This window comes from Rutidosis leptorrhynchoides, chromosome 10 (genome assembly GCF_046630445.1).
Source record: "Rutidosis leptorrhynchoides isolate AG116_Rl617_1_P2 chromosome 10, CSIRO_AGI_Rlap_v1, whole genome shotgun sequence".
In the NCBI taxonomy this organism is placed as follows: Eukaryota; Viridiplantae; Streptophyta; class Magnoliopsida; order Asterales; family Asteraceae; genus Rutidosis; species Rutidosis leptorrhynchoides.
In genome coordinates, this window is record NC_092342.1 from 34,514,223 (window position 1) to 34,586,311 (window position 72,089).

The window sequence follows — 72,089 nt, forward strand, 5'->3', positions numbered from 1 at the left end:
AAACACTTAGGACTCGCACCTTATATCGTTGGAAAGCTCTTTTGACATAGAATGCAACTAAACACAATTTAACAATCAAAAACCTCATTTGTAACAACCGAGTTTTCCAACCAAGTGATCATTCAATGCCCACATTAATGCTTCAAACTCACCAATGCACATTTAATGATTTGGGCATTCAATGCATACATGTGACATGCCATTTTGTAGGTAATGGAGCATACAATACAACTAACAACTTACTTACAACAATTCATGGCAATCAACGCATCAAATAACCACTTCAAGTTCTTCAAACCCTAACTCAATTCCACCAAAAATCAATAATCAAGTTCATGAAGTTTTCTAAGGCAACCTACACATCAAATTGAAGCTAGTGATGCTAGTAACACAATTAAAACATCAACTTTCAACATCTAACAACATATGATCATCCAAAATTCAAGAACAACACACCAAAATTTAAGTTCATGCTAGTTACACTAAAACAACGAGATCGAGCATATAAATCATATATTCATGTTAGACTTGAGCCATAGACACTAATTAACACTTTTATAAGTTAAAAACATCAAGAACACAAAATCTAGTGATTTTAGAAAGTTACCCAAATGAGATGAAGTTGGTACCAAAATGAAGAGGATGGAGAGAGGATCACGAATATGTAATTTATTTTGTTGTAAGCCTCCTAGATCGGATTTAGATGATGATTGAATGAATTTGGTTTTGGGTGTGTGTGTTCTTGCTAGAGAGAAAGAGAGAGATGGAAATGAAAATGAATGGGTGAAAGGGGTTGACCCTTTGACCTAGTCAAGGGTTTGATCCCTTGTCAAGTTTAGTCCCTCAACTTTCGTTTTGGTGCGGGAATTACCTAAACGAGATAATTTAAAACGCGTATCAACGGGAGATGTTATAAACATATAACGGACTTTATATTAGTATAACGGAAAAGTAAATGGAAAAAGGCGGGATGTTACATTACCTACTCCTTAAAAGAAATTTCGTCCCGAAATTTAAGTAGGCGTAGTAGTCGTTGTTTCTTCCTCGAGATCTTGCGTTTCCGAATTCACGAATAGATGAGGATACTTCCTTTGCATTTGATCTTGTCTTTCCCAAGTAAACTCGGGTCCCCTTTTGGCGTTCCAACGGACTTTAACAATCGGAATTCGGCTTTGTTTCAATGTCTTAACGGAGTTGTCCACAATTTCAACCGGTTCCTCCACAAAATGAAATTTGTCATCAATAGTAAGTTCTTCGAGAGGGATGACGATATCGGGTTCGGCAAGACACTTTTTCAAGTTAGATACATGGAAGGTGGGATGAACGGAGTTCAATTGAGGCGGAAGATCTAAACGATAAGCAACGGTTCCAATACGCTCCAAGATTTCGAAAGGACCAATATACCGCGGATTTAGCTTCCCGCGTTTCCCAAAACGGATTACACCCTTCCAAGGTGCGACTTTTAACATTACTCGGTCACCGACTTGAAATTCAAGATCGTTGCGTCATTTGTCGGTATAGCTCTTTTGACGACTTCGGGCCGTCCTAAGCCTATCTCGGATTTGAATGATTTTCTCGGTGGTTTCGTGAATGAGTTCGGGTCCGGTGATTTGTACGTCGCCTACTTCGGCCCAACAAAGAGGTGAACGACATTTGCGGCCATATAGCGCTTCAAAAGGTGCGGCTTTAATACTCGCGTGATAACTATTGTTGTAAGAGAACTCGGCGAGAGGTAAGTGCTTGTCCCAAGCTTTTCCGAAATCAATCACGCAAGCTCGTAACATGTCCTCTAAGGTTTGAATTGTACGTTCACTTTGTCCATCGGTTTGAGGATGATATGCGGTGCTCATGTCTAAACGCGTTCCCAACGCTTCTTGCAATGTACGCCAAAATCTAGAAACGAAACGGCCATCTCGGTCGGAGATAATCGATAAAGGTACACCGTGTCGGGCTACGATCTCCTTAATGTAAAGTTGTGCAAGTTTCTCCATTTTGTCCGTTTCTTTCATGGCAAGGAAGTGTGCGGATTTGGTGAGACGGTCAACAATAACCCAAATGGTATCATAACCGCCCGTCGTTTTTGGTAGCTTGGTGATAAAATCCATCGTTATCCTTTCCCACTTCCATTGCGGGATCTCGGGTTGTCGAAGTAGTCCGGACGGTCTTTGGTGTTCGGCTTTGACTTTGGAACATGTCAAACACTTGGAAACATAAGTAGCTACGTCCCTTTTGATGTTCGGCCACCAATATAGTTGTTTAAGGTCGTGGTACATCTTATTGGCACCGGGGTGAATCGAGTATCGTGACTTATGGGCTTCATCTAAAATAAGGCTTCGTAGATCCCCATAACTAGGCACCCAAATTCTTCCGGCGAAATATCGGAGTCCGGTTTCTTTAACTTCGAATCGAGAGGTGAGGACGTTCAAGTGTTCGAGAGAGATGTTTTCATCCTTGAGAGCCTCATCTTGGGCTACCCGAATTTGGTTATTAAGGTTGGTGTGAATGGTGATGTTTAAAGCTCGGACACGGAGAGGCACCGCTCTTTCTTTTCGACTTAAGGCATCGGCTACTACATTTGCCTTCCCGGGATGGTAACGAAGCTCGCAATCGTAATCGTTTAAGGTTTCAATCCACCTTCGTTGTCTCATGTTTAGTTGTTTTTGATCGAAAATGTGTTGAAGGCTTTTGTGATCGGTGAAGATAGTACTCTTGGTTCCATAAAGATAGTGTCTCCACATTTTAAGTGCAAAGACAACGGCTCCGAGTTCGAGATCATGTGTCGTATAGTTTCGTTCATGAATTTTGAGTTGTCGAGAAGCATAAGCAATGACTTTCGTTCGTTGCATCAATACACACCCAAAACCATGTTTTGAGGCATCGCAATATACAACAAAGTCATCATTGCCTTCGGGAAGTGACAAGATAGGAGCGGTGGTTAGCTTCGTTTTCAAGATTTGGAATGCGGATTCATGTTCGGTCGCCCAAATGAATTTCTTTCCCTTGTGAGTCAATGCGGTTAGAGGACGTGCAACCAAAGAGAAATTTTCGATGAATCTACGATAGTACCCGGCGAGACCCAAAAATTGACGAATGTGAGTAGGAGTGGTAGGAGTCTCCCATTTGCTAATGGCTTCGATTTTCGTTGGATCGACTTTAATACCTTGGTCACTTACAACATGACCAAGAAATTGAACTTCCTTTAACCAAAATTCACACTTGGAGAATTTGGCATAGAGTTGTTCTTGTCTTAAAAGTTCAAGCACAAGTCGGAGATGTTGTTCGTGCTCTTCTTCATTTTTAGAATAAATCAATATGTCATCGATGAACACAATAACGAATTTATCGAGATACGGTTTGCACACGCGGTTCATAAGATCCATGAACACCGCCGGTGCGTTAGTGAGACCAAATGGCATGACAAGGAATTTATAACTACCATAACGAGTTCGGAAAGCGGTTTTGGAGACATCTTCCCCCTTAACCCTCAATTGATGATAACCCGAGCGGAGATCGATTTTCGAATATACACAAGACCCTTGTAGTTGATCAAAGAGGTCATCGATGCGAGGAAGAGGATATCGGTTCTTAACCGTCAATTTATTTAGTTCACGATAATCAATGCACATTCGTAGGGATCCGTCTTTCTTTTTAACAAACAAAATCGGAGCGCCCCAAGGTGATGGCTAGGTTGGATAAAACCACGATCAAGTAGTTCTTGGATTTGACTTTGCAATTCTTGCATTTCGGATGGAGCGAGTCTATATGGTGCACGTGCTACGGGTGCGGCTCCCGGAATAAGATCGATTTGGAATTCAACCGGTCGATGAGGCGGAAGACCCGGCAATTCATCGGGAAATACATCGGAATAGTCACTAACAATTGGCACATCATCGATATGCTTATCATCGGACTCGACTTTCTTAACGTGGGCAAGGATCGCAAAACAACCCTTACGGAGCAGTTTTCTAACTTTAAGGCACGAAACGAGGTTGAGTCTGGTGCAACTCTTATCGCCATAAACAATCAAAGGTTCACCATTCTCGATAGGAATTCGGATTGCGTTAAGATCACAAAGAATGTTAGATTTCGTTTTGACTAACCAATTCATACCGATTATTACATCAAAGCTTCCTAGTTCCATGGGTATCAAATCAATTTCAAATTCCTTACCCAAAATGTTTATCGTACACCCCCGGTAATACGTGTCGGCACTTAATAGTTTCCCGTTAGCCACTTCAATGGTATAAGTGGTATCTAATGGAAGAGGTGGAGTGCTAAAAGAATGAGTCAAAGTCTTGGATACAAAGCATTTATCGGCACCTGAATCGAATAAGCAAGAGACATAAGAATTGTTGAGAAGGAACGTACCCGTGACTAGTTCAGTGTCATCCCGGGCTTCCTCGGTGTTGATGTTGAAAGCTCGACCGCGCGTGTGGGGGTTATCTTTCTTCTTTGGGCATGCATTTCTATAATGACCTGTTTGACCACATTCGTAACAAGTGCCCGTCTTTGGTACATTGGGCCACTTTCGAGCAACGGGAGTGGCACTTTTACAATCGTTGGCCTTATGACCAACTCCTTGGCACCGGTGGAAAATTAACTTGCCACATTCACCAAAGTGATGTTTGTTGCATTTGTTGCAAAGAGGTAGGTTCCCGGCATAACCCTTCTTGCCGTCGAAAGTGAAAGATTTCTTGGCAAAGTTGTTGTTGCTTGATTGGGAGGGTTCCCACTTTCTTTTGTTGCCGCCCGATTTATCCTCGGCCTTAGGTGCCGGAACTACGATTTCGTCAACCGTTTCAATTAGTTGGCGAGCCATGTTCATAGCGGCTTGATGAGTAGTGGGTTTGGATGACATCACCCCTTGTTTGATGCTTTTTGGAAGACCGAGCATGTAGAGCTCAATCCTTTGAGATTCGGGGTTAACAAGATTAGGACACATCAAGGATAGTTCGGCGAAGCGTTGATTATAAGCTTTAAGATCGTTTCCGACCGCTTTCAAAGCTCTTAGTTCTTCCTCAAGCTTTCGGGTTTCTTCGCGCGGAAAATATTCAACAATCATCTTTTCCTTTAGATCGGCCCAAGAGAGGGCATGAGCTTCATCGGTACCCACCGATTGAACATAGGTGTTCCACCATGTTAGAGCAATTCCGGAGAAAGTGTGAGTGGAGTATTTGACCTTGTCTTGGTCCCGACAACCGCTTATGCTAAAGACGGCTTCCGTTTGCTCAAACCATCGGGTGAGCACGACCGGTCCCCCGGTTCCATCAAAAGTGTGAGGTTTGCACCCCATGAAAGCTTTATAGGAGCATACCTCGTTTGAGTTTCCGGCTCCATTGTTGTTGTTGTTGTTGTTGTTGTGGTTGTTATTATTATTGTTGTTGGATGAGTGACCGGCCATGGCCGCATCTACGGCGGTAGCTATCATCCGTTCGAGAGCTTGTTCGGGAGTTTCATTGCGGCGTACACGACGAGGAGCCATTGTTCCTTCAAGACACAAGAATATCATTGATTAGTATTCTCAATAATACTAACCGTGATATAGAATAAAGATAAAGAGAAGTTTTTCCTCGACTCGCCTTAAATTCTTTATGTCATAATGTCGGAACGTTCATATGAGTCACCGTAATATAATCCCGGAAATTATATTACCCTGATTCGTATGTGCATTCGACATCATTTCATATAGTCAAGGTGGCGCGTCAATCAAATTAAACAACGTGAGATTAAGATGAACTAAGAGTAGATATGAGTAGAAGCGTTCGAGTATAAATGCACAAGTAGTCAAGTAATTCCTACTTCAAGTCTATATGCCGGTTGTAGTCTAGACTCACCAATGTACCCTATGACTCGGGGTTGACACTAATGAACTCTAAATCCCTACAACCAACGCTCTGATACCATCTGTAGCGACCCGACCAAATCATGTTTGACGGCGCCGTCTACTTAGGTCCCGTTACGTGGTCATAAGTCTTTAAGACAAAGTTTGACCAAAATATGTCGCCTTCATTTCAAAATAAAGATTGTTCCCAAAGTTTACAAGAATTGTTCAACCAATAGTTAAGTCACAACGTTATAATACGAATGGAATCTAGGCGACACGGTTTAAAGTAAAGTCAAAAGACGCTCCATGAAATGCACATATACTCGACATCCAATGCAAGTATCAAATAATGAGCGGAAGCATGTATCATGTATCGTTCAAGGACCTGAGAAAAACATAGAAATCTGTCAACGAAAACGTTGGTGAAATCATAGGTTTAAGTAAGTAAGTACAAGTGAACCACAAGATTTGCATCAATGAAATAATAGTAATACATTCCAAAAGTTTGTTTCACGAGCACCCAATTATCAATGCTTAACGTTTCCTTCCATTGAACCCCATCACTTAGTGCTAGAACATACACTGTTTCTCGAAAATATATTTCATTCGTAAACGGTAGCGAACCGTTTGAATGAGGGTTTGTCAAACCCATATGGATCCATACAACATAAGTTCTCGCTTACACCCGGCAAGTGTAACTAATGATAATCGAATTGAGGATTTTGTTCTAAACTCGTATGTAGAATGTTTGTTTTCCTGTACTTGTGTTCACTTAGTAAAGAAATGTTTATGTTTTCTCATCCCAAATGTAAGTTCAAAAAGAGTAAAAGTGGGACTATGATCTCACCTTGAATGCACGAGTGGTAAAGTACTTCGACAAGTAAACGTGTGCAAAGAACAATGCTAGTCTTGACCTAAACAATAGGTTTGTATCAATAACGGTAAACACGATAGGTCAAAGATGTTCAATTAGTCCTATGGCTCGTTACGACTCGATTATTTAGCATGTGAAATCAAATTGTCAAGTTTCATGCAAGATACAAGTATATAAACAAGTTAGGAAGGTTGCATAATCATTTGGTTAAGTTTGACAAAAAGTCAAACTTTGGTCGGTCAAAGTCAACGAAAGTCAACACGTTCGGGTCGGGTCCCGAACTATTTTTCTGAGGTTTTTAATCATATATGAGCATGTTAGAACAAGTTTCATGTGAATCGGAGGTCCGTAGTATGCCAAACATTTTCCATAAAATGGACACCGGAGACAGAAGCTGGGCACGGCTTATGCCGCGCCGCGGCACCCTTCTGTCGCGCCGCGACAATAGGCGGGTGCTGGTGCCTGGTCTGTTTCACTTGTCCAACTTGATCCAAACTTCAAATGAGCATAAAACGCAAACCACAAACACTTAGGACTCGCACCTTATATCGTTGGAAAGCTCTTTTGACATAGAATGCAACTAAACACAATTTAACAATCAAAAACCTCATTTGTAACAACCGAGTTTTCCAACCAAGTGATCATTCAATGCCCACATTAATGCTTCAAACTCACCAATGCACATTTAATGATTTGGGCATTCAATGCATACATGTGACATGCCATTTTGTAGGTAATGGAGCATACAATACAACTAACAACTTACTTACAACAATTCATGGCAATCAACGCATCAAATAACCACTTCAAGTTCTTCAAACCCTAACTCAATTCCACCAAAAATCAATAATCAAGTTCATGAAGTTTTCTAAGGCAACCTACACATCAAATTGAAGCTAGTGATGCTAGTAACACAATTAAAACATCAACTTTCAACATCTAACAACATATGATCATCCAAAATTCAAGAACAACACACCAAAATTTAAGTTCATGCTAGTTACACTAAAACAACGAGATCGAGCATATAAATCATATATTCATGTTAGACTTGAGCCATAGACACTAATTAACACTTTTATAAGTTAAAAACATCAAGAACACAAAATCTAGTGATTTTAGAAAGTTACCCAAATGAGATGAAGTTGGTACCAAAATGAAGAGGATGGAGAGAGGATCACGAATATGTAATTTATTTTGTTGTAAGCCTCCTAGATCGGATTTAGATGATGATTGAATGAATTTGGTTTTGGGTGTGTGTGTTCTTGCTAGAGAGAAAGAGAGAGATGGAAATGAAAATGAATGGGTGAAAGGGGTTGACCCTTTGACCTAGTCAAGGGTTTGATCCCTTGTCAAGTTTAGTCCCTCAACTTTCGTTCGGGTGCGGGAATTACCTAAACGAGATAATTTAAAACGCGTATCAACGGGAGATGTTATAAACATATAACGGACTTTATATTAGTATAACGGAAAAGTAAATGGAAAAAGGCGGGATGTTACATTCAGATGTACAGGGAATTATGGGTCAACAGGGACAATCGGGTCAGCAATGTGTATCTCATTCAGCAGAAAACGAGCGAGTTCTCTTTCTTTGGGATTGGGTTCGGGTTCCGACGGGCAGGACAGCAAGCGAGCTTCAAGAGGTTATTAATATATTAATGGGTATTGACTTCGATTTCAACAGTCAAGAGTCATGGAAGTGGGTTCTTGCAAATGATGGTGTGTTTTCGGTTAAAAGGTTATCTTCTCTTCTCGATGAGCGTATTTTGAAAAATAACAACTCTTCTACACAAAAAACTTTGAGGAACAATCTTGTACCTAAAAAGCTTGAAATATTCGTATGGAGAGCTTTAAAAAAAAGGTTGCCGGTTCGAACCGAGCTTGACAAAAGAGGCATTGATCTCCATAGCGTTCGATGCCCGATCTGCGATGGCGATCTTGAAACGGTGGATCATTCTTTGGTTAATTGCAAGCTTTCTTCGGAGATTTGGGTTCGAATCTACAAATGGTGGAATTTTGGGAATTGTGTCCTCATAAACGTTGATGACACTCTTCTTGGAAAGTCACCACTCATTATGTCTTCTCTCGGGAAAAAAGTTTGGCAAGGTGTGGAATGGGTGTGCTCATATTACCTACGGAAAATTCGGAATTCGATGGTCTTTCAAAACAAAACTTTGAGCGCCCCGGTTTTGCTAAATGAAATTCAAGTGAAATCGTTCGAATGGATATCATCTAGGATCAAAGGGATAAAGATCGAGTGGCTAAATTGGCTCTCTAATCATTCTATGTACTTAGACATCTAGATAGTAGTTTCGTTTGGGTTGCAACCTTTGCACCCTATTTCTTTGTATTTTTCGTGGTCTTCGCATCTCAACTATCATTTCTTAGTTGAGAGTCTCGTTGTATACTTTGTTTAGTAATTTATATGAAATTATCTTGTTTTTCAAAAAAAAAAAAAAAAAAAAAAAAAAAAAAAAAAAAAAACAAAGGTGCCCGTTTTTTCTTCCTTTTTGACTTAGAACCCATAAAAAAGTTGACAATTTGCCCATGCAAGGCGCAATGTGCATGTTTGCGACATTGCTTCATGATGAACGCAAGGACGCAAGGTGCCTCTTGCGACCTTGCTTCCCGGGGCGGCAAAGACGCAAAGTGCCTCTTGCGCCCTTGCGCGGGCAAATTGTAAACTTTTTTTTATGGGGTATGAGTTAAAAAAGGGAGAAAAGATGAGCATTATACTGATAATTCCTTTTATTATTTTTATTATGAAATAAATATAAATATAAAATATAAATGTGCTACTTGTTCTAAACTACTACTACGTACTATCTTCATTTGAAATAGTTTTCCCTCAATATTTGAATGCATATCCCGCCTACCCCTCTCTTTCTTTCTTTCCTTTAACTTTCTTTTTTATTTTATCCCCTTTTGATTTCATTTTAAATTTAACAAGAATTTGAATTTTTCATTCCAACTCTCATTCTATCTGTTATCAACTTATCATCATCAAAATTCAAAAACACCATGAAATTCTTTCAATCACAATCCTCTGATACACAACTAACCGATTTCAAATGCGCCTCTAGTTGCTGCCTTTCAAGACTAATTTACCGCTTGCCATGTTTTCGTAGTCGTACCACACACCACCGCATCGCAGAATCAACAGAGCTTCGTTATACAGCTGGCAATCCAGGAGTTGTCGCAAAGTTAATGGGATTAGATTCAATTCCACAAAGGGTTCGTTCGGTTAATCAACAAAAAGATAACCGTAATTTAAACGCTCCAGGTCAACCCGCTAGTCAAACTCCAATGGTTGTAAAGGTCGAAAAAGGAAAATTCTTTGTTCTTGGCTTCGAATCAGGATGCAAAGGTAAAGATCAAAACTTTAAATGATCTGATCTCGGTTATATTTTTCATTTCGATAACCAGACTCAAAACCTTGGTGTTTAGCTGTTATGAGTTGACATATATATTGTTTCTGTTTATGATGATTGATATTGATATGTATGTACACATGCAGGTAAACGTGATTCGAAATCGGATTCAAAAAGGAAATTACTATATGATGACAGATCAAAGAAGAAGAAACTTGTGATAGAGGAATCCAAAGTTGATCCCGAGTTGGAGTTTTATGATCAATTGCTTCTCGAATTAATATACATTTTTTGAGTTTTTTTTTATTCCTTCTTGTATTTTGGTAATTTTCTCAGTTGCCATTACAATAGATTACATATTTTGTTTGTGTGTTAAATGTGATACTTCAAGATTTAAGGATTTGAAATGAGGAATGGTTATGTAATTCTAAAGTTGCCTTCAAAACGACAAACTGTTGAGTATTGTTCTTTACCGAGTAACAACAAAAAAACATTAAAAAAAATCAATCTATAACAATGTCCTTTTTTCTTTTTTTGAACAGCGATTGGGATCACCCGAGGGGACTTAACCACCCGTTGCGATCATCTCCCGTTTCGACTATGCCGATGCAGCGATAAACCCAGTCCCTTTACCCCTTGAAACCTTGAAACCGATCCAAGGGTACGACCAAGTAAAACCCCCTCACCTTTACCCCCAAACGATATGAGAAAGGTGTCATGGGTGGATATTTCATGGCAATGTCCTTTTAATTTGGCAACAAAAAAAATCACCAAGAATTAATGAATTTTGTTCAACAACAAAGAGGTTTTACATAAAACCAAATCAACATGGTAGAATCAATGAAGCATAGAAGTGGTTGGCCTAAGCAAACATTCATAATTCCATGTTTTCTCAAACCCACACATATGCCATCATCTCATAAACTACAAAATCTTAATTCCAAGATCTTCATAACATGTGTCCGTTGATATCTTACTATGTATCCATAAGAAATGCTGTTTCCTCCTTTTAGAATCATAAGAATCCGTTGCAAGGTAGTTAAATAATCAAAACGCGTTAAACTAAATGGATCATATGAGTAATAAATGTATCAATCTATTACGTATTACGGAGTACTACTTGTAATGGGTCAAATCAGCCCAGTACTTGTAATGGGTCATGGATCATAAACACCCAAAACCCATCAACAGCCAAGCTACTAATAGCCCACTCCTTCAAATGGGTCATGGGTCTAGACATACCCAAAACATATAAATTTATTAAGTGAAAAAACTATATATATACATATATATATATATATATATATATATATATATATATATATATATATATATATATATATATATATATATATATAGTGCAGAATAGAATCTCAATTTATTATATTATTACACAGAAAAGAAGATTCATTAATAATTCACACCACAATAACACTCACACTGCACGTACAGATAAGCAACTCATAAACTTCACACCACACCACACCACACCACACCACAATAACATTCACACGCACGGACAAGCAATTCATAAATCAACTTCAGACCACATAATTAACATTCCATGGATCGTTATGGAAGGGAGACAAACGGACGTTGCTAGTTCGTTTCCATTAAACCTTCCACTTCATCTTCCTCTACGAGAGTTGATGCCACCTGGTGCTCGGCTGATCCTTCTTGGGGCTCGGTTGGTCCTTCCTGGGGCCCGGCCAATTCTTTCAATTTACCGGTCCATTCAAAATATGACTCGTTGATTCTTATATCATCACATTTTTTTGCCATGATGTTGTACAAGTTGATAAGTATGGTGGGGTAATCTTTACGTACACTCTCCACAGACTGTAAAGTATGTGTAGTGTGAGAAACACTATTTCTAATGTTTGTTACCAAGCTGATACCCGGCTCATCAACAATTTCTTTCCATTTTTGTAATCTAGACAATTCGTCAAATACTTCTTTTGAAAGGGGAGGGGAAGTAACATCAGCTTTCTTTAACTTATTAATCTTATCCGGTAACACCTTTTTCAATTCTAGTGGCACCTTATTCGCTTCCGATAACACCTCAATCAGTTTCGTTAACACCGTATTCGCTTCCGATGATTCCCCCGTCACTTTCAGTAGTAAATCGTCAATGATCACTTCCAATGATTGGCTCTCACTGGAGGTGATCTCTTTGAATAACACATCAGGCCCATGATAATGTGTGAATAACCCTTCCATTTTTTGAAATGGATCCAATTGTTCTTCTAAAAGGGGAACATCATTAAGTTTCTGTAACTTGTCAATCGCTTTTGATAATTTCGTAGTCACTTCCAATGACACGTCTTTCACAGTCTCTAACACCTTAATCACTTTCGATAACACCGCATGCGTGCCAGTAACTGTCGGAGATTGGTGAATCACTTTCAAGTCTTCCTCTGCATTAGTCAATTTTTTCATTTGGCTCAATTGTTTCAGTTTTTGCAATTTTTCTACTGAAAAGGAAGCAACATTAACTGTATTTAACTTCTTAATCGCATTATTTAACGCTTCCTTATCATCCTTTGACAAATTATGCGATCTAAATTTTGATATGACCGTCTTCACTTTCGGTAACAGCGCCCTCGCATCCAATGACGCCTGACTCAGTTCCGGTAACTTGTCAATCACTTTCAGTGGCTCCACAATCACTTTCAATAACACCTCAGTCGCAAGATTATCTGTCAAAAACTCTTCAATTTCCTCGTAGAGTGGTTTTTTTTTGTCATCTTTCTTTGGTATACCACCTAGGTAATGACGAGTTTCCCTAAAAAAATCGGTGGCCTTACGTGGTTTAAAACGGAATGGGTGCGCTTTCACCTCTTCAAACTTTTTTCTAATAATAAGGAGTAACAAACAAAAGCGTATATAAATTTGGTTTAAATTAATGATGATAAATGTCCACTAATAATAATTTCTAATTATATGCACATATATCGAGAGTAGTTAGTTAGTTAGTACAGTAATAATGATAAACTATACAAGACATACATACCCTTTTGAACGGACAAGGAGACGGATGAGATCCTGTGCTTCCGCGGGGTATTTGGAGAGTTTCTTGAAGTCAACATCAGAACAGGCACCGTTATCAAGGTCACCAAGTTCACATCCAGTGAGAAAAAAAAAACATACTTTCCCTAAAGCTTTTAATTCTTCCTGGAACAAATCTTCCTCATCTATATATATATGATGTCATCGTATAGATGAAATCAATAGTCTGTTATCTAACTTTCATAAATTAATTTCTAATAATAAAATATTAATATAATATAATTTCCATCATCATGTAGATTTAATCTATAAAAAAAAAAAAAAAAAAAAAAAAAGACTTACATGGTTCCAATTCGAATTCATACGGTACGTCCTTGACCGATTGTTGTGAATCTATATGACGTCATCGTATAGATGAATCAGTTTGTTATCTAGCTTTAACAAATTTCTAAAAATAATATACTTCATCCGTCCCATATTAATTGTTCACATTCGACTTTAATACTCCGTATTTGATAAAATTTATATGAATGAATTGAGTTTTTAAACTCGCTTTTATTTATATATTTTTTATTAAATAATATATAACACAAATAAAAATATTTACAATCAAATTGTCAAATAAAGTATTTGAAAAATTGTGGACACTGAGGACGGATGGATAGAGTAATATAACATGTGTCATCATATAAATGAAATCTATAGTTGACTTACCTGTTTTTTTTCTACACAAAAGCGATTCGTCTTCAACCTTTGCAATGTAAGAATTAGCAGAACTATTTTTGCATATCTTGACATTATCTTTTGTTAAATTTACGTGCTTCCTTTTAGGCTTATGCTTATGCAAAGCCACGAATCCTTCAACAATGCCCCTAAATTAATTATTAACTAATTAAGTATTAAAAGGTTTTGTAAAATGGATAAAACTATCATGTAAATAATTAAGAATTCGGAATTAGTCAAGAAACAAATATAATATGATGGCAAAGAAAAACACACACACACACATATATATTATACATGTATTATTACTAGCTAACCTGACAAACTTTTCCTTCATCTTAGTTTCCATAAGCTTTAGCGTTTGAAGAAACTCACTTGAGATATGCTGAAAATCTTCGGAACCATAACGATAGTAGTAATCATCCTCGGATTGATGTGTAATTAGAATGTTGGGATGATTATGACGATTTTTGTAACCCTCCTTTTTAAGTCTCTCAACAATAGCAACATCATAATTAACATTTTTGCTACGATCATCTTTTAGAATCGATGTCATTTTTATTACTGAACCAAAGATGGTTTCTACATTCTGAGATCTAGTCTTAGAAGCGGCTTCTAAGTCATCAAGACGTTTCTTCTCACTTATAACTTTGGCCAAATACGTATCAAAGTTAACAACTTGGGGAACGGTATTATGAAAGGGGGAACTATATTCCCCATAACACAGCTTGCAATTTTCATGTCCACCATATTTGAATTCAGTAAACTGCATATAGCGTTCTTTACAACCAAAATAAACTGTGTATACAGTTCTCTTTAGCTTGATATAATACTTATACGGAACTTTACCATCACCATCAGCATATACATATTCATATTCATCAGAAAGGTCATCTGCATCTGCAGTCAGCGATACTTTATCAGAAGAAGAAGAAGAAGCATAACCGGCAATTCGAATTACATCACTCATCCCGTTTGGAAGTGGCTGAAAATAGCAAGAGAGATCAATTAGTTAAGCTGCTAAAGTGAAGATATTTAAAAGATTAAGCTAAGCTAGCTTGTCAGTAATTAGTGCGATTTCTTGAAAGAGTGAATTTTATTTTTTTCAAGGTTTTAGTGTTGGTGTTGAATATATACCTAAGTACCGAACATTTCACCATTAACAATATACGGAGTACTTATGTACATTATTATTTATTATAATTAAATATAAATGAAAAAAAAGGAGCAGATCAACCCTACGTACATACCTTGTCTTTAGTAATACCCTTCTTATGCTCATAGAACTCCCCGTCATCTTTGCGATACATGTAGTAACTAAGACCACACGTTTCCAAACCTTCACTTTGTTGATATATTGGTTTTGCATTCAATTTATACTCTATACAATTATTAGGTTGGAGTACATCTTTAAGATCAACAGATTTTTTCCACACGCGCAGTTCCTCTGTCGATTCATCAATCATCAAACATATTGGGGAGACAGAGAAGACAAAGTTCCATTTTGATATGCCCACATACGTAAGAATAGTGATAGGTTCTCCCTTCTTTTCAAGCACTTCTTCCTCAGTTTCGAAAAGATGTATTTGCTCATGGGGATAAGTCTTAGCATCATAGTCTAAATATTTAAGAACCGGGTGATCTTCTCTTGCAACACGATAAGGTTTTTGACCTCCCATAACAAAGCAGTTTTATTGAAATTTGTTGTTCTAAAAAAATAACAAAGCAGTTTGACTTGTAATCAAATTTGGGTTACGCAAAAATCATTTACTGTATATATCAACTGAAATTTAGTTTAATATTTTTCTACAAGATGATGGTACTACTAATAAAACAGTAACAAAGACTAGACCAGTAATCCGTTATGGGCTATATTTATACAGTAACACACACACACACACACACATATATATATATATATATATATATATATATATATATATATATATATATATATATATATATATATATATATATATATATATATATATATATATGCATATGCTTGGAATGTGATATACAATTGGTCTGTCTCCTGCACATGAGTCGCTTTCAATATAAACACCATATATGCTTAAATAGCACGTGATTAAGATTAGTACTCTTGTAGCTCATAGTAGCAGATTGTTGGTCATATATATATATATATATATATATATATATATATATATATATATATATATATATGTTGGTTTTGATTTTGGTTAGAAGAACTGATATGGTTGCTTAGTGAAGGATGTTATCCCACATCGGTGGGAGGAAGAAGTTGGAGGTGGGTGATTTGGTTATAAAAGGAGGTCATGAGCATCATTCCAACTTGCACCATATATATATATATATATATATATATATATATATATATATATATATATATATATATATATATATATATATATATATATATATATATATATATGTTGGTTTTGATTTTGGTTAGAAGAACTGATATGGTTGCTTAGTGAAGGATGTTATCCCACATCGGTGGGAGGAAGAAGTTGGAGGTGGGTGATTTGGTTATAAAAGGAGGTCATGGGCATCATTCCAACTTGCACCAATCAATACACTTTAAGTATTTGATTCTTTCTTTCTTACTCTTGTTTGAGATGTATTAATTAAATACTTTGGAGAGTGTAGTTGGCTTAAGAGAGTTGTCTATGTCATTGTAACAATTTGTGATATAGTGTATTTCTCTCTTTGGGGGCCCGTGGTTTTTCTTCTGTTTTGGAATTTTCACGTTAAATTCTTGTGTTGTGGATTGTTCTTATTTCTTTACTGTTTTTCATTGGGCGTTTGTTGGGAATTAGTGAGACCTTTAATTTTCCAACAACTGGTATCAGAGCGTTAGGTTTGACGGGGGGTCTCAGTTATAGGAGTCGAAGTATGCTCTGTGGTTGCTACGGGAGTGGATCGTCCACATCAGAAACCAGTTCTATTGATCGTACAGGGTATCTGGTTAGACAATATTTTTTTTGATTCATAGTAAGTGGTGTCAAGAATTTGTAGTGGACCGGGTGTTGGATTTTCCAATTCAACGGATCCTGTGCGCCACTCCACTACATTTGTCGGCCAGTTGAAACGTGGGCAAAATCAGAGAAAGTGTTGTTCTTAGGATACGGATACGATGTCGAAGTTCAGTCCAATGAGGTTTGATGTAGAGAAATTTGATGGGAGAATCAATTTTGGCTTGTGGCAAGTTCAAGTCAAGGATGTGTTGATTCAGTCCGGTTTACACAAGGCATTGAAAGGTAAACCCACCTTTGTTTCCAGCAGTGATTCTAGCTCTAAGTTCGATGAAGAAGAATGGGATGATATGAATTTGAAGGCGGCAAGTGCGATTCGTCCGTATCTTGCAAAGAATGTGCTTTCAAATGTGCACGGGTTATCAACGGCTAAGGAACTTTTGGATAAGTTTGAGCAGTTGTACCAGGGCAACGGCATCTCGAATCGATTGTGTCTTAAAGAACAGTTCCATACTTTACGTATGGATAGGGGTTCAAAGATTTCAGATCATCTGAGCATTCTGAATGGTATTGTTTCGGAACAGGAAGCTATTGGAGTTAAAGTGGAAGATGAAGATAAAGCTTTGAGGTTGATATTATCTTTGTCATCGTCCTATGAGCACATGAAACCTATTTTGATGTATGGGAAAGAAACTTTAAAGTTTGAATACTTTATTAGCAAGCTTATATTCGAGGAGAAAAGACTGGAAGGTAACGGGGTCTCGTTATCAGAAAGTACGATACTGTTGTGTTCGGATAGGCGGAAGAAAAGCTCCGGGAAGAATCTGGTATGCTGGAGGTGCGGGAAGACTGGACATGTAAGGGTTAATTGTCCAGGTGGAGCTAATTCGGCAAATGGTTCCAAAGGCGCTAATGATGTCTCCGTTATTACGGAGAGTGACGAATTCCTCTGAAGTCACGTCATCCTCATGGTGTGTCCGCGCCACCATGGAAAGGGATGTTCGTTAGCAGTTCCACAATTACACATGGGCATTGGTTTGGCGTTGATGCAGGTTGTGTGGTGGAAACTGATGTTGAAGCTGATGGAACTTCCGAAAAAGCCTAACGGGGAAGTTGCACCATAAATGTTCAGCTGGTTATTCAACATGTGCCGAGGTGAAATTCTTAGAATGGGATCTTCTAAGTGGTTATACTCTTACGGTGGAGTATGATAATTCTGTTTAGAGTTATGATTGTCTGTTATGACAATGATTGTCGGATCTTGACAATGTTTGATGAAGATGCAAGTTTTGTCTCTTGGGAGATAGTCAACGGCATGAAGATGAGGATCTTGAAGTTGTCGAGGAAGCATCTACATCGGTTATTCTTGCAATGTGGAAGCATAATTATCTTATTCTATCCAAAAGGTGGAGATTTGTTGGTTTCGATTTTGGTTAAAAGGATTTTTATGGTTGCTTAGTGAAGGATGTTATCCCACATCGGTGGGAGGAAGAAGTTGGAGGTGGGTGACTTGGTTATAAAATGAGGTCATGGGCATCATTCCAACTTGCATCAATCAATACACTTTAAGTATTTGATTATTTTTTTTCTTTCTTACTCTTGTTTGATATGTATTAGTTAAATACTTTGGAGAGTGTAGTTGACTTAAGAGAGTAGTCTATGTCATTGTAACAATTTGTGATATAGTGTATTTCTCTCTTTGGGGGCCCGTGGTTTTTCTCCTGTTTTGGAGTTTTCACGTTAAATTCTTGTGTTGTGGATTGTTCTTATTTCTTTACTATTTTTCATTGGGTGTTTGTTGGGAATTAATGAGACCGTAATTTCCCAACAACTGGTATCAGAGCGTCAGGTTTGACGGGGGGTCTCAGTTATAAGAGTCGGAGTATGCTCTGTGGTTGCCACGGGAGTGGATCGTCCACATCAGAAACCAGTTCTATTGATCGTATAGGGTATCTGGTTAGACAATATTTTTTTGATTCAGAGTAAGTGGTGTCAAGAATTTGTAGTGGACCGGGTGTTGAATTTTCCAATTCAACGGATCCTGTGCGCCACTCCACTACATTTGTCGGCCAGTTGAAACGTAGGCAAAATCAGAGAAAGTGTTGTTCTTAGGATACGGATACGATGTCGAAGTTCAGTCCAATGAGGTTTGATGTAGAGAAATTTGATGGGAGAATCAATTTTGGCTTGTGGCAAGTTCAAGTCAAGGATGTGTTGATTCAGTCCGGTTTACACAAGGCATTGAAAGGCAAACCCACCTTTGTTTCCAGCAGTGATTCTAGCTCTAAGTTCGATGAAGAAGAATGGGATGATATGAATTTGAGGGCGGCAAGTGCGATTCATCCGTGTCTTTCAAAGAATGTGCTTTCAAATGTGCACGGGTTATCAACGGCTAATGAACTTTTGGATAAGTTGGAGCAGTTGTACAAGGGCAACGGCATCTCGAATCGATTGTGTCTTAAAGAACAGTTCCATAATTTGCGTATTGTTTCGGAATGGTTCAAAGATTTCAGATCATCCGAGCATTCTGAATGGTATTGTTTCGGAACTGGAAGCTATTGGAGTTAAAGTGGAAGATGAAGATAAAGCTTTGAGGTTGATATTATCTTTGTCATCGTCCTATGAGCACATGAAACCTATTTTGATGTATGGGAAGGAAACTTTAAAGTTTGAAGACGTTACTAGAAAACTCATATTCGAGGAGAAAAGACTGGAAGGTAACGGGGTCTCGTCATCAGAAAGTACAGTACTGTTGTATTCGGATAGGCGGAAGAAAAACTCCGGGAAGAATCTGGTATGCTGGAGGTGCGGGAAGTATGGGCATATAAGGGTTAATTGTCGAGGTGGAGCTAATTCGGCAAATGGCTCCAAAGGCACTAATGATGTCTCCGTTATTACGGAGAGTGACGAATTTCTCTGAAGTCACGTCATCCTCATGGTGTGTCCGCGCCACCATGGAAAGAGATGTTCGTTAGCGGTTCTACAATTACACATGGGCATTGGTTTGGCGTTGATGCAGGTTGTGTGGTGGAAACTGATGTTGAAGCTGATGGAACTTCCGAGAAAGCCAAACGGGGAAGTTGCACCGTAAATGTTCAGCTGGTTATTCAACATGTGCCGAGGTAAAATTCTTAGTATGGGATCGCTAAGTGGCTATACTCTTACGGTGGAGTATGATAATTCTGTTTAGAGTTATGATTGTCTGTTATGACAATGATTGTCGGATCTTGACAATGTTCGATGAAGATACAAGTTTTGTCTCTTGGGAGATAATGTCAACGGCATGAAGATGAGGATCTTGAAGTTGTCGTCGAGGAAGCATCTACATCGGTTATTCTTGCAATGTGGAAACATAATTATCTTCTTCTATCCAAAAGGTGGAGATTTGTTGGTTTTGATTTTGGTTAGAAGAATTGATATGGTTGCTTAGTGAAGGATGTTATTCCACATCGGTGGGAGGAAGAAGTTGGAGGTGGGTGACTTGGTTATAAAAGGAGGTCATGGGCATCATTCCAACTTGCATTAATCAATACACTTTAAGTATTTGATTATTTCTTTCTTACTTACTCTTGTTTGAGATGTATTTGTTAAATACTTTGGAGAGTGTAGTTGACTTAAGAGAGTTGTATATGTCATTGTAACACATTGTGATATAGTGTATTTATCTCTTTGGGGCCCGTGGTTTTTCTCTTGTTTTGAAGTTTCCACGTTAAATTCTTGTGTTGTGGATTGTTCATATTTCTTTACTGTTTTTCATTGTGCATTTGTTGGGAATTAGTGAGACCGTAATTTCCCAACAATATATATATATATATATATATATATATATATATATATATATATATATATATAGGGGCAGGATCAATGGGGAAGTAACCAATCGGGGGGAAGCGGGGGGAAGCAAAATTTTTTTTTTTTTCATTTTTTTTTTTTTTTTTTTTGGCTTTTTTTCCGGCATCAAGATCACATGAAAATATGAACATTTAGAAGAGACACTTCGTGACGGAAAAACGATCGACGAAAATAACATTCAATATAATATTGTTAGTGAAGAATATGAACGTTTTTTTCTTCATGTTTTGAGAAGTAAAATTTAGCCCGATTTAGAGTTTAGGGTTTAGGGTTTTGGGTTTATTCCAAAAACCCAAAACACCAAACCCTAAACCCTAAACTCTAAACCGTTCGTGTTAAAAACTCAATCTAAATTCTAAATCTAAACCCTAAATCTAAACCCTAAACCCTAAATTTCTAAACCCAAGTAGACTTATGTTGGTCAAAATGGGAATGGATTGAGCTGCTGCAATGCTAAGGGTTTCAAATGTTTATGGGATGGCTGCAGTCTTGGTTACTTCATTCTGTTTTGGCAATGGTGGATCCTTAGTGATCTGTTTATTTTTTTATTTTTGATTTTTAGGTTAAATGTCATGAATTCTAGAAGGAAAAAAGGAAAATTATTTGTAAAGTGTCACGTTTGTTGTTTTAGCGGTGTGGTTATTAACAGGATGGCGATTTCAAGTGAAGTTTTGATGATCTTTCAAGGCAATGAAATTAATGTTGCTGTGAATTTCTGGATGGTCAAAGTCAATGCTGGTCAACGTTCTTTATTGAAGATTCAAAAGATCAGATTTGAAATATTGCAGTTGGATACTACTAAAAGAATTATGGAAGTGGTTTTTATGAGCAATTTTTTAATCTCTGATATTGAAGATATAAAGTCAAGAAGTCAAAGAAAGTCAAAGTGGAAGAATGTTTTAAAGAATATGGCATGCTGGACTTGTTTGCTGAATTCAGGTAAGTATTTCATTTATATTATTGAATGTGTGTTTTGTGCAGGTGATCACTTTTTTGTTTGGGATCGTGTTTAGAGTAGTTTTGTTGGATGGTTAAATTTTGTATAGTATTAGGTTTTGGTTTGTTTTTTGGAAGTGTATAGTTTGGTTTCTTTTCTAGTTTAGGGTATTTTGTTAAAGTGTTTCGGGTGGTCACTTCAAAACACCCGCCCCTTTTGTACCTTTTTTAATTATTAATAAAATTTGCCGGGGTACCGTCCCCTTTTCTGAATATCGAAACCCTATAAACCCTAATATCTAAACCCCAATAGCTAAAACCTCAACATACGCTCGAAAAATACGATAATTGTTATATATTACTTCTTCGAGCGTTTTCCCGCCAAAATAAAAACATTTATCACAAAGTGTGTCTACTAAATGTTCATATTTTCATCCCATCTATAATGTTCGTGAATAAAGTCTCTTCAAAAAACGAAAAAAAAAAAAGTTTTCGCTTCCCCCCGCTTCCCACCGATTGGTTACTTCCCCATTGATCCTACCAATATATATATATATATATATATATATTTATATATATATATATATAGGGGCAGGATCAATGGGGAAGTAAACAATCGGGGGGAAGCGGGGGGAAGCAAATTTTTTTTTTTCGCTTTTTTTGAATTTTTTTTTTCCGGCATCAAGATTACACGAAAATATGAACATTAAGAGACACTTCGTGATGAATGTTATTATTTAGGCGGGAAAACGATCGACAAAAATAACATTCAAGATAATATTGTTCGTGAAGAATATGAACGTTTTTTTTCATGTTTTGTGAAGTAAAATTTAGTCCGATTTAGAGTTTAGGGTTTGGTGTTTTGGGTTTATTCCATAAACCCAAAACACCAAACCCTAAACCATAAACCCTAAACTCTAAACCGCTCGTGTTAAAAACTCAATCTAAATCCTAAATCTAAACCCTAAATCTAAACCCTAAACCGGTAAGATTAGGACGTATACCGGTAAGATTCGAGTTAGATAAACGGGGCATCGACTTGAATAGTGTGAGATGCCCGATTTGTGATGGTGACATTGAGACGGTGGAGCATATACTTTTTTCTTGTCAAGTGGCAAAAGACATTTGGGCTAAAGTTCTTAAATGGTGGGGGTATAATTCGGCTATATTCGGGTTTGAGGATATTTTTAATGGTACTTTCGGTTGTGTAGCACAGGATCATAAAAAGAATCAATGGCAAGCGGTATGTTGGGTGGTTTGTTACATTCTATGGAAGAATAGAAATGCAAAGGTGTTCAAGAATAAGCTCGAGACGGTCCCATCTTTATTTAGCGAGGTTCAAGTTCTTTCATATGATTGGATTTCACGACGTTGCAAGGGTCATATTATGGATTGGCTACAATGGTTCTCACACCCTTAGTTTTAACCCCTTTTGTTAGTTGCAATCTTTGCAATTAGCTTAAGGCGATGTAATTTGTTTTCCTTATTTCTTTCGTGATGTATCGTGCTGTTAAGGTTGACCAGTCAACCATGTACTATTCGTGTTTGTTTAATATAAGTCTTTCTTGCTTTTCAAAAAAAAAAAAAATCTAAACCCTAAACCCTAAATTTCTAAACCCTAATATCTAAACCCTATAAACCCTAATATCTAAACCTTAATATCTAAACCCCAATAGCTAAAACCTCAAAATACGCTCGAAAAACACGACAATTGTTATATATTACTTCTTCGAGCGTTTTCCCGCCAAAATAAAAACATTTATCACAAAGTGTCTCTACTAAATGTTCATATTTTCATCTCATCTATAATGTTCGTGAACAAAGTTTTTTCAAAAAATGAAAAAAAAAAAAAAAATTTGCTTCCCTCCGCTTCCCCCGAATGGTTACTTCACTCTTGATCCTACCACTATATATATATATATATATATATATATATATATATATATATATATATTAGCTCGAGATAATAAACTTGGAAGGAGATCAGTTATTGTGTGTAAACACCTAGCTAATTTCTCTCTGTAATTCTGACGTAACAATCATTCGCTTACGAGTTACAACAATTCAAATTCAATTTCATTACTCAACTGTTGTGTGAGTTCCGAAAAAGAGTTTATTAATTAGTTCAACTTCGATTACTATTAGCCTAGATGTTCATAACAACTACCGATATCCAGATGACCGATTCGAGAAAAGAAAAATCAGCTAATTTTTAGATTCGAGTGTTTAAAGATGATTCAAACTAGTTTACGATGGTGTCATGGTGATATCTAGCTACAACGAGTTCAGGTGTTGATGAGAGTACGACGAAATATATGAATGATTAATTAGTTGAACAATTAAGATATGCCAGAAAAGAATAATCAAAATTAATTAGGTAGTTTACATGGAGATGAGGGAAAACCACGTACCAGTAATTAAAACACTAGAAGATATGATGCTTATTGTTGTTCAGTGAAGAATCGCTTTAATTAAACATAATAATAAAGAGAGACATCTTTAATTTGATTTGAAAAGTGTGTTTGTTGTGTAATTTATGATCACCGTTGATTGATTTTTTAACTCTATGTATATATGAGTAGCATAGCAACCTTCAATTAGGGGGTATTATTTATCAACACTTAATATGGTAATTAAAGACACGTTTTTTGACATTTTCCGGCCGGCCACCTTCTTTTTCTTTTCCTTTTCCTTTATTTAAGGTCAACTTGAGGTTGGTCCCAATGGTATTTTCCAGTTTTTTTTGCTTTCGCTTTCCTTCTATCGCAAATGTCTGATGACCCACTTTCCCCACTTTAAACCCTTTTCAAAATCTATCTATATTTATATACTTCCTCCGTTCCATAATAGTCAGATATTCCATTTTTGAATATCTTAAATTAATAGTCACTTCCATAATAGAAAAAAATAAGAAATTTAAGTTCTATTATGCCCTTAGACCATATATAATGGTGATGGGGTGATAAGGGTTTTTATGGGGTATAGTGCTGAGTTGGCAAATATGATGGGGGTGATGACGTGATAAAATTTGTAGTGGTAGGCGTGATGATTGTGTGATGGGTTAGATTGGTCCCACATTTTTATTTGTTTTTTTTTCATTTTTGTTTAAGTTATTATTATTATTATTATTATTATTATTATTATTATTATTATTATTGTTGTTGTTGTTTTATTAAATCATATAACTGTTATAATATATAAATATATATATATAAATGGATAGTCAATTATTGATACACAAAAGTAATATTATTGTATTACCTAAACTTGTGATATTTTTGCTATAAATAGCCATGAATGCAAGCATTAAACTTGCACCATTTCTCACACTTACAAAGTGTTTCTTTCTTTCTCTCCATTATCATCTTTATTCTTATACTTCATTATTAGTATTCTAAATCAAGAATCAAATCACTAAAGGTAGTTATAAGCCTACTGAATTATAACATCAAGAATCAAACCACTAAAGGTAGTTATAAGCCTACTGAATTATAACACGTTATCAGCACGATAATCTTAATACTAATTATGGTTGGCTCTGCCACCTAAATGATATATGGTCGGTTATACCACCTGAATAATATATGGTCGACACTGTCGTCTAATTATCATTTATGTTACTAACATTTATATTTCAATTATCTAACATTTATATGGCCGACACTGTCGCCTAATTATCATTTATGTTACTAACATTTATATTTCAATTATCTAACATTTATATGGCCGACACTGTCGCCTAATTATCATTTATGTTACTAACATTTATATTTCTATTATCTAACATTTATATGGCCGACACTGTCGCCTAATTATCATTTATGTTTACTAATATTTATATTTATGTTATATAACATTTATTAATGATTGCTTACATATGGTCGACACTGTCACCTACTTATCATTTATGTTATATTAAATTTATGTTTAATTTTTATATACTTATGAATATAAAGTGACTATAATTTATCATGTTGTTTGTTTTAATAGAAAATGTCGAATCTGGAAAAGCTTAAATTTACTCCTTTAGAATCAACTGGAAACAACTACATGCCATGGGTTATAAAAGTAAAAATGCATCTTAAATCAACGGGTATTCTTGAAGCCATAAATGAAAACAACACTTGTTCTGAAAAAGAACAAGCAACGGCATGTTGCTTTATTCATCAACATATTGATGAATGCTTACAAAATAATTATGTGACTGTAGAAGATCCCCATGTTTTATGGGAAGGTCTCAAAAGCAGATTCAATAATCAAAGAGAAATTTTACTTCCAGCTGCTATGGAACAATGGAGAACATTAAGGTTCCAAGACTTTAAGAAAGTAAATGAATATAGCTCAGCTCTGTATAATACATGTTCACAACTTAAATTCTGTGGACATGAAATAAGTGATGCAGACATGATGGAGAAAACTTTCTCCACAATGAATGCTGCAAACATCACAGTGCAAAGAAATTTGAGAATGCTAAAGTTCAAAACATATCCTGAACTTAATTCATATCTCTTAGTTGCAGAGCAAAATGATGAGCTATTAATGAAAAATCAGCAATCCCGTCCTACTGGTACACTTGCAATCCCTGAAGCAAATACTGCAAATAATTATAAACAGGGACAAGGACGCGGGCAAGGTCGTGGTTATAATAACCATCACCATCATCATGCCAAAAGCCATAACTATGGTAGAAACCATCCTTATGGTAATGGTAATGGGCGAGGACGTGATCGTGGTCGTTGCCGTGGTGGTCAAAGAAATAATAATCCACGAAAATATAAATATCAACCACAAAACAAGCCCACTAAACAAGATGTTGAAGAAAATTCTTCTAAAAATTCTGAAGAATCTTGCTACAGATGTGGTAGAATGGGCCACTGGGCTAATACTTGCCGAACATCTAAACATCTTGTTAAGATGTATCAGGATTCGCTGAAAGATAAAGAAAAGGAAGTAAACTTTGTGGATAACGTCGATCCAACAGTCACTGAGAAACCATCTGATTTATATGAAGATTTCTTGAATGTTTAAGTTGTGTGTCTTTCGAAAAATAAACGATTTAATATCGTCTGTCTTTGTCATTATGTTTGCTAAATGTTTCAGTACTATCTATTTGCGTTTAAAATATTGTGTAATATTAATGTACTCACTATTTATTTCTTATATATGAAGTTCAATATGAATTTTGCTGGAATACAACATCAATCAAGTGGTGGAGATCTCTGTATAGCAGACAGTGGAACTACACACACTATACTTAAATCCGAGAAATATTTTATTGATCTAAAACCAACGGAAGGAACTATACATACAATATCAGGACCTGCTAACTTGATAAAAGGGATAGGAAAGGCAAATTTCATACTACCAAATGGTACAAAATTTTTAATAAATGATGCCTTATTTTCTCCCAAGTCAAGCAGAAATTTATTGAGTTTCTCCGACATATACCTTAACGGGTATGATTATCAGTCAGTGACAACAGAAAATGAGAAATATTTAAGTATCACTGACAAGAGTCATGTGGTTGAAAAACTGCCAAGACTTAGTTCTGGATTACATTATACACATATAAATGTACCAGAAATACATATGGTAGTTAACGAAAAATATATTGATCCTGGTGTATTCAGTTTATGGCATAACAGATTAGGCCATCCAGGATCAACAATGATGAAAAGGATTATTGAATGTACTCATGGACATCCACTAAAGGATAGAAAAATCCATCATGATACAATGGTTCCATGTACATCTTGCTCTCTTGGAAAATTGATAACTAGACCCTCACCACTTAAGGTTGAGAAAGAATCACCAATGTTTCTTGAAAGAATTCAAGGTGATATATGTGGACCAATTCATCCACCATGTGGACCATTTAGATATTTCATGGTTCTAATAGACGCATCTAGCAGATGGTCTCATGTTTGTCTGTTATCAAGCCGTAATGTGGCATTTGCAAAATTTCTTGCCCAAATTATTAAATTGAGAGCTCATTTTCCTGATTACACCATTAAAAGAGTGAGACTTGATAATGCTGGTGAATTTACATCTCAAGCATTTAATGACTATTGCATGTCTATAGGAATTGTTGTTGAACATTCTGTTGCTCATGTGCATACACAAAATGGTTTAGCCGAGTCATTGATTAAACGTTTACAGTTAATCGCTAGACCATTGATAATGAGAACAAAACTCCCTGTATCTATATGGGGTCATGCAATTTTACATGCTGCTGCATTGATTCGCATCAGACCAAGTGCAAGTCATAAATATTCCCCCCTACAACTTGCTTTTGGTCAAGAGCCAAATATTTCCCATCTTAGAACATTTGGTTGTGCAGTGTATGTTCCAATTGCGACACCACAACGTACAAAAATGGGTCCTCAAAGGAGGTTGGGAATATATGTTGGATATGAAACATCTTCAATATTAAGGTATATTGAACCTATGACAGGTGACGTTTTTACAGCACGTTTTGCTGATTGTCATTTTAATGAAACATTGTTCCCTAGATTAGGGGGAGAAATGAAAAATAAAGAAAATGATGTTTCATGGTGTGAACCTCAATTAAAGTATCTTGATCCTCGCACAAAAGAATGCGAGACAGAAGTTCAAAAGATAATGCATATACAAGAACTTGCAAATCAATTGCCTGATGCATTTACAGATACAAAAACGGTGACAAAATCATATATACCAGCAGTAAATACTCCAGCTCGAATTGAAATTCCAAAAGCTGGCAATAACGTCACTCATGAATCTTTGCCACGTCAGAAACGTGGAAGACCAATTGGTTCAAAGGATAAAAATCCTCGAAAAAGAAAATCAGCTGATAATGAAGTAAAAGAAAGTGTTCAAGAAGAACCACAAATCAGTACTCCTACTGCAGAGGAGATTGATGATGTCAATACAGAAATTGCAATCAATTATGCATATTCAAAAATATTATGGAACCGAAATGAAATGAAAAATCTTGATGAGAAATTTTCATTTAATGTTGCATATGACATCATGAATAATGATGATGATCCAGAACCAACATCTATGGTTGAATGTCAAAATAGACATGATTGGGCTCAATGGAAAGAAGCAATACGAGCTGAATTAGAATCACTCAATAAAAGAAAAGTTTTCGGATCCATCATTCTCACTCCTAAAGATGTGAAACCTGTAGGATACAGATGGATTTTTGTCCGAAAAAGAAATGAGAAAAATGAAGTTACAAGGTATAAAGCTAGACTTGTAGCTCAAGGTTTTTCTCCAAGACCGGGAATTGATTATGAAGAAACTTATTCCCCTGTTATGGATGCAATTACTTTTAGGTACTTAATCAGTCTGGCAGTTTCTAAAAATTTAGAAATGCATCTCATGGATGTTGTGACTGCTTACCTATATGGATCACTTGATAGTGATATATATATGAAGATACCTGAAGGATTTAAGGTACCAGAAGCATCAAATGCAAAACCCAAAAAAATTTATTCGATTAAATTACAAAGATCTTTATATGGGTTAAAACAATCGGGACGTATGTGGTATAACCGATTAAGTGATTACTTGATAAGCAAAGGGTATACAAATAACCTTACTTGCCCTTGTGTTTTCATTAAGAAAACAACATCCGGATATGTGATCATAGCTGTTTATGTTGATGATCTTAACATCATAGGTACAAATAAAGAGATCTATGAAGCCATTCAACTTCTAAAGAAAGAATTTGAAATGAAAGATCTCGGAAAAACCAAGTATTGCCTTGGTTTACAAATTGAGCATATGCCTAATGGTTTACTTGTACATCAAACAACATATACTGAAAAGATTTTGAAACGTTTCAATATGGACAAGGCAAAACCATTAAGTACTCCTATGGTTGTTAGATCACTCAATGTTGAAACTGATCCATTTCGTCCATGTGAAGATCATGAAGATATTCTTGGACCAGAAGTACCATATCTTAGTGCAATTGGAGCTCTTATGTATCTTACAAATTGTACAAGACCTGACATTTCTTTTGCAGTTAATTTGTTGGCAAGGTTCAGCTCTGCTCCTACCAAAAGACACTGGAATGGGATCAAACACATATTTCGATACCTTCGAGGAACTACTGATTTAGGATTATTTTATTCTAACGAATCAAAACAAGATTTGGTTGGTTATGCTGATGCAGGTTATTTATCTGATCCACATAAAGCTAAATCTCAAACTGGATATGTATTCCTAAATGGAGGTACTGCAATATCATGGCGTTCTCAAAAACAAACACTTGTTGCTACATCATCAAATCATGCCGAAGTGATTGCATTACATGAAGCTACTCGGGAATGTTTTTGGTTGAGATCAATGACACAAATCATTACTGATTCTTGTGGACTAGAACGCGATAAAAGTCCAACAATTATCTATGAAGATAATGCAGCTTGCATAGCACAGATGAAAGAAGGGTATAGCAAAAGTGACCGAACCAAACACATACCTCCTAGATTCTTCTCATACACTCAAAATCTCATTAAGGACAACGAGATTGAAATGAGATATGTTCAATCCAGCAAAAACTCTGCTGATCTTTTCACGAAAGCACTTCCAACTGCTATTTTCAGAACACACGTTCATAACATTGGCATGAGACATGTTCAAAAGATGTAACAACCGAAGCGATGTCTACTTGAGGGGGAGTCAACTCCATGCTGCACTCTTTTTCCCTTAGCTAAAGTTTTTCCCACTGGGTTTTCTTTAGCAAGGTTTTTAACGAGGCAGTAACTTACAGTTGATCTTCAACAAACAAAATTGCTATCCAAGGGGGAGTGTTATAATATATAAATATATATATATAAATGGATAGTCAATTATTGATACACAAAAGTAATATTATTGTATTACCTAAACTTGTGATATTTTTGCTATAAATAGCCATGAATGCAAGCATTAAACTTGCACCATTTCTCACACTTACAAAGTGTTTCTTTCTTTCTCTCCATTATCATCTTTATTCTTACACTTCATTATTAGTATTCTAAATCAAGAATCAAATCACTAAAGGTAGTTATAAGCCTACTGAATTATAACATCAAGAATCAAACCACTAAAGGTAGTTATAAGCCTACTGAATTATAACAATAACAGATTTTTATAGTTTGTACTGTGTTATTTATGTTTATATATTTTTGAGTTTAAAATGTATTTTTAATATATTAAGAGCTATTTGTAAACATTTATAAAGGCTAGGGACATAATACGAAAATTTCTTATTTCAATTATATCATAGTCTTCCTCCTTGAACCACTAGATCCCAAATTCATTTATTATATTTGATCTTCTTTTTTTCAATTGATTGTGAGGTGTCTCTTTATTGATGGATGTCCCTTTCAAACACGCCAAGCTCTCCCCGTGAAGCTCACATCGCACCGGTCGATTTTGGGTTGCGTTACGGCACCATCAAGGCGTGATGGTGGTGTTTTTCAGGTGATAACGATGCGTTAATTAAGGTCTTAATGTATGTGGATAGAATTAAAAGAGAAAGAAAAATTAAGGGTAAAACTTGAAAGTAAACTGAAAGTACAGTACTTTTATGACATTTTCTTAAACTGTGTGTTTTTTTCTGAGAACTATTATATGAGACGGATGGAGTACTAGTTTTATAAGCTCGTGCGTTACTCGACAATTATATAAATTCGTATTGATACTTATCACATGTATAACACAATTACAATGAAAACAACCCTTTTATTACTAATAACATTTGTATCGAATACATTAAAATATTGAATAATAACGCAAAGGTTATGAGCTCGTCCGTTGGAATCATTTTAACTTCAATTGACAAACAATCGATAAAACATCAAACATGAGCTCATAAAAAAGTTCTTGAACTATGCGTTTTTTGTGTGAAGACAATAGACTTGAGCCGGAAGGAGTAATAATTAGTAAATATTTTCAACATAAGAAGCTTATCAATTTTATAACATATATTTGTTAAGAGGGTTTGTAGGCATAAAAGCTAAATACAAAAATCATTTTCCTATTTAATTATACATAAATCTAGATCTAGACGTTGAGAGTTTGTAGGAACTAAAAAAATAACTTTTAACTTAATTTTAGCAATATTATGTCAAATATATGATAAAACACTAATATGTAAAAAAAAAGATCATAACTTTTCGACCAAATTAGTAAAGAAAAATCATAACTATTTGACGAAATTAGTAAAAAAAAAAAAAAAAAAAATACCTTTTCGACCAAATTAGCAAAAAAAAAAGATCATACCTTTTCAAGCTCTTTCAGAAGAACGTGACACATTCCACGTCTACGAGACTGAACTCTAGTTCCAACAAAAGGGAGTTCAGCTACCTTTTCTCCGTAAACCCTTGTAACATTTTAAATAAATCAATATTTAAATCACTATAAATATGCATACATACAAAAATAATAACCTGACTCAATATAACACCTTACTGCAGCCACTGAGATTAGCTCATCATCTTTCTCCAGAAGAACGGTATAAAATCCCTTGAAGTTGAACCGATTCAGCTCTGACCTACCGTTAAGATTAAATAGTTATTACAATACAAACATTATTGTTAATAACGAGATTCAGTGGTATAAAATCTCTGAGTGAGAGGCTCTATGACGGGATCAAAGCACTCGTGCATTACTTTAATAACGAGATTCAGTTTATTATAAATCTCCATCGATCGCTCAATATGTGAGAAATCAAGATTGCAGCATTCGGGTATATCAGTCTTCTTGTATTTCAATAAAGTCCATGTTAAGTTATCTTTCCCTACCCGAATTGACTTTCCCAAAAGTTGTTGAAGGCATATATATATCTGCAGATACATGTTATAAAGTGTTCTTAGCAGTCATTTTTTATAAAGGTTCAAACTTTGTAGTTTATGTTCATGCTTGAATACAATAAACCGATCTTACATACATAAAAACGTTTATCATTCAAAAAGTATTGAACTTTACACTTTTTACTATTATATGGTATGAATTTTCCAAATTCTTATTGTGAGGTAATTAGATTTTTAAAAAGTCCATTGTATGCATTGAACTTACAAAGAAAATGTCTTTTTATGTAGCCAAAAACATATAAATATATGTTTTTAGAGCTTACTGTAATACATACAATAGAAATTTTCTAAGTTCGTCCCATACAATAATAAAAACAAACGTGTAAAGTTCCATACAATTTGAAACAATAAACACTACATAAAAATGATTGTTTAACTTGATGGTTTAACTATATTCATACCTCTTCACATTTTGTACTGCAAAACCAATCTGTTTTACGATTATTCTGCAACTTAGACAAACATTTGTATCTTTTCAAGCACCCAATATGATCTGAATTACATTTGATGATCAAAACGACAAACTTAAAGCTTAATATAACAAAAGAAAAAAGATTTAAGTAAACGTACATTTATTCTCACACTGTTCACAACCTAGAATACTACTATCTGTCCTTTGTTCACACTTTTCACCAAATCTATTTCGATTACAAATTCTGCAACAACACGATGGGCAATACCATTTGCCATTCGGGACCTCCTAAACAAGCAAAAACACTGGTGTAATATATAAAAAATTCAAAAAATGGACTTGAAAAGTGTTTGGTTCTTTTCCTATCCTGTGATTGGTTCTTTTCCAGCCAAAGTGGGTAAACTTGAGGTGACTTATCAATGGAAACCGCCTTTATGCACTCATTGCAAAGTGTTTGGGCACTCTTTTAATACTTGTAAAATTAGGCCTAAAACAGAAGATGAAGTATCTGCACAAGTGTTAAAAGATGCTTTGAAAATCAACAATGATGGTGAAACAGTTGATTTAAATAACCAGTGTGTTGAGGACGGCTTTAAAGTTGTTGGTAAGAAAGGAAGGGTATTTCATAAGTTGAATTTTGATAATAATAAAAGTCAATGGCAGTCAACAGAAGCAAAGGTATCAAGCAAAATGCAGTTAAGAATAATTATGGTATTAAAGACAATATTGTTGTGGAGGAAACAGATTGGAATGTGGAGTCCCAGAAAAGTTGAAATCATAATGTTTTAAGGAAAAAATGGACTTGAAAAAAATTAATGACTAAACTAACCTTGAGTCCAAGGCAAAACGTGTGAAATGAAGACGGGCATTTGTCACAAAGTACTAACTCACCTCCATAATGACAAACGGAACATATATAATCACTCCCCTTAACCCTCGAATCGTTTTTGAATTTTCGCAAGCCACAATTTTCTTTAAAGGAAAGTAAATAGTAATCAATTACCGCTTGTGAAAACGATAAAGATTCAACAATGTTTAAGTCTCGTTTATTGAAATCAAGTGAGCCCGAAAAAGTAGATTCAGACGAACATTCGTTTAACTCCTTACAAACATCTTTGAGATAATTAAATCGCTTTCCATTTGGGTCAGTATAACGATATCTAATCGAGAAATTTCTCCCTGGACTTTTAGCCTCTTTTTTGACCTCAATTTTTCAACCCAAAAACAAAAGATGTTGTCGAACCTTAACCGTTGTCGAATGTGACGGCCTACGAATGTGACGGCCTACGGCTACCACCCGATAAGCACGCGTCATAATACTCGACAACCGCTTCGGGATAACATTCGGCCCGAGGAACTATATTGGGTCCCGCAAGACAAAAGTAATCAGGTAAATTTGACACTAAAGTGTCAGAACTCGAATCGAAATTTGAAAATCCAGGAGGATATAAAACATTTTCATCATCAAGATTAAGAATTTGTTTGTTTATATCATTTTTAGAGTTCAATCGCTCGAATATACCTTTCATGGTGAGACAAAAGTTATCAAAGATCACTTCTTTAACGATTTCTTCCCACTTTTCGATCGATGGGCACGTCCAATTCATCATATCGTTAACAAAACCGTTCTTAATACTTACGTCATACCAAATTTGTTTAACGGAAACAAGAACCGGCCATTCAAGCTCAAGTTCTTCAAGAACTTGAAGAAAAACCCAATCTTTACGAAGCTTCCATTTATCGGTAGTTGGGTCCCACTCTCGAGTTGGGCGAACGTTCTCAAATCGGGCCACAATATCATCGTTTAAATCGGGAAAGAAAACTAATCTCTCTTCACAACTATCATTATAATCGAAAACAACGCCTTCCCACCAAGCATTATCATGGAAAACATCGACACATTGTCCATAATGAAGAGAGTTTTTATTAAAGGTTAAATTTGGAGGAACGGGTCGTATTTTGCAACGATAATTAGGAAAGTTAGATGATTTCCAACTGGTTACAGTGATCAACTCAATTAAACCGTCGGGTTCATCATTAGTAAACAAATGATCATATTTGATTACACGAATTTGGGCTTTTCGGTGAATCACAGTGGCACTATGCCAAGAACCCTCAAACCCCTCTTTGAGACTTCTTACCTGAATCATTTTCAAGATTAAAGATACAATATTTCAGTTCTAAAACAACCTAAAAACCTATTCTAATAAAGAAGAAGTATTTCAGGAACAATATTTGCAACCTTGCTATATATTGTCAAAAAAGTTTTGATTTTTATAAATCTATAAGCCCATGTAACAAAAACCCTCAATTTATTCGGCATCAAATTTGTATCATTAACCAAAAGACTATAACTACATAACAAGAAAGCTAATCCGTATATATCTAACTAATAAGTTGAAGTGAACACCAACAACATGAATTAATTTAAAAAACCCCCAAATAAATAGCAGTACGGAGTACCATTTTCAACATTAATATTAATAAATAATACAATGTAGGAAGACACCAACAATGTAATTAACAAAAAAAGTGATTGTTAACGAAAAATAACATAGAAAAGGCACAATTTAGTTGAAGAAATTACTTCAATTTTTTGGTTAGGAAGAAGCTTAGTATTAACATGGCTGCTGACTATCTTCTTGCGTTTTCTCGATTGCTCAAAATCCAGTCTTGTTGTGTTCATCTTACCGACTATCGCCCATTGATGAATTCTTTTTAGAAAAGATTGAATTTTTATAGTCTAGTTCGGTGGTGGATTCTACTTGTATGAAAATGAACAGAGTTGGAACTTGAATAGAAAAAAAAGTGCAAATACAATATACACAAAAATACAATATACACAAGTAGATCATTTGTGTACTGAGTGGTATTATTATGGAGTAATTATATTTAATATTAATATTTTATTGGCTCTAAAAAATACTACTACTCCGTATATTAATTGGGGGAGATACAGATAAGAGTTACAGTACTTTATTGAATTGCAGAACTGCGTGAGGTGACATCTGTCATTTCAATTAGCCGTCGAATTGATGATCTTCGATCAAACAGAACAGGGGCGGCGGCGATACTGATTTTCAGTTTTTAATTTATGTTACCATTTTACCCCTAAAACTAACTCTCTCGGTTCATACAAGACTTTGTGGCAATTCTATCAAAAGGTACTTTGTTACTTTTTTTTTTTTTTTTTTTTACTTTTATAGTACTTCCTATACTCCTTCTGTCACATATCTATTGTCTCAAGACAAAAAATAGATAGTTTAAAAAAAATATTTGTCACATGTACCTTTTTGTTCATTTTCCAGTTATACCCTTTACTTTTTACCTATATTTTTATCAGGGCCGGTCCCGAGAATTTGAGTGCCCGGGACGGTGCGAAGCAAAAGGGCCCCAAAACCCGTACAAGGATAATATTTTTTTTTGGGCCCAAAGATAATACAAGCAAAAAGGCCCAAGATTACATGAACTAGTATAAGGAAAAAAAAAATTTTTGGGCCCCTTAAAAAATTGGGCCCTGGACATATGTCCACCTTGTACCCCCCATTGGGCCGCCCCTGCTTTTTATCTTACATGTATAAAGTAGGGTACAAAAGAAATTTATCACATTATTCTTTTCTATTAATAGAAGTGGACAATTAATTTGAGACATCCCAAAAAGTAATAATGGACAATAGATATGGCACGAAGGGAGTAATGTTTAAGAAGTAGAAGACTACGCCTTTCGCCATCGTTTTTAACCTAAGGTGAACGTTCTACCTCCAACCACCGGCACTTTGTCGGTGGTGTAGTCGCTTTCTTTTCCCTTTCGTTGTTCGGTTACTCGTGGTTTTCCCTCAACCTGGTGGCCATATGTGCTCCAACGACCATAGACACCGAAAACCACTCCGAAAAACTCGACAAAGCTACCAATCTACTAAGAACCCGAAGGATTGCCCCCCTCTGAACAAGTTATTCGTGTTTTTACGAAATTCTCGACTTCAATACTTCCATTCTTGCTATTGGAGACGGGCTTTAGAAGTTCACCATTGACTTTTAAAAATCGAATGGAATTACCCTCGCGGTTTATAAACGAAAACTTCATATCCATATCACCATCCACACGAATTAAAATTCGAAATCACCATCCTTATCCCCTTCAACCAACTTATTCTTCTTCTTATGATTATTAAGTTTAGAGCCATACACATTTGAATCAACTCCCACCAAGGAAGCACCTACCTTCGACATCTTCTAGCAATCAACATTACTACCCTCACAAGTCGCATTGGATTTCACATTCGCCAACGAATGCATTTTCACATTTTTTTAAACACATCATAGCGGGAACACTCTTTTGTGTGAAGACCCGCCCTAATCCGTCCGGACGAAGTCCATATCGATTATAAACGATTAACAACAGTTGATTACATCGCGAGGTACTTGACCTCTATATGATACATTTTACAAACATTGCATTCGTTTTTGAAAAGACAATCTTTCATTACATCGAAAGTTGACGGCATGCATACCATTTCATAATATATCTAAGTATAATTGACTTAATAATAATCTTGATGTACTCAACGACTCGAATGCAACGTCTTTTGAAATATGTCATGAATGACTCCAAGTAATATCTTTAAAATGAGCAAATGCACAGCGGAAGATTTCTTTCGTACCTGAGAATAAACATGCTTTAAAGTGTCAACCAAAAGGTTGGTGAGTTCATTAGTTTAACATAAATAATCATTTCATAATTTTAATAGACCACAAGATTTCATATTTCCATTTCTCATAAACATACGTCCCATGCATAGAGACAAAATATCATTCATATGGATTGAACACCTGGTAGCCGACATTCACAATATGCATATAAGAATATCCCCATCATTCCGGGATCCTCCTTCGGACATGATATAAATTTCGAAGTACTAAAGCATCCGGTACTTTGGATGGGGCTTGTTGAGCCCGATAGATCTATCTTTAGGATTCGCGTCAATTAGGGTGTCTGTTCCCTAATTCTTAGATTACCAGACTTAATAAAAAGGGGCATATTCGATTTCGATAATTCAACCATATAATGTAGTTTCAATTACTTGTGTCCATTTTGTAAAACAGTTATAAAAGCAGCGCATGTATTCTCAGTTCCAAAAATATAAAGAGTAAAAGGGAATCAAATGAACTCACCTAATGTATTTTGTAGTAAAAATACATATGACTATATTGAACAATGTAGGGTTGGCCTCGGATTCACGAACCTATAACATTTGTATATATATTAACACATATAATTGTAATCGAACAAAGTTGTATATATATATTTATTATAATATATTATTAAATTGTAACTTATTGTTATGTACATATAATGTATTAAAATTAATATTTATGTTTTTATATGTGTTTGTATTATTATTTATAATATCTTAAAATATTTTCATATACTATATGTAATCTAGTTATTATTATAGTTAATAATATTTCATATAAAAATATAGTATGTAATATACTTTTATATATAAATCTCTTTTTATTCGTAAAATTAATAATTATAATACTGTTAAAGTAAAGATAATAATACTAATACTTAGATATAAAAATGATAAAATGATAGTGTTACTAATAATGATAATAATATTACTAATGCTTTTGTTAATCATGATAATAATAGTAGTACTAAAAATAATAAAATTGATAATATTATTAATAATACTTAAGATAATATTATGATAAAGTTAATACTAATGTTAATAACGATAATAACAATATGACTTAAGGACAATACTAAAATGATGATATTATCAATGATGATAATATTTTTAAGGCTAGTATTAATAATACTAATAACATAATTCTAGTAATAATGATAATGATAATAATAATTATATTAATGATAATCATAATATTAATGTTAATAATTACTTATCATAGCAAATAATAATAATAATAATAATAACAATTGATATTAACAATAATAATAATAATAATAACAATAATAATAATAATAACAATAATAATGATAGTAATAATAAAATTAATAATAATAATTAGAAGAACTACCTTTAAATGTCATTTAAAAATAAACTGTCGCGAGCAGGGTTAGAACCTCCGACCTCTTGTTAATACCAACACCCCATAACCATCTGACCAATTCGTTTTTACTGAAATTGTGTCCTCCTAGTTAATTATAACTCGATATGTTTCTGTTTTTCTTCACCTTCTTCCTTTAAATGTTAAAATCGACCAGAGATACTTAAACTCAAAATAACGAATTAAGTTTTTGTTTAAGGCTTATAACTAATCAGTAAAGTATCCAGTTGTGTTCACAAACGAAAAAAAAAATAAAAAAAACATTAAAGAGCATTGCTGCTGTTCGCAAAAAAAAAACTCATATCTTGATTTTTGATTTCTAAACATTTATAGGTTATACATTCAACATAAAAAGGTTTGCATATCTTCTTTATAAACTAACTAGATTATCAATTTAACACAAAACACTATAACAAGTTCGAATTTCTCTATGAACACTGAAGTTGACTTTTTGATAAAAAAAACTTTGACTCGAGAATTTGTAATCAATAAGAGGAATTAAAATCTGAAAACTTACAGAAAGTTTGACATTAGTATTCCTAACAAACTTGCATTTTTAGATTTTGAAATAAGACTCGAATTCGATGAGTTGAAAAAAAAAAAAAACAGAGGTACGGGTCTGTGTTCTTGAACTTCTTATTTGATTTTTCCTGATGCAATCCGAATTGCACTTGTTGGGTATTATACAGAGATTAATAGATATATTCACAGCTAATATGACCAACTTAGCATTTGTTTTCTAGTTTAATGGCTCCACAGAAATATTCCTTCAGTACAATAAAAAATAAAAAAATACAATAGTTTGATCCTGATTGCTAACTGATTTTGGTTGTATGTGAAATTTGATTTTTGACTTATACCAGTTTAGAGACAGGAAAAGATTCGACATTCAACAAATATCCTAATTAATCTGACTTTACCTATTTTATATTTAATTAAAATTAATAATTAATAAATATTGATAATGTTATAATAATATTAATAAATACTAATAATAATAATAAATACTAATAATATTAGTAATAGAAGTAATAATTATGTTAATGATAATAATATCAAAATAATAATTAATAATACTAAGTATAGTGATAAGAGTAATAAAAATAATGATAATATTAATTTTATATAATAATAATAATACAAATAATACTTAATAATGACATTACTAATAATAACTTTTATTTATAATAATTAAAATAACAACATTAATAATATTCCTAGTATAATTAATAACCATGATAGTTAATTGGATGTTAATCAAAATAATAATACAATAACAATAATAAAATAAATTACATGTATCATATTTCCTATTTATATAAATTTAAGAAAAAAATAATAATATTAATAATACTGAATTAATATTAATACTTATGTTAATAATACTAATGAAAGTAATAATAATAACATCTTATATTATAACTTGTAATTACCTTTAATATACCAATATATATATATATAATATTTATTTATAGAATTCATACACATTTATATATAACTTTCTTTTAATAAAAAATTTATTATCTTATAGATTATTTTACATACTTAATCTTAATGATCTATTGTATTTTATTACTTTAATTTATTATGCATACTTGTATTTATATATTTATATATGTATATATATATATAGTTATTTATTTACACAATTGTTCGTGAATCGTAGGGTTAAGTCTAATGAATAATCAAACATATGAATTCATTTTAATGTAATATGTCAAATGGGTTTATCTCGTTGATAAACATAATAAACTTATGTTGAAACAAATTACGTTCATGTAAAGTATTATATATCTAATACTTTGTTAACGTTTTCAATTAATAAGTATATATATTATATATATAAATATCTATATACACATAAATGTTCGTGAATCGTTGGGCACAGTCAAAGGGTAATTGATTACATGAATATTGATTTCAAAACTTTCGAGACTCAACATTACAGATCTTTGCTTATCGTGTCGAACTTATGTAAAGATTAAAGTTTAAATTTGGTCGGAAATTTCCGGGTCATCACATTTTGTGTAGTGACCCGAACTTTTCCATGTTTATATATATTAAATGAAATTGTTATTTACATGATTAAGTGTTTCCAACATGTTAAGCAATCAAACTTGTTAATACTTGATTAATTGAAATAGGTTTCATATAGACAATTGACCACCCAAGTTGACCGGTGATTCACGAACGTTAAAACTTGTAAAAACTATATGATGACATATATATGATTATATATATAGTTAACATAATATTATGATAAGTAAGTATCTCATTAGGTATTTTAATAATGAGTTATATACATAAAATTGAGTTTATTGAATTAAGAAACTCGAAACGATATATATAACGATTATCGTTATAACAACGTCTTACTAAATACATATGAATCATATTAAGATATTGATACACTATGTTTAATCATGATAAATGATAAGTAAACATGTCATTAAGTGTATTAACAGTGAACTACATATGTAAAAACAAGACTACTAACTTAATGATTTCGAAACGAGACATATATGTAACGATTATCGCTGTAACAACAATTAACTGTATATATATCATACTAAGATATATTAATATATCATAATATCATGATAATGTAATAATTTAACATCTCATTAGATATAATAAGCATTGGGTTAACAACATTTAACATGATCGTTAACTTAAAGGTTTCAAATCAACATTTACATGTAACGACTAACGATGACTTAACGACTCAGTTAAAATGTATATACATGTAGTGTTTTAATATGTATTCATACACTTTTGAAAGACTTCAGGACACTTATCAAAATACTTCTACTTAACAAAAATGCTTACAATTACATCCTCGTTCAGTTTCATCAACAATTCTACTCGTATACACCCATATTCGTACTCGTACAATACACAGCTTTTAGATGTATGTACTATTGGTATATACACTCCAATGATCAGCTCTTAGCAGCCCATGTGAGTCACCTAACACATGTGGGAACCATCATTTGGCAACTAGCATGAAATATCTCGTAAAATTACAAAAATATTAGTAATCATTCATGACTTATTTACATGTAAACAAAATTACACATCCTTTATATCTAATCCATATACCAACAACCAAAAATACCTACAAACACTTTCATTCTTCAATTTTCTTCATCTAATTGATCTCTCTCAAGTTCTATCTTCAAGTTCTAAGTGTTCTTCATAAATTCTATAAGTTCTAGTTTCATAAAATCAAGAATACTTCCAAGTTTGCTAGCTTACTTCCAATCTTGTAAAGTGATCATCCAACCTCAAGAAATTTTTTTTATTTATAGTAAGATATCTTTCTAATACAAGATAATACTCATATTCAAACTTTGATTCAATTTCTATAACTATAACAATCTTATTTCGAGTGGAAATCTTACTTGAACTTGTTTTCGTGTCATGATTCTGCTTCAAGAACTTTCAAGCCATCCAAGGATCCTTTGAAGCTAGATCTATTTTTCTCATTTCTAGTAGGTTTATCCACAAAACCTGAGGTAGTAATGATATTCATAACATCATTCGATTCATATATATAAAACTACCTTATTCGAAGGTTTAAACTTGAAATCACTAGAACATAGTTTAGTTAATTCTAAACTTGTTCGCAAATAAAAGTTAATCCTTCTAACTTGACTTTTAAAATTAACTAAACACATGTTCTATATCTATATGATATGCTAACTTAATGATTTAAAACCTGGAAACACGAAAAACACCGTAAAACCGGACATACGCCGTCGTAGTAACACCGCGGGCTGTTTTGGGTTTGATAATTAAAAACTATGATAAACTTTGATTTAAAAGTTGTTATTCTGGGAAAATGATTTTTCTTATGAACATGAAACTATATCCAAAAATCATGGTTAAACTCAAAGTGGAAGTATGTTTTTCAAAATGGTCATCAAGACGTCGGTCTTTCGACTGAAATGACTACCTCTTACAAAAATGACTTGTAACTTATATTTCCAACTATAAACCTATACTTTTTCTGTTTAGATTCATAAAATAGAGTTCAATATGAAACCATAGCAATTTGATTCACTCAAAACGGATTTAAAACGAAGAAGTTATGGGTAAAACAAGATTGGATATTTTTTGATTGTTGTAGCTACGGGAATTATTGTAACAATTCTATAAAAACCATATCCTAGCTAACTTATATTGTATTATACATGTATTCTAATATATTATGTAATCTTGGGATACCATAGACACGTATGCAAATGTTTTGACATATCATATCGACCCATGTATATATATTATTTGGAACAACCATAGACACTCTATATGCAGTAATGTTTGAGTTAGCTATACAGGGTTGAGGTTGATTCCAAAAATATATATACTTTGAGTTGTGATCTAGCCTAAGACGTGTATACACTGGGTCGTGGATTGATTCAAGATAATATATATTAATTTATTTCTGTACATCTAACTATGGACAACTAGTTGTAGGTTACTAACGAGGACAGCTGACTTAATAAACTTAAAACATCAAAATATATTAAAAATGTTGTAAATATATTTTGACATACTTTGATATATATATATGTATATATTTGTTATAGGTTCGTGAATCGACCAGTGGCCAAGTCTTACTCCCGACGAAGTAAAAATCTGTGAAAGTGAGTTATAGTCCCACTTTTAAAATCTAATATTTTGGGATGAGAATACATGCAGTTTTATAAATGTTTTATGAAATAGACACAAGTAAATGAAACTACATTATATGGGTGAATGATCGAAGCCGAATATGTCCCTTTTTCTTGGTAGCCTAAGAATTAGTAAACCGATCTACTAATTGACGCGATTCCTAAAGATAGATCTATTGGGCCTAACGAACCCATCCAAAGTACCGGATGCTTTAGTACTTCGAATTCATTTTTATCATGTCCGAAGGATTTCCCGGAATGATAGCGGATATTCTTATATGCATCTTGTTAATGTCGGTTACTAGGTGTTCACCATATGAATGATTTTTATCTTTATGTATGGGATGTATATTGAAATATGAAATCTTGTGGTCTATTATTATGATTTGATAATATATAGGTTAAACCTATAACTCACCGACATTTTTTGTTGACGTTTTAAGCATGTTTATTCTCAGGTGATTATTAAGAGCTTCCGCTGTTGCTTACTAAAATAAGGACAAGATTTGGAGTCCATGCTTGTATGATATTATGTAAAAACTGCATTCAAGAAACTTATTTTTGATGTAATATATTCTTATTGTAAACCATTATGTTTAACAACCCGTCCTAATCCATCTGAACGAAGTCATCAACATTTGGTCCCATTGCGATGATCGACTCCAAGTAATGTCCTTAAAATGAGCAAATGCACAGCGGAAGACTTAATTCATACCTGAGAATAAACATGCTTGAAAGTGTCAACCAAAAAGGTTAGTGAGTTCATAGGTTTATCGTAACAATTATTTCAATATATTAATAGACCACAAGATTTCATAATCATAAACACAATACACTCGCAAGTGTATGTAAAGCATTCTAAGTGGTTGAGCACTTGGTAACCATACTTAACATTTAATCAACGTCGCATATTCCCTTTATTATGAAATCTCACTACACCGTACCAAGTGTAGTCACGAAACGAAGTACTGTGCAATCGTTGAATACTGGTCGTCCAGTCCGGTTGGGGTTGTCAGGCCCGATAGATCTATCAACAGGCTTCGCGCTTACAATACCCATGTAAATAGTAGTTACCAAGCTACAGGGAAATATGCCAGTGGTACAACTCAACGTAGAATATATTTTTAAGTACTTGTGTCTATTTCGTAAACATTTATAAAAGCAGCGCATGTATTCTCAGCCCAAAAATATATTTTGCAAAAGCAATTAAAAAGGGAGCAAATGAAACTCACGATACTGTAATTCGTAGCAATAATGAAAATGACGGCACGGAACAAGTACAGGGTTGGCCTTGGATTCACGAACGTATATCATTTATATGTATATTAACACATATAATGGTAATCGAACAACTTTATATATATTTAGTTATGTATTAAGATTAATATTCCTATATAATTTTATTAATACTTATAATATATCATAATGCTTATTTGATATATGACTTAATTAACGTTATACCAATATAAATAATATTATTTTAGTTAAAACATAATAATATGTAATGTTAGTATACATAAATATATTTTTATATAAATATCTTATGTTGTAAAAATTAATAATTTTTATAATACTAAGTTAAGGATAATAATAATAATAATATTGATAGTAATAATAGTAATAATAATAATAAAAATGTTACGTTTTAATAATGAAAATGTTAAAAAAAAATGAAAGTTTTTAATGATTACCAAATAATAATTTTAGTAGTAATGATACTTTTAATAATAATAGTAGTTTTTAATACAAAGATAAGTTTAATAATAATGATAATGAAAATGATAATTTTGGTAATAATAACAATAATATTCATTTTTGTAAAAATAATATTTACTATTTAAATTGGTAATAAATAATAAAAAAAATAATTTTAATACTATCTTTAGTAACAACAATAATAATAACAACAATAATAATAATAATAATAATAATAATCACCTTGGAAAAAGCTTCTAAAAAGAATGTGCCTCACACGAGGTTCGAACCCCCGACCTCTTGAAAATCCGCTAACACTCCTAACCATTGGGCTGTTGCCCATTTATCTGTTTTATATCCCTTCAAAATTATTATAACCCATATTCCGTTTTGTTCCAGTTTTCTCCTTCCTCTTCATATACTCACTCGACTATGGATTAATCTTTGCAACTAAATTGAGTTTGATTTTTATGACTTGTAAATGACCATGAAACAACAAATATTCCTGATTATAAACGAAAGAGAAAATAAATATATATATATATATATATATATATATATATATATATATATATATATATATATATATATATATATATATATATATATATATATATATATATGCTACAACCGTCGCTGTTAGAAGATATAAGAAAAAAAAATTGATTTCAAAATTTAGAATGTTTTGGATAATTGTTGCAACATGAAAAAGGTTTTTAATCACCTATTGAAGCTTTTTGAATAGTCAATTGAATTTAAAACATAACATAGAATTCGAATTTTACAAGATCAGATTGTTTGACTTTTGAAAATTTAAACTTTGACCCCCTAATTCGTATTCGATACAACGATTTGAAACCTGAGATTTTGAAGAAACATTGAGTGAATGATTCCTAACGCTTCTGCATTTTTACATTTTGCTAATTAATTTGAATTTGAAATTTGACTGTAAAGTTGAAGAACAGAGGTGTTCTTGTTTTGGCTTCTGTTTTAATTCGACCGATTGCAGTTGTTATAAGGACTAATTAATATTGTCAGTGAAAAGGAATTAATTACCCAATTGCTCGATTATATAGAGAACATACCAACGTGGGTCTCGGTTTACCAGTGCAGACGAAAAAAAATAAATAAAAAAAATATATATATAAAAAGAAGAAAAGGATAGATGTGGATCTTTAACAACTTTTTTTGGAGGTTATCTGTGTATTTAGTCTTGATTTGTACTAGTGGAAACATAAAATATCAATCACTACAGTCTCTCAATCGATTTGAAATAGTTTAAGGATTTCCAATTCTATAAATATATAATTTTTTATAACATATTATTTGTGTCAAATTTCCTATCTAGATATAACATTGATACTAGTATTACTAATAATATTAAATACAGAAAAATAATTGTATGATAATATAATTAATAACAATAATGATAAAGATAATAATAATCACATTAACACTACTAATATTTATAACAATGTCTATGATCATAATAGTGATTACTAAATGTAAAAATGATATTAATGATGATAAAGATATTAATACAAATTAATTATTTTACACAAAATGAAATATTATAATTTCTTTATAGTATTTATTTATATTACAATATTCATTTATCTACTTATGTGTAGAGATTATATATATTACATATATTAACTTCCATTGTTAATATATAATTTCCCATTATTATCTTCGTTAATTAAACGGGTATTCCTAAATAATGTATTCAAGTTATAATATCTGCATATATTTTTACATATCTATTTGGAATTAATTGTTCGTGATTCGTCGGGAATGGTTGAAGGGTAATTGCATATGCGAAACAGTTCAATTTTCTTGAGACTCAACCTAACAGACTTTGCTTATCGTGTTAAAGATATTAAATCGTATCGAGGGTTTGATTTAAAATTAGTCGAAATTTTCTGGGTCGTGACAGTACCTACCCGTTAAAGAAATTTCGTCCCGAAATTTGATTGAGGTTGTCATGACTAACAATAAAAATGTTTTCATGACTAATATGAGTTGATAAATAGAGTTTTATCAACATTGAGTAATATTGATAAAATAATTCGATTACTCGAAGCGTACGAGTGAGGCTATCACAAAAGAGTGAAATGAAGTAAATAGAGGTTCGTCTTAACTTTTGACGTTGTCTCAATTGAATTCCGAAATTCAAGGGATTTAAAAAAAATCTTGAAATCTATAGGATTTGATTCTTCGGGATTTATGGAAAATTAGGACCCTCTTTAATTTAATGCGATTATCTGTCTCAATTGCTTTGTCTGGTATCTTCTTTATAAATGAACTTCTTTCGTTCCATTATTTTCACTACTCCAATTCTTTCTTTCTCGATCCATACTTTCAAACGATTGTGAAAATGCTTAATCCAGTTCTGATCCTTGTCCTCATCCTTACTATCGCAATGTTCATTCTCCTTTTCCAACTTCCACAAGAGGAATCTACTTTCTTCTACTTCGCCTTTGGGGTTATAGTATTTTTAATTCTCCCGTGTCTTTATGTTGCGATAAACATTGACATACACGATTTGTAATTTATGCGTTGTTATCGGGCTTCATATTCTCCCTTATATTTCGAAGCTCTATGCTTTTGTTTTCTCTTCTCGACTTCAAGTCAAGCGAATAATGGTCCAGAATTCGTAGATATAGGATTTTGAATGATTATAATGTTCTAAGCAGGAAGGAACGTGATAGCACGATTTGATTTTCAAATTTATCAAAATTACTGAAGATAGAACTATCAAGAATATATTCTTCTTGATATGTTCGAAGGTTATGTAGAATGAAAGAGTTATGTAACATGACACATGATGATGGTATAATCTACTGTGAATCATCATCACATTTCATTAGAAACTCAGCATGACTTAATGTAATATAATCATGTTGTTCAAGCGCATTATATTATACTAACTCATGCTTCAGTTCCCAACACTTCTCCACAATTCATTCATAATTTATACTTAGACTTTACATAAGTTTCCAATATAATGGAATACAGAAATACAAAGAGGTAGATAATTTCGGACAAGAATATTTATGAAAATATCCTCAGAAATATCGAAGATATTTATGATGATATTTTGGAGTTTCTAAGTTCGAAGGTTGATGAAGAATGATTTTTCGCAAGATTTTAACATGACTTCGGAACAAGATATTCTCTAAAGATTTCATCGGATCCAGAATTACTTGGATTCTTTGAATATAGAGTTTTGGTCCTTGTATTTATCCTTGATCTCTTTTATGGCTAGCTCAATCCGATTTTCAGTACCAAATTTTTCTATCGAGCGTCCCTAACACTTCTTTCTTTACAATCAAACTCTTGGCCATTAGGCCATCTACAATTTTACTGTTTCCTCTGCATTTAATGCAGCCATATCTGATTTCACTGGTTAGCAATCCGAGGTGTTTTCAAGATAATTGTGTTTTTAGATGATTAAACGCTGATGGTAATATGGTGGAATATAAAAGATTTTCCGGTAATGAAGGTGAAAAGACAACGTATATATCAAGGTTATAATAAGGTTAGTCTGGCTGAAAAGTCGAAGTTGACTTGGTGGAGCTGTGACAAAATTTGCTACTTTGAAAGGGGTTACTGAGTTATTTTGGGTAATAATAACACTAAAGGAATTAACACAGCTATGTGTTAAACGTTTACCCAGGTTCCGAGAGTTATTCAGGTGCATAACTATATGCGTCAATCTCTTATTCCGTAGATGAAGTGCGGTTGGTTCTCCCTCTCGATCGAGGTGTTTTCAAGAATCATGAAAGATTTGAACATGGATTGGAATCGTCAAGATTCAAATGAGGTTTAAGATGAAATCAAGTGGCAACTTGAAGAATTGTTTAGTTTCATATGTTATAATCAATATTTTAATTCATTTTTAATTGTCCAATGTTGATAGTCCAATAATAGGTTTATATATATATATATATATATATATATATAAAATCTTAGAATTACCCAACGACGTATTGTATACGTATTGTCTTTGCATCAACCCAGAGATGTATTGTAGACGTATTGTCTTAGAATTAACTAAGACGTATTGTGTACGTATTGTCTTAGGATTTATCAAAACATATTGTATACTTATTGTGTTAGGATGTACCAAATATTCGAATTAATAAATACGTATCATGACCCGTGTACAACTTATTGTCTCAGAATTAATCCGACGTATTGTGTACATGTGTCCCGATTTTAAAGTGCGTAAAATAAATAACAGAAATTAAATGATGAAAAATAAAATTGCGAGAATATAAATTGCGATAATTAAATTGCGATAAATAAAATGTAACCAGTTAGCTAGGAACAGTTAGCGTGGATTCTTAACAATATTTCAATTAGTTAATTCGTTTGTTTCTAACAAATTTTATTTGTCCAATATTTTCTTCATTATGCCACTTGTTGGATTCTGATAGGTCAAAATCCAAATATGAAATTGAATTTGAATGGAAATAGTTGTTCTTTGGTGAACAGATACGTATATGTATGGATTTGAGCAGTATTTGTTAATGACCGCTGAATCAGAACTGAAAAGTGTACCGTGTAACTCATTAATGTGAATTCTAAATATTCCTCGGGTATTACCTACCCGTTAAAATATTTTCACCATTAACAGTTTGTACGAAAGAATTTTTAATCACAATCTTTATGAAAATATATATACATATATATTTTCTTCAGATGTGATTATGGATTTAATGAGTTAATAAGATATTAAACTCATTTGATTTATCGTTAGTACTAGATTACATAATCTCTAAAACTTTAGAAATTACATAATCGCCATGTTGAGGGGAGATAATCGATGTAGAACGATATGTAGAACGAAGATAAAGTAGATAGAACGATACGTAGAACGATGATTACGCTCGAGGTACAGAATGAGATGTTGGGCATGTGATGTTGAAACTTGGGTTGTTGGTGGTACTGATGTTGATGTTGGTGGTACTGTTGGTGCCGGTGATGTTGCTGGAGCTGTTAAGTTTTGCACCATATTCTCCAAAGCCATAACTCGAGCGCGAAGTTCGTTGACTTCTTCTACTAACCCTGTCTGGTTATCAGTGTGAGGTGGAGGTTGGATATCTTCTCTAGTTCCGTTAATGGTAGCCTCAAGACGAAAAATTCTCGCAAAGAGGGTATAAACAGTGTTGCGAACAGGTTCGCCGGTGAGCGGGTCGAGTACTCCAACATTAGGCGGTAGATTCGGCTCATGATATGGAGTACCTTCTTCCTTTCTCCATAGGGTGAGTATGTCACGAACCCACCCCCATTTTCTCCAATAATCACGGTAGTTGATCGGGTGGTGCGCTCCAGTCACGCTGTCTTCGGAGCTGGAGGAACTTGGTCTATTCGAAGAGGCCATCTTACGCGATCACAGAAAGTTATCAAATGATTCTTGATATGAATTGGGGGCAGAATATTGAATGATATCCTAATTACATAGACTATCTGTATATAGTACATAAGATCTCGTAGATTACGGGGGGAAATTAAGGAAACGTGTCAGACAAGATTTAATGTGATGGGATATGAATATGTCTGTACATCATCTATGCAATAATTGCAATAAGACGTGTTTAGACTGAAAATGATAGGTAGGTATTTTTTGACAAATGGTGGTAAGCAAAAACCTTTAACATGCAGACCAGGTTCAAGTCTAGACTCATTAATATAACCTAACAACTACTAGGTCGAAGTCCAGACTCATTAATGCATCCTAATAACTCCTAGTTAGACACACTAATGCAAGACCTGGTTCGCTACGACCACCGTTCTGATACCAAATTTAACAACCCGTCATAATCCATCTGGATGAAGTCATCAACATTTGGTCCCATTGCGATGATCGACTCCAAGTAATGTCCTTAAAATGAACAAATGCACAGCGAAAGACTTAATTCATACCTGAGAATAAACATGCTTGAAAGTGTCAACCAAAAAGGTTGGTGAGTTCATAGGTTTATCGTAACAATTATTTCAATATATTAATAGACCACAAGATTTCATAATCATAAACATAATACACTCGCAAGTGTATGTAAAGCATTCTAAGTGGTTGAGCACTTGGTAACCATACTTAACATTTAATCAACGTCGCATATTCCCTTTATTATGAAATCTCACTACACCGTACCAAGTGTAGTCACGAAACGAAGTACTGTGCAACCGTTGAATACTGGTCGTCCAGTCCGGTTGGGGTTGTCAGGCCCGATAGATCTATCAACAGGATTCGCGTTTACAATACCCATGTAAATAGTAGTTACCAAGCTACATGGAAATATGCCAGTGGTACAACTCAACGTAGAATATATTTTTAAGTACTTGTGTCTATTTCGTAAACATTTATAAAAGCAGTGCATGTATTCTCAGCCCAAAAATATATTTTACAAAAGCAATTAAAAAGGGAGCAAATGAAACTCACGATACTGTAATTCGTAGCAATAATGAAAATGACGGCACTGAACAAGTGCAGGGTTGGCCTTGGATTCACGAACCTATATCATTTATATATATATTAACACATATAATGGTAATCGAACAACTTTATATATATTTAGTTATGTATTAAGATTAATATTCCTATATAATTTTATTAATACTTATAATATATCATAATGCTTATTTGATATATGACTTAATTAACGTTATACCAATATAAATAATATTATTTTAGTTAAAACATAATAATATGTAATGTTAGTATACATAAATATATTTTTATATAAATATCTTATGTTGTAAAAATTAATAATTTTTATTATACTAAGTTAAGGATAATAATAATAATATTGATAGTAATAATAGTAATAATAATAATAAAAATGTTACGTTTTAATAATGAAAATGTTAAAAAAATGAAAGTTTTTAATGATTACCAAATAATAATTTTAGTAGTAATGATACTTTTAATAATAATAGTAGTTTTTAATACAAAGATAAGTTTAATAATAATGATAATGAAAATGATAATTTTGGTAATAATACTTAATACTAAATAATAATAACAATAATATTCATTTTTGTAAAAATAATATTTACTATTTAAATTGGTAATAAATAATAAAAAAAATAATTTTAATACTATCTTTAGTAACAACAATAATAATAATAATAATAATAATCACCTTGGAAAAAGCTTCTAAAAAGAATGTGCCTCACACGAGGTTCGAACCCCCGACCTCTTGAAAATCCGCTAACACTCCTAACCATTGGGCTGTTGCCCATTTATCTGTTTTATATCCCTTCGAAATTATTATAACCCATATTCTGTTTTGTTCCAGTTTTCTCCTTCCTCTTCATATACTCACTCGACTATGGATTAATCTTTGCAACTAAATTGAGTTTGATTTTTATGACTTGTAAATGACCATGAAACAACAAATATTCCTGATTATAAACGAAAGAGAAAATAAAATAATATATATATATATATATATATAATATATATGCTACAACCGTCGCTGTTAGAAGAGATAAGAAAAAAAAATTGATTTCAAAATTTAGAATGTTTTGGATAATTGTTGCAACATAAAAAAGGTTTTTAATCACCTATTGAAGCTTTTTGAATAGTCAATTGAATTTAAAACATAACATAGAATTCGAATTTTACAAGATCAGATTGTTTGACTTTTGAAAATTTAAACTTTGACCCCCTAATTCGTATTCGATACAACGATTTGAAACCTGAGATTTTGAAGAAAAATTGAGTGAATGATTCCTAACGCTTTTGCATTTTACCTTTTTCTAATTAATTTGAATTCGAAATTTGACTGTAAAGTTGAAGAACAGAGGTGTTCTTGTTTTGGCTTCTGTTTTAATTCGACCGATTGCAGTTGTTATAAGGACTAATTAATATTGTCAGTGAAAAGGAATTAATTACCCAATTGCTCGATTATATAGAGAACATACCAACGTGGGTCTCGGTTTACCAGTGCAGACAAAAAAAAAAAAATAATAAAAAAATATATATATAAAAAGAAGAAAAGGATAGATGTGGATCTTTAACAATTTTTTTTGGAGGTTATCTGTGTATTTAGTCTTGATTTGTACTAGTGGAAACATAAAATATCAATCACTACAGTCTCTCAATCGATTTGAAATAGTTTAAGGAATTCCAATTCTATAAATATATAATTTTTATAACATATTATTTGTGTCAAATTTTCTATCTAGATATAACATTGATACTAGTATTACTAATAATATTAAATACAGAAAAATAATTGTATGATAATATAATTAATAACAATAATGATAAAGATAATAATAATCACATTAACACTACTAATATTTATAACAATGTCTATGATCATAATAGTGATTACTAAATGTAAAAATGATATTAATGATGATAAAGATATTAATACAAATTAATTATTTTACACAAAATGAAATATTATAATTTCTACATATATTATTTATTTATATTACAATATTCATTTATCTACTTATGTGTAGAGATTATATATATTACATATATTAACTTCCATTGTTAATATATAATTTCCCATTATTATATTCGTTAATTAAACGGGTATTCCTAAATAATGTATTCAAGTTATAATATCTGCATATATTTTTACATATCTATTTGGAATTAATTGTTCGTGATTCGTCGGGAATGGTTGAAGGGTAATTGCGTATGCGAAACAGTTCAATATTCTTGAGACTCAACCTAACAGACTTTGCTTATCGTGTTAAAGATATTAAATCGTATCGAGAGTTTGATTTAAAATTAGTCGAAATTTTCCGGGTCGTGACATTATGTAATGGTCGTGTATAAACGGTATATTTTAGATTATCATTATTTGATAATCTACGTAATGCTTTTTAAACCTTTATAGATAAAATAAAGGTTATGGTTGTTTTAAAAATGAATGCAGTCTTTGAAAAACGTCTCATATAGAGATCAAAACCTCGCGATGAAATCAATTAATATGGAACGTTTATAATCAATATGAACAGGACATTTCAGTTGGTATCAGAGCGTTGGTCTTAGAGAACTAGAAATTTGCATTAGTGTGTCTTATCGAGTTTGTTAGGATACATTAGTGAGTCTGTACTTCGACCGTGTTTTCTTTAAAAATGATTGCTTAACACTTTTGTTGAAAACTATATATTATTAACATGTAAATATTATGTGATATATTAACCTTTTAATATGTTTGATATTGTGTGATAGATGTCCACCACTAGTAAAAATCCCATCGATTCACCTAATAATAATGAAGAGTCGAATATATTTTGGGAAGATTCACAAATTCCCGAAGAGGAACCGGAAGAAGAGGAACAGGAAGAGGAGGAACCGGAAGAAGAGGAACCGGAAGAGGAGGAACCGGAAGAGGATGAACCGGAAGAAGAAGATGTTCCAGAGGAAGAAATATTGATACCTATAGTAAATCGATTAAATAAAAGAAAATCCTCAACCAATGGACCAAAGTTAATAATGGTCAATGGTGTTTCCGCCGAGGAAGCAAAATATTGGGAAGATTACCAATTTTCCGATGAATCGGATCCCGATGAGGATTCCGATGATGTTATAGAAATTACCTCGACCCAATTTAATAAAGCGAAAGAAAATAATAATGGAAAAGGTATAAAAATAGAGAAACCCGATTCCAACCCCGATGAACTTTATATGTATTGGCAACATCCGTATTTCCTAAAATGTAACAATGACCCGGGAATCTCTAAACCACCAGGTTTTTCTAAACCATTGTGAAAAATGACGGCTCGTATTAGAGGAACACCATATATTCCTAGAAAATTATGAAAACGAACCAAGTCCGAAGAAGAAGAAACCAGTGATTCAGATTAGAGGGTTGTAATCATGTTGTGTATTATATGTATTGTAGTGTGCTTGTACTTTTATGTTCTATGTAAAATTTGCTTGTATTGTTTGTTAATTACCTTTTATGAATCTAATCCTTGTCTATTTTACAGTATAAAAACAAAATGGACGTTAAGGGTAGACAATCGAATATTTTAGAAGATCTACCAGAGGATATGATTGAGGAAATCTTGTCTAGAGTCGGTCAGAATTCATCAGTACAATTAATTATGGCAAAATTAACTTGTTAAACATTTGAAAGACTTTCCAGAAATGCCTTAGTTTATAAAAGGCTTTCCTTTGATAGGTGGAGTATATTACATTGGGGAGACCGTAAGTTACGTCGTGTTTTCTTTAAAGCTTTAATTGCGGGGAACCCAAATGCAATTTTACGCTACGGGTTAAGAACCTATTTTGACTCAACACATCCCAACATAGGATTTCGTGAATTAGAAAGAGCTTCTAACATGCAACATAAAGAAGCATGTTATGCTTATGGGTTAGTGATGTTCGCTTCTTACCAAAGTGAGAAAAAGAACATCGGATTGCAACTTTTAAATAAAACCTTTTCACAAGTGACGGATTCAGTAGTTGGGGTGAGAAAGAAAGTTTTTAGATTATTACGGGGCTGTTGGACATTACGAAACCCTCGTCCTTTTGACGACATTACAACATGCTGCCTAGCCAATGGTCATAACGGTTATTTTCCACAAGACCAAGGATGGGAAGTCGTCTTAGTAAAACCAAAATGCATGACTTGTTTATGGACTTATGAACTACGTGTCTTTATTTCCTTTGCTGAACAACTTGTGTATTAACTAGGTTTATCTTCAAAAACTGTCCTGTATCAAAGGGTACTATATTTCATGTTATATGTAATATAGCGAAGTTGTAAGTTTGAAGAATATTTGTATGTGATATATTATTATAATCAGTTTTTCATATGGAATTGTAGTAGTTGAATTGTATATTAGCTATTAAGTATGAACTTAACGGGTATGTAGTACCCGAATTTAAACTTATAAAACGCTAATATGAAGAAAAAGCTTTTATAAATGAGTTCATATTATGCTACGAAATACTATTGACTACTTTTAATATTCTGTATGATTAACTCGATTCAGTTGGCTATTTTAAAGGAAATGGAACCGACTACTCGACACACCATGAATATGAGCGAAGAGGAATTTCATACATTTCTTGCTGCAAACATAGCCGCAGTACAGGCTGCGCTATATACCAACAATAACTCTAAATCTAGCAATGCAGCTAACGGCGCAAGAAATCGTGTAGGATGCTCCTACAAAGAATTCACTGCCTGCAAACCTTTGGAATTTGATGGAACCGAAGGACTAATTAGATTGAAACGGTGGACCGAGAAAGTCGAATCGGTGTTTGCCATAAGTAAGTGTACTGAAGAGGACAAAGTTAAGTACGCTACGCATACCTTCACAGGTACTGCGTTAACGTAGTGGAACACCTATCTTGAACAGGTAGGATAAAATGCTACTTACGTACTACCGTGGTCGGCATTCAAGCAATTGATGAACGAGCAGTACCGTCCTAGAAACGAAGTCAATAAACTCAAGGCAGAACTTAGAGAGTTACGAACACAAGGGTTTGACGTTACCACATGTGACGATCGCTCCAAATCCATATGGACGAACACGTCATTCATCAATTTCATTGCGAGGTATTTGACCTCTATATGATACGTTTTGTAAACATTGCATTCTTTTGAAAAGGCACACCATAAATGAATATTTAAATCAAAGGTTTTTGACATCTGATGATTTCTACATATAGACAATCATCGTAAATAATAGTTTACAATAATACTTACGTTGACAATGCAGTCAAAATAAGATACATGGTGATGATTTGATGAATGCAACGTTTCCTTGAAAAATATGTTATGTAAGACTCCATGCACATAGCTTGTCTAACATATAAGCAAACAGCAGAAGACTTCAAGGAAACCTGAGAATAAACATGCTAACAAGTGTCAACACAAAGGTTGATGAGTTCATAGTTTTAGTGTTACATATAATATGTATATAAAGGTGGATCACAAGATTTCACTTGTTTCATCCAGAAACGTTTATCAAAATATTCTACAAGATTGAGCACCCTGGTAACTAAACTTTAACGTTTTAATAAGTACCCCTGTTTTAACATACATGCAACCAACATGTACAATACACACAAACTAATGTGTACTAACCTCAAATAGCATACGTCTGTTTTATAGTTCAGGCTAGGGTTTCTATACCTGGAACAGACGGGGATGTCAAGCCCTATGGATCCATATACTACTACTCGCGCCCACCAGTTCTTATAACCGGTAGTTACTAGTTACCAAAACTAAGGGATTTTTGGTTCAAACTCAGTGTAGAATTAAGTATGTACTTGTATTTATTGCGTTTAAAATAAATTGCATGTATTCTCAGCCCAAAAATATATATTGCAAAAGCAATTAAAAAGGGAGCAATGAAACTCACCTTAGCAGCACAAAAAGTTGTTCATCAAAATGTGACCGAAACTCAGAATACCAAACAACCGTAGATCTCAACCTAGAGAACATATGTTGGTCAATAAATGTCTATCAAGCTAGGTCAGGTCATAGTGTATCACAATCCTAATGCTCGAGATCGATATACAATAGTTATCAAAAGTTATTTCAAAAAGTCAATCTGACTCCATAAAATACTTGAATGATCATGGCAATCGAATCATTTTAATATTTCACATAGTTTCCCCAATTCTTGTAAGATTAAACTATAGTTTTTATAAGGCTTTAAAATATGATAAAACAATTAGTTTTGAGAATTGTTCAACAAAATGAGACGTGTCTTATATAAGGATTTATTTACTCGGTTGGTAATATTCAAAAATTCATTTTATCAATCTCATAAAAAAATTGTTTAAATATTAATTGCAGATTCAAAAGCAATTCCAATTAACGTCAATTATAATTCAGTTGATCATATCTTTTAATCCGTTCATCGAAACTATTCGATATCTAAACGAAAAGTTATTGATTTTTCGCCAGCTTTCCAAAAACATATATATCATATACCTTTTACCAGTAATATATGTATTTAATTTGTGATTCATTATAAACTGTTTAACGACGAAATTTAGCATACAAGCATGCTTAAATATATATACTCTAGCACTAGACATGGATACACAATTAATATATAAAAGATAAAATATGAGTGCTTACGTATCAATATTGAGATTCAATATTGTAGAAAAGTACGTAGACACAACGGAGATGATAAACACTAGGTTTGACTTGCGAACAGTACCCATGAATATTACCCATAACCTCCATAGATATAACCCATATTTTCCTTAGCTCTATCCCGCTCGTAAAACTTGTTTTTAAATTACTCGAACGGCACTCCGTCGTAGTATTTTATGTATAATACTAATTAATAATACTAATATTAATAAGATTAATAATAATATTAATCTTAATATTAATTATAATAATAATAATAATAATAATAATAATAATAATATAATAAATAAATATAATGCATACGGAGTGAGGATAGATGGATAGATGAAAAGGTGTAAAAACTGAACCCAAACTCGAGCAATTTATAGAACCTTTTCTGAAAATGTACCCCATGCGATCGCATGGGATTTGTGCTTCAAGGCCATGCGATCGCATGGCCCTCTGATCCAGCTCACAAACTTTTAACTTTTTGTTTGTCGACATAATTTTATATAATATATATAATATATTTAATTTATATAATTAATTATATATTATATTAAATTCACATGCATAGTTGACTTGTAATTTTCGTTCCGATGACTCGTACGTTTTCACTCGACTTACGTCCCGGTTCCGGTTTCTCGAACGCATTTTCGTACGCTTAGAAAACTCGCAATTTACGTTTTGTGACTCGTACCTTTGTCAAAATATAGTCTTAAATTATCAATAAACTATATCATTCAAAGTGTATCTTAAACTTTCGAGTGTTTTGGTCATTTAATTCTATAAATCATTGTCTCGCTATTTGTTGATATATATATAATAACAAATCATTTTATGACCAAGTTAATATATATTTTCAACACTCATAAACACGTTTTAAATATACGTCGCAAGTTATTCATACAATTAATATTCCAACTTATCATATATATTCAAATAAATATTTAAACCAATAAGTTTAATGTACGGTATTAAACAATTAAAACTTTGTTACGTTTTCAAGTTATAGTATATATATGTATCTATTTACATATAATGGTTTGTGAATCGTTGAAAACAACCGAAGGGTACTTGAATAGTTCAAAAATTTTGAGATTCGATTTTACAGACTTTGCTTATCGTGTCGAAAACATTAAATCATTTAAAGATAAAGTTTAAATTTGGTCAGAAATTTCTGGACATCACAGTACCTACCCGTTAAAGAAATTTCATCCCGAAATTTAAGTGAGGTCGTCATGGCTAACAATAGAAATGTTTTCATGACGAATATGAGTTGATAAATAGAATTTTATCACCGTTGAATTATATGGATAAAACAATCCGATTTCTCGAAGCGTATGAGAGAAGTTATCGTAAAAGAGTGAAATGAAAGAATAGAGATTCGTCTTAGCTTTTGACGTAGTTACGATTGATTTCCGGAATTTAAGGAATAGAAAATTTTCATAATCTAAATAAGATTTGATTCTTCGGAATTTGCGGAAGTTAGGATTTTCTTTGATTAAATGCGTAATCTGCCTCTATTGCTATGTCTGATATTTTGCTATAAATTGACCTCTTCCGTTTCATTTATTTTCACCACTCCTATAATCTTCTTTCTTATTTCATACATCCCAATAGATTGTGAAAATGCTTAATCCAGTTCTGATTCTTGATATTTTCCTAGCTATCGTATCCTTCATTCTTCTTTTTCATCTGCCACCAGAGGAAGTTATTTTCTTCTACTATTACCTTGGGGTTATAGTATTTTTCATTCTCCCGTGTATTTATATTGCTATACGCATTGATATACACGGTTTGTAATTCCGGGGTTGTTATCGGGCTTTATGTTCTCCATTATATTTCAGAACTTCATGCTTTCGTTTTCTCTTCCCGACCTTAAGTCAAGCGGATAATGGTCCAGAATTCGTAGGTATGAAGTTTCAGATGAACATAACTAATGTTCTAAGAAAGAAATGGTAATAGCACAATCTGACTTGTCAAATTACCAGAATACCTCGAAAATGACCGAATCATTAAGAAAATATTTTCTTGATATTTTTAGAGATTATATAGAATGAAAGAGTTATGTAACATGGTTCATGATGAGGGTATGATCTGTGAACCTTTATCACGTTCCATTAGAAACTCATCATGACTTACTGTAATATAATCACGTTGATCAAGTGTCATTATATTATACTAACTCATGCTTCAATTCCCAACATTACTTCAAAACATTTATATTTTAAACTTGAAAGTTTCAGAATTTAGAAACTAAAATAGTTTCTTTTATGGTGTAACACATATATCTTAAGGAGAAAATTGATTTTCGATAAGAATGATTATGGAATTATCTCCAGAAATATGGAGGATATTTATAATGAAAGATACGATGATATCTTAGAATTTCTAATATCAGAGGTTGATGAAGAATATTGTCCGCAAGGGTTTAGATTCGGAAGCAAGGTATTCGTTAATGGCTTCAGCAGATACTGAATCATTTGAATTCTTTGAAGACAGATTTCATCCTTGTGATTTATCCACAGCCTCTTTCATACTTTGCTCAATCCGTTTTCCAGTTCCAAACTTTCTCTTTTTTCTGAGCTTTGCCAGCACACTATCCTTTATCATCAAACTTTTTACTGTTAAGGTCGTTTACAGTTTTTGCTGCTTCATCAGCATTTTTCAAGATTTCGAGAACTAGTTCGTAGTTTAAGGTGTTTTTCAGAAAATTCACATTTGAAATCTGTAGGTCTAGAAGATAGATGTTATCTATATATAACTGTTGTCGTAGAAAATGCTGCGAGATTCAAAATACTGATTGCTAATTCCCGGTGGTTGGTATGGCAATTGTTGTTACTAGTTGTATATGAGTACTTGATAGAGTTTCAATGAATAATTATTGTGATTTTTCGAAGAAACTTAGGTCACAGATTAATGAAGTTGCTGGTAAATTTACTGCTAATGTGGTGGGACATGAAAGGTTCCCTTGTAACAAGAACGTATATGTCAAGGTTACAATAAAGTTAATCTGAAAAGTCGAAGTTGACTGGTTGGAAGTGTGATGAAAATTGATATCTTGAAAAGAATTGCAAGATTATTTTCGGTATTAACAACATTAAAGGATCTTGCACAGTTTTGAAGTCAAAGTATAGCTTTGAAAGATGTAGAGATCTAAGAATGATGTCACGGGTTCAGAGTTATGACTTGGATTCTGATCCGTCAATATCAGAATATGTAATTGAATTTGTATGAAAACGATTGTATATCATTGTGAAGATAGTGAGTATAGTTAATGATTTTTGAATCAAAATTGAAGAATGTACAGTGTAACATATTAATTGAGAACTTAAATATTTCCCGGGTATTACCTACCCGTTAAATATTTCACAATTAATACTTTGTACAAAAGAATTTTTTTATTACTGTCTTTATGAAAATATATGTATGTATATTTTCTTCAGATGTAATACAGATTTAATGAGTTAGTATCATATTAAGCTCATTTGATTTTTGGCTTGGATGAATAATCTCTAAAACATTAGAGATTACATAATCTTCGCGGAGTATTTCACTAATGAAATCAATACTTCATTATCTATTCTTATTGATATTCCTCGGTGAAGGATGTTGATGCTTGTGGAATTCTTGCGAACTTTGCAAGGCACATATGATGTTTTCTGAAAATTTCCGAGTATATCGAAAATGAAAATGTATAATCAATTATGTAATTGAATAATACACTTGGTTTATTATGAAATGGGATTCATTAAGTTGAAACATAGATTATAGTTAACAATGGTTAAGTTGTTAAGGAAGGATGTACATCATTGCATATTAGTAATATGAACTAACCGAGTAGTACCTACCAGTTGAGATTAACACGTAATAGCTTAGTACGAAAAGATTTATTTTGATTTAAAAATTCATATATATTAAATATACATAAAATTTCTTTAGGGGAAATGAGTTAATACTTCATCGGTTATTGTTGCTGGTATTTCTTGGTAACTACGGTGAGTATGACGTTGATGCTCGTGGAACAGATTGTGAAGTTGAGGTTTGCGATGCGGATGTTGTTGGTGGTGGTAATGGTACTGTTGGTGTTGTTGTCAGTGGTACTGTTGATGTCGGTGATGCTGCTGGTGCTTGTAACCTTTGCACTATATTCTCCAAAGCTACTACCCGAGCGTGAAGCTCGTTGACTTCTTATACTACACCGAGATAATTGGCGGTTCGGATGAGCGGATGAATAAGATCCAGAATTTGAGAGAGTATATGATCATGATGAGATATTCTGGAGATGAGAGAAAAAATGGTATTACGAACAGGTTCGCCGGTAAGTGCTTCAGGTTCTTCGCCAAGAGGGCAATGTGGTGGATGGAATGGATCACCTTCTTCTTGTCTCCAATAATTAAGTAGACTACGAACCCATCTCCAATTCATCCAGAATAGATGATGGCTAATTGGTTGATCCATTCCGGTTACACTGTCTTTGGAATTCAGGTGAATATTCATATCGGAATAGCTGTCGGAGTTTAAGGAATTTGAACTAGATACGGGATTTATCTTACATGATTAGATAAAGGATTTTTGGTATGAAATGATTTTTGGGTATCAGATGATATTCTAATTACATAGAATACCAATATATAGTATAAGGGATCCCGCAAATTACGGAGAAATTTTCGAAAGCTGTCAGGTAAAGTTGACAGTAACAGATATGCTAAGATATGAAATTTGGTCTATACACTATCTATGCAATCAATGCAATAAGACGCGTTTAGACTTAAGATGATAGACAGGTAATTTCCGATAAGAAATGATAAGCAAAACTTTTGACATGCAGACACAGTCGAAGTCCAGACTTACTAATGTATCCTAACAATTATCAGTTAGACACACTCATGCAAGACCTGGTTCACTAGGACCAATGCTCTGATACCAACTGTGACGATCGCTCCAAATCCATATGGACGAACATGTCATTCATCGATTTCATTGCGAGGTATTTGACCTCTATATGATACGTTTTGTAAATATTGCATTCTTTTGAAAAGGCACACCATAAATGAATATTTAAATCAAAGGTTTTGGACATCTGATGATTTCTACATATAGACAATCATCGTAAATAATAGTTTACAATAATACTTCCGTTGACAATGCAGTCAAAATAAGATACATGGTGATGATTTGATGAATGCAACGTTTCCTTGAAAAATATGTTATGTAAGACTCCATGCACATAGCTTGTCTAACATATAAGCAAATAGTGGAAGACTTCAAGGAAACCTGAGAATAAACATGCTAACAAGTGTCAACACAAAGGTTGGTGAGTTCATAGTTTTAGTGTTGCACATAATCTGTATATAAAGGTGGATCACAAGATTTCACTTGTTTCATCCAGAAACGTTTATCAAAATATTCTACAAGATTGAGTACCCTGGTAACTAAACTTTAACGTTTTAATAAGTACCCCTGTTAACCAACATGTACAATACATGCAAACTAACGTGTACTAACCTCAAATAGCATACGTCTGTTTTATAGTTCAGGCTAGGGTTTCTATACCTGGAACAGACGGGGATGTCAAGCCCTATGGATCCATATACTACTACTCGCGCCCACCAGTTCTTATAACCGGTAGTTACTAGTTACCAAAACTAAGGGATTTTCGGTTCAAACTCAGTGTAGAATTAAGTATGTACTTGTATTTATTGCGTTTAAAATAAATTGCATGTATTCTCAGCCCAAAAATATATATTGCAAAAGCAATTAAAAAGGGAGCAATGAAACTCACCTTAGCAGCACATAAAGTTGTTCATCGAAATGTGACCGAAACTCGAAATACCAAATAACCGTAGATCTCAACCTAGAGAACATATATTGGTCAATAAATGTCTATCAAGCTAGGTCAGGTCATAGTGTATCACAATCCTAATGCTCGAGATCGATATACAATAGTTATCAAAAGTTATTTCAAAAAGTTAATCTGACTCCATACAATAGTTGAATGATCATGGCAATCGAATCATTTTAATATTTCACATAGTTTTCCAATTCTTGTAAGATTAAACTATAGTTTTTATAAGGCTTTAAAATATGATAAAACAGTCAGTTTTGACAATTGTTCAACAAAACGATACGTGTCTTATATAAGGATTTATTTACTCGGTTGGTAATATTCAAAAATCCATTTTATCAATCTCATAAAAAAGTTGTTTAAATATTAATTGCAGATTCAAAAGCAATTCCAATTAACGTCAATTATAATTCAGTTGATCATATCTTTTAATCCATTCATCGAAACTATTCGATATCTAATGAAAAGTTATTGATTTTTCGCCAGCTTTCCAAAAACATGTATATCATATACCTTTTACCAGTAATATATGTATTTAATTTGTGATTCATTATAAACTGTTTAACGACGAAATTTAGCATACAAGCATGCTTAAATATATATACTCGAGCACTAGACATGGATACACAATTAATATATAAAATATAAAATATGAGTGCTTACGTATCAATATTGAGATTCAATATTGTAGAAAAGTACGTAGATACAACGGAGATGATAAACACTAGGTTTGACTTGCGAACAGTACCCATGAATATTACCCATAACCTCCATAGATATAACCCATATTTTCTTAACTCTATCCCGCTCGTAAAACTTGTTTTTAAATTACTCGAACGGCACTCCGTCGTTGTATTTTATGTATAATACTAATTAATAATACTAATATTAATAAGATTAATAATAATATTAATCTTAATAATAATAATAATAATAATAATAATAATAATAATAATAATAATAATAATAATATAATAAATAAATATAATGCATACGGAGTGAGGATAGATAGATAGATGAAAAGGTGTAAAAACTGAACCCAAATTCGAGCAATTTATAGAACCTTTTCTGAAAATGTACCCCATGCGATCGCATGGGATTTGTACTTCAAGGCCATGCGATCGCATGGCCCTCTGATCCAGCTCACAAACTTTTAACTTTTTGTTTGTCGACATAATTTTATATAAAATATATAATATATTTAATTTATATAATTAATTATATATTATATTAAATTCACATGCATAGTTGACTTGTAATTTTCGTTCCGATGACTCGTACGTTGTCACTCGACTTATGTCCCGGTTCCGGTTTCTCGAACGCATTTTCGTACGCTTAGAAAACTCGCAATTTACGTTTTGTGACTCGTACATTTGTCAAAATATAGTCTTAAATTATCAATAAACTATATCATTCAAAGTGTATCTTAAACTTTCGAGTGTTTTGGTCATTTACTTCTATAAATCATTGTCTCGCTATTTGTTGATATATATATAATAACAAATCGTTTTATGACCAGGTTAATATATATTTTCAACATTCATAAACACGTTTTAAATATACGTCGCAAGTTATTCATACAATTAATATTCCAACTTATCATATATTTTCAAATAAATATTTAAACCAATAAGTTTAATGTACGGTATTAAACAATTAAAACTTTGTTATGTTTTCAAGTTATAGTATGTATATATGTATCTATTTACATATAATGGTTTGCGAATCGTTGAGAACAACCGAAGGGTACTTGAATAGTTCAAAAATTTTGAGATTCGATTTTACAGACTTTGCTTATCGTGTCGAAAACATTAAATCATTTAAAGATAAAGTTTAAATTTGGTCAGAAATTTCCGGGTCATCACACCACATATGAACGACGATTCACAGAGTTGTGCCTATTGTGTCCGGGAGCATTCGAAGATGAAGAAGAGAAGATCGACGCATTTGTAAAAGGGTTACCAGTAAGGATTCAAGAAGATGTGAGTTCACACCAGCCCGCTTCTATACATAAGGCAAGTCGAATGGCTCATAAACTCATAAATCAGATTGAGGGAAGAATTAAAGAGCAGGCGGCCGAAGAAGCCAACATGAAACAACTCAAGAGGAAGTGGGAGGAAAACGGTGATAAGAGTCACCAGTACAACAACAACAACAATTACAATCACAATCGCAACAACTATCCCAACAACCGCAACAACAATCGCAACAATAACCGCAATCGTAGCAATAACTACAACAAACATCCCAACAACAACAACAACTACAACAACTGTTTCAACAACAATAACAACCCCAACAACAACCTCAATAACAACAACGGTAACAAAAACCAAAAACAGCCACGTTATAGGTGTGAAGAAAATCATCAGGGGTTTTGCACGATATTTTGCAATAGGTGTAAAAGAAATGGTCATAGCGCGATAAAGTGTGAGGTCTACGGACCAAAGTTTAATAGAACTAAAGGAACAAATAATGTCGGAACAAGTAATGCCGAAATGAATAGTGTCGGAGCAAGTAATACCAACGCTGTTTGTTATAAATGTGGAAAACTGGGCCACATTATTAGAAATTGCCCGAATCAAGGAAATACTAATGGGCAGGGCCGTGGAAGAGTTTTCAATATTAATGCGACAGAAGCACATGAAGACCCGGAGCTTGTTACGGGTACGTTTCTTATTGACGATAAATCTGCTTATGTTTTATTTGATTCGGGTGCGGATAGAAGCTATATGAGTAGAGAATTTTGTGCTAAATTAAGTTGCCCATTGACGCCTTTGGATAATAAATTTTTACTCGAATTAGCAAATGGTAAATTAATTTCAGCAGATAATATATGTCGGGATAGAGAAATTAAACTGGGTGATGAAACGTTTAAGATTGATTTAATACCAGTCGAGTTAGGGAGTTTTGATGTAATAATTGGCATGGACTGGTTGAAGAAGGTAAGAGCAGAGGTCGTTTGTTACAAAAATGCAATTCGCATTATGCGTGAAAAAGGAAAACCTTTAATGGTGTACGGAGAAAAGAACAACGTGAAGTTAAATCTTATTAGTAGTTTGAAGGCTCAAAAACTAATAAGAAAAGGTTGTTACGTCGCAAAAGAATTTCCCGATGTATTTCCGAAAGAATTACCGGGATTACCCCCACATCGATCCGTTGAATTTCAAGTAGACCTTATACCAGGAGCTACACCAATAGCTCGTGCTCCATACAGACTCGCACCCAGCGAAATGAAAAAATTACAAAGTCAGTTACATGAACTTTTAGAGCGTGGTTTCATTCGACCATGCACATCACCATGGGGAGCTCCTGTTTTGTTTGTCAAGAAGAAACATGGTACATTCAGGGTGTGTATCGACTACCGAGAGTTGAACAAACTTACCATCAAGAACCGCTACCCACTATCGAGAATCGATGACTTATTTGATTAACTACAAGGCTCGTCTGTTTATTCGAAGATCGATTTACGTTCTGGATATCATCAAATGTGGGTGAAGGAGGATGATATTCCAAAGACTTCTTTTAGGATGCGTTACGGTCATTACGAGTTTATGGTAATGCCGTTTGGATTGACTAACGCACCAGCTGTGTTCATGGACCTCATGAACTGAGTGTGTGGGCCATATCTTGACAATTTTGTCATTGTTTTCATCGATGACATACTTATTTACTCGAAGAATGAATAAGAGCACGAAGAACATTTAAGAAAAGTGCTAGAGTTGCTGAGAAAAGAAAAACTGTACGCTAAGTTTTCAAAGTGTGCATTTTGGTTAGAAGAAGTTCAATTCCTCGGTCATATAGTGAATAAAGAAGGTATTCAGGTGGATCCAGCAAAGATTGAAACCGTTGAAAAGTGGGAAATCCCAAAAACTCCGAAACACATACGCCAATTTTTAGGGCTAGCTGGTTATTACAGGAGATTAATCCAAGATTTTTCTAAAATAGCAAAACCCTTGACTGCATTAACGCATAAAGGGAGGAAATTTAAATGTAAGGATGAACAAGAAAAAGCGTTTCAATTGTTGAAGAAAAAGTTAACTACGGCACCTATATTGTCATTACCTGAAGGGAATGATGATTTTGTGATATATTGTGACGCCTCAAAGCAAGGTCTCGGTTGTGTATTAATGCAACGAACGAAAGTAATTGCTTATGCGTCTAGACAATTGAAGATTCACGAGCAGAATTATATGACGCATGATTTGGAATTAGGCGCAGTTGTTTTTGCATTAAAGACTTGGAGGCACTACTTATATGGGGTCAAAAGTATTATATATACCGACCACAAAAGTCTTCAACACATATTTAATCAGAAACAACTGAACATGAGGCAGCGCAGATGGATTGAATTGTTGAATGATTACGACTTTGAGATTCGTTACCACCCAGGAAAGGCAAATGTTGTAGCCGACGCCTTGAGCAGAAAGGACAGAGAACCCATTCATGTAAAATCTATGAATATAATGATTCACACTAACCTTACTACTCAAATAAAGGAGGTGCAACAAGGAGTTTTAAAAGAGAGAAACTTAACGGATGAAATATCCAAAGGATCGGAGAAGCATCTTAATATTCGGGAAGACGGAACCCGGTATAGGGCTGAAAGAATTTGGGTACCAAAATTTGGAGATATGAGAGAAATGGTACTTAGAGAAGCTCAAAAAACCAAATACTCAATACATCCTGGAACGGGAAAGATGTACAAGGATGTCAAGAAACATTTTTGGTGGCCAGGTATGAAAGCCGATGTTGCTAAATACGTAGGGAATGTTTGACGTGTTCTAAGGTCAAAGCAGAGCATCAGAAACCATCAGGTCTACTTCAACAACCCGGAATGGAAATGGGAAAACATTACCATAGATTTCATCACTAAATTACTGTGACGACCCAGAAATTTCCGACTAAATTTAAACTTTATCTTTATATTATTCTGACACGATAAGCAATGTTTGTTAATTTAAATCTCAAGGATTTTAAACTATGTTTATACATTCATTTAAACCTCGACCAAATTCCAATGATTCACGAACCATTAAATGAACATATATGAATATGTATGTATATGTGTATATATTATAAATTGAAAATGTCAAAAAAGTATTTAAACGTATAATGCTTTACATGAACGTATTTGTTTCAATATGATTATCGACGAAATTAAAAAAAAATATATTAAATGCTTGAATTATCAGAAACATTGAATTATGATTACAAGTCTCTGTTGAGAGGTCCACTATGATTGAGAAAATCTATTCCTTTTAACGATATTCGGAATAATTTGTAAAGCTATTTATAAATAAAAACAAAAAGTGTCATTTACGAAAGTTAGACAAAAGTTAGTGGAGAATTGGTTTCCATAATATTCTATTAATCTATTTTCAAACGTACAAAAACGTTTTCAGTTTAAAAAGAACTTCATTATTAAAATATATATAACTTTTATAAATATCTAGAATCACTTTTGACAACTCATTACTTAACCAGTATAATAAATATAATGATATTTATATTTTATTTCATTAAATATATATAACGATTTAAATTAATATTATATATATTTATACGCGTATTATACATACATAGTTTTTATACTTTTACTATACTTTAACTTTACCTTTACTTTACTTTTACTTTAACTTTAATAATTCACTTTAATAATTCATACTTTAATAATTCACTTTAATAATTCATACTTTAATAATTCACTTTAATAATTCATACTTTAATAATTCACTTTAATAATTCATACTTTAATAATTCACTTTAATAATTCAAAAATCTATTATAAATAGAATTCAATAGGTTTCATTATTTCATAGAAACTTGAAAATATATTTCTCTAAACTCTCTCAATCGATTTACATATATATATATATATATATATATATATATATATATATATATATATATATATATATATATATATATATATATATATATATATTGCTCTGTATTATTTCAAGATATTATTAGTATACATAAAATATTACGACGGAGTGATGTCCGAGTGATTTCAAAATAGTTTTTTGAATGAGTCGAAGCTAAGGAAATTATGGGTTATAGCTATGGAGGTGATGGGTATGGTTCATGGGTATGCTCGTGAGGTCAATCTAGTGTTTATCATCTCCGTTGCGTCTACGTACTTTCCTGCAATATTGAATCTCAATATTGATACGTTCGTGAATCCGAGGCCAACCTTGCACTTGTTAAATGACGTTATATGTATTTTTACTACGAAATACAGTATGGTGAGTTTCATTTGCTCCCTTTTTAATTGTTTTTGCAATATATATTTTTGGGCTGAGAATACATGCGCTGCTTTTATAAATGCTTTACGAAATAGAGACAAGTGATCAAAAATGATAATTCTGCGGATTGATGTGCTAGGTAATTTAGTTACATGTTATAAGAGCATGTGAGCACGAATCCTAAAGATAGATCTATCGGGCTTAACACCCCCATCCTGTAGGCTGCACTAGACATAAGAGCTAGTGGGCGGATGTTTAGTACTTCGAGGATTATTTATACACTTGCGAGTGTACGTATCCATCTTTGCGAAGATGACTTATTATATTATTGTTAAGGTTGGTTACTGAGACCTCAACATAAGCAGAACGGTTTTATACACTTGCGAGTGTACATATATTTATAAACAGAAATCTTGTGGTCTATTAATATATTGAAATGATTGTTATGATAAACCTATGAACTCACCAACCTTTTGGTTGACACTTTAAAGCATGTTTATTCTCAGGTATTAAAGAAATCTTCCGCTGTGCATTAGCTCATTTTAAGGATATTACTTGGAGTCATTCATGGCATATTTTGAAAGACGTTGCATTCGAGTCATTGAGTTCATCAAGATTATTTTTAAGTCAATTATAGTTGGATGTATTATGAAATGGTATGCATGCCGTCAACTTTTGTTGTAAAGAAAGTTTGTCTTTTAAAAACGAATGTAATGTTTGTAAAATGTATCATATAGAGGTCAAATACCTCGTGATGTAATCAACTATTATGAATCGTTTATAATGTATATGAACGGGTCATTTCAGTTGGTATCAGAGCGGTGGTCTTAGCGAACCAGGTCTGCATTTGTGTGTCTAACTGATAGTCGTTAGGATACATTAGTGAGTCTGGACTTCGACCGTGTCTGCATGTCAAAAGTTTTGCTCATCATTCTTGTCAGAAATTACTTGCTTATCATTCTTAGTCTAGACACATCTTATTGCATTGATTGCATGAATAGTATATAGAAAAAATTCATATCTTAGCGTATCTGCTAATTCATATCTTAACGTATCTGTTACTGTAAACTTTGCCTGACATATTCCGTAAATTCCTCCGTAATCTACGAAATCTTTTGCGCTATATATATAGATATTCTATGTAATTAGAATACCACCCGATAGCCGAAAAATCATTTCATATCGAAAAATCATTTATTCAATCGAACGAAATGGAATTCGTCATTAGTTCAAGTCCCTCGAATTCCGATATGGAATCCCACTCAAGCTCCGAAAGCAGTGTGACCGGAATGGATCAACCAATTAGCCATCATCTATTCTGGATGAATTGGGGATAGGTTCGTAGCCTCCTCAATAATTGGAGACAAGAAGAAGGTGATCCCTTCCATCTACCACATTGCCCTCTTGGCGATGAACCTGAAGCACTTACCGGCGAACCGGTCTGAAACACCATTTGCTCTCTCATTTTCAGAGTATCTCGTCACGATTATATACTACATCAAATTCTAGATTTTATTTATCCGCTCGTCCGAACCGACAATCACCCCGGTGTAACAGAAGAAGTCAACGCGCTTGGCGCTCGAGTAGTGGCTTTAGAGAATATGATGCAAGGGTTACAAACACCAACAAATAACGAAGTATTAAT

General features: G+C 33.3%; 3 protein-coding genes across 9 annotated transcripts; 1 reads left to right on the plus strand and 2 right to left on the minus strand.

Annotated features, from left to right (window-relative positions):
- Nucleotides 1-8,176: 8,176 nt before the first annotated feature.
- Nucleotides 8,177-9,001, plus strand: LOC139870182 (uncharacterized). Its single transcript, XM_071858023.1, has one exon. It carries the CDS (start codon nt 8,177-8,179, stop codon nt 8,999-9,001), a length of 825 nt encoding a protein of 274 aa, XP_071714124.1.
- Nucleotides 9,002-11,469: 2,468 nt separating this feature from the next.
- Nucleotides 11,470-35,589, minus strand: LOC139871607 (uncharacterized). Of its 7 annotated transcripts, none has more exons than XM_071859326.1 (13): nt 35,399-35,589; nt 34,334-34,952; nt 32,970-33,319; nt 32,801-32,892; nt 32,199-32,372; nt 31,994-32,080; nt 31,810-31,909; nt 15,052-15,510; nt 14,119-14,786; nt 13,793-13,950; nt 13,421-13,471; nt 13,083-13,263; nt 11,470-12,854 (listed from the first exon to the last, which is right to left on the minus strand). In XM_071859326.1, the coding sequence occupies exons 8-13, from the start codon at nt 15,478-15,480 to the stop codon at nt 11,669-11,671; spliced, it is 2,673 nt and encodes an 890-aa protein (XP_071715427.1). In that variant the 5' UTR covers nt 15,481-15,510; nt 31,810-31,909; nt 31,994-32,080; nt 32,199-32,372; nt 32,801-32,892; nt 32,970-33,319; nt 34,334-34,952; nt 35,399-35,589; the 3' UTR covers nt 11,470-11,668. The 7 variants fall into 7 exon arrangements, with proteins under 7 accessions (XP_071715427.1, XP_071715424.1, XP_071715422.1 ...); XM_071859323.1 differs by having other exon boundaries at nt 11,470-12,923; nt 32,970-33,298; nt 35,399-35,588; XM_071859321.1 differs by having other exon boundaries at nt 11,470-12,923; nt 31,994-32,075; nt 35,399-35,588.
- LOC139870184 (uncharacterized) lies at nt 31,727-34,961 on the minus strand. Its single transcript, XM_071858024.1, has 8 exons — nt 34,100-34,961; nt 33,641-34,005; nt 33,080-33,099; nt 32,801-32,930; nt 32,188-32,372; nt 31,994-32,080; nt 31,810-31,909; nt 31,727-31,732 (listed from the first exon to the last, which is right to left on the minus strand). The coding sequence occupies exons 1-8, from the start codon at nt 34,959-34,961 to the stop codon at nt 31,727-31,729; spliced, it is 1,755 nt and encodes a 584-aa protein (XP_071714125.1).
- Nucleotides 35,590-72,089: the final 36,500 nt, after the last annotated feature.

What these genes read in the sequence shown, in the direction of transcription:
- LOC139870182 (XM_071858023.1), top strand. Translation starts at nt 8,177, where the DNA reads ATGGAAAAAGGCGGGATGTTACATTCAGATGTACAGGGAATTATGGGT.
- LOC139871607 (XM_071859322.1), bottom strand. Translation starts at nt 15,480, where the DNA reads ATGGGAGGTCAAAAACCTTATCGTGTTGCAAGAGAAGATCACCCGGTT. An exon ending in AGGGTATTACTAAAGACAAG is followed by an intron (nt 14,787 to 15,051) that starts GTATGTACGTAG and finishes TGCTATTTTCAG; the next exon opens with CCACTTCCAAACGGGATGAG. An exon ending in CTCCTTGTCCGTTCAAAAGG is followed by an intron (nt 12,924 to 13,082) that starts GTATGTATGTCT and finishes CCTTATTATTAG; the next exon opens with AAAAAAGTTTGAAGAGGTGA.
- LOC139870184 (XM_071858024.1), bottom strand. Translation starts at nt 34,961, where the DNA reads ATGATTCAGGTAAGAAGTCTCAAAGAGGGGTTTGAGGGTTCTTGGCAT. An exon ending in GAGGTCCCGAATGGCAAATG is followed by an intron (nt 32,931 to 33,079) that starts GTATTGCCCATC and finishes TGTTATATTAAG; the next exon opens with CTTTAAGTTTGTCGTTTTGA. An exon ending in GCAGTACAAAATGTGAAGAG is followed by an intron (nt 32,373 to 32,800) that starts GTATGAATATAG and finishes ATGTATCTGCAG; the next exon opens with ATATATATATGCCTTCAACA.